Source organism: Oratosquilla oratoria, chromosome 12, assembly GCF_046742065.1.
Source record: "Oratosquilla oratoria isolate Oo_2021 chromosome 12, ASM4674206v1, whole genome shotgun sequence".
Classification (NCBI taxonomy): domain Eukaryota; kingdom Metazoa; phylum Arthropoda; class Malacostraca; order Stomatopoda; family Squillidae; genus Oratosquilla; species Oratosquilla oratoria.
The window spans coordinates 60,398,313-60,464,494 of NC_134788.1; the positions used below are offsets into that span (position 1 = coordinate 60,398,313).

At 42.3% G+C, this 66,182-nt stretch overlaps 3 protein-coding genes and 1 long non-coding RNA gene across 5 annotated transcripts in view; 3 read left to right on the top strand and 1 right to left on the bottom strand.

The window, feature by feature from the left end:
• Positions 1-7,347: 7,347 nt before the first annotated feature.
• LOC143030814 (uncharacterized) lies at positions 7,348-9,788 on the bottom strand. The gene is made up of 4 exons (XR_012966934.1): positions 9,505-9,788; positions 8,596-8,695; positions 7,689-7,778; positions 7,348-7,495 (listed from the first exon to the last, which is right to left on the bottom strand). It is a non-coding gene; the product is annotated as an uncharacterized LOC143030814 (long non-coding RNA).
• Positions 9,789-35,229: 25,441 nt separating this feature from the next.
• LOC143030816 (uncharacterized) lies at positions 35,230-59,155 on the top strand. 2 transcript variants are annotated; one of them, XM_076194033.1, is made up of 2 exons: positions 35,230-35,340; positions 58,467-59,155. In XM_076194033.1, exon 2 carries the CDS (start codon positions 58,592-58,594, stop codon positions 59,153-59,155), a length of 564 nt encoding a protein of 187 aa, XP_076050148.1. In that variant the 5' UTR covers positions 35,230-35,340; positions 58,467-58,591. The 2 variants fall into 2 exon arrangements, with proteins under 2 accessions (XP_076050148.1, XP_076050147.1); XM_076194032.1 differs by lacking the exon at positions 35,230-35,340 and adding an exon at positions 55,131-55,336.
• LOC143031865 (uncharacterized) lies at positions 35,537-48,782 on the top strand. The gene is made up of 2 exons (XM_076196220.1): positions 35,537-35,701; positions 47,454-48,782. Exon 2 carries the CDS (start codon positions 47,555-47,557, stop codon positions 48,773-48,775), a length of 1,221 nt encoding a protein of 406 aa, XP_076052335.1. The 5' UTR covers positions 35,537-35,701; positions 47,454-47,554; the 3' UTR covers positions 48,776-48,782.
• Positions 59,156-65,449: 6,294 nt separating the features above from the next.
• The window catches only part of LOC143030817 (uncharacterized), a 7,033-nt gene continuing 6,300 nt past the window's right edge, over positions 65,450-66,182 (top strand). The window contains exon 1 of the mRNA XM_076194034.1: positions 65,450-66,089. The gene's annotated coding sequence lies outside the window, so the exon portion shown is untranslated. The remainder of the gene's footprint in view (positions 66,090-66,182) is intronic.

Consider the following 66,182-nt stretch of genomic DNA (forward strand, 5'->3'; position numbering starts at 1 on the left):
GACCCCCCAGGACCGCAGGACACCCCAGGACCGCAGGACACCCCAGGACCGCAGGACCCCCCAGGACCGCAGGACACCCCAGGACCGCAGGACCCCCAGGACCGCAGGACCCCCCAGGACCGCAGGACCCCCCAGGACCGCAGGACACCCCAGGACCGCAGGACCCCCCAGGACCGCAGGACCCCTCAGGACCGCAGGACCCCCCAGGACCGCAGGACCCCCCCAGGACCGCAGGACACCCCAGGACCGCAGGACCCCAGGACCGCAGGACCCCCCAGGACCGCAGGACCCCCCAGGACCGCAGGACCCCCAAGGACCGCAGGACCCCCCAGGACCGCAGGACACCCCAGGACCGCAGAACCCCTCAGGACCGCAGGACACCCTAGGACCGCAGGACCCCCAGGACCGCAGGACACCCCAGGACCGCAGGACCCCCCAGGACCGCAGGACACCCCAGGACCGCAGGACCCCCACGGACCGCAGGACACCCCAGGACCGCAGGACACCCCAGGACCGCAGTACACCCCTGGACCGCAGGACCCCCCAGGACCGCAGGACCCCCCAGGACCACAGGACCCCCCAGGACCACAGGACACCCCAGGACCGCAGGACCCCCCAGGACCGCAGGACCCCCCAGGACCACAGGACCCCCCAGGACCACAGGACACCCCAGGACCGCAGGACACCCCAGGACCGCAGGACCCCCCAGGACCGCAGGACACCCCAGGACCGCAAGACCCCCCAGGACCGCAGGACCCCCCAGGACCGCAGGACCCCCCAGGACCGCAGAACCCCTCAGGACCGCAGGACACCCTAGGACCGCAGGAGCCCCAGGACCGCAGGACCCCCCAGGACCGCAGGACCCCCCAGGACCGCAGGACCCCCCAGGACCCCCCAGGACCGCAGGACCCCTCAGGACCGCAGGACACCCCAGGACCGCAGGACACCCCAGGACCGCAGGACACCCCAGAACCGCAGGACACCCCAGGACCGCAGGACCCCCCAGGACCGCAGGACCCCCAAGGACCGCAGGACCCCCAAGGACCGCAGGACCCCCCAGGACCGCAGGACCCCTCAGGACCGCAGGACACCCCAGGACCACAGGACACCCCAGGACCACAGGACACCCCAGGACCGCAGGACACCCCAGGACCGCAGGACACCCCAGGACCGCAAGACACCCCAGGACCGCAGGACACCCCAGGACCGCAGGACCCCTCAGGACCGCAGGACCCCCCAGGACCGCAGAACCCCACAGGACCGCAGGACACCCTAGGACCGCAGGACCCCCAAGGACCGCAGGACCCCTCAGGACCGCAGGACCCCCCAGGACCGCAGGACACCCCAGGACCGCAGGACCCCCCAGGACCGCAGGACCCCCCAGGACCGCAGGACCCCTCAGGACCGCAGGACCCCCCAGGACCGCAGGACACCCCAGGACCGCAGGACACCCCAGGACCGCAGGACCCCCCAGGACCGCAGGACCCCCCTGGACCGCAGGACCCCCCAGGACCGCAGGACCCCCAAGGACCGCAGGACCCCCAAGGACCGCAGGACCCCTCAGGACCGCAGGACCCCCCAGGACCGCAGGACCCCTCAGGACCGCAGGACCCCCCAGGACCGCAGGACCCCCCAGGACCACAGGACCCCCAGGACCGCAGGACACCCCAGGACCGCAGGACCCCTCAGGACCGCAGGACACCCTAGGACCGCAGGACCCCCCAGGACCGCAGGACCCCCCAGGACCGCAGGACCCCCCAGGACCGCAGGACCCCCCAGGACCGCAGGACCCCCCAGGACCGCAGGACCCCCCAGGACCACAGGACCCCCCAGGACCGCAGGACACCCCAGGACCGCAGGACCCCCCAGGACCGCAGGACCCCCCAGGACCGCAAGACACCCCAGGACCGCAGGACCCCCAGGACCGCAGGACCCACCAGGACCACAGGACCCCCCAGGACCGCAGGAGCCCACAGGACCGCAGGACCTCTCAGGACCGCAGGACCCCTCAGGACCGCAGGACCCCATCAGGACCGCAGGACCCCTCAGGACCACAGAACAACTCCTCAGTATGACCTTTAAGGATGACCCTTCAGGACGACCCTTCAGGATGACCCTTCAGGACCACCCTTTAGGACCACCCTTCAGAATGACCCTTCAGGACGACCCTTCAGGACGACACTTCAGGACGACACTTCAGGACGACTCTTTAGGATGACCCTTCAGGACGGTCCTTCAGAATGACCCTTCAAGACGATCCTTCAGGATGACCATTCAGGACGACCCTTCAGAATGACCCTTCAGGACGACCCTTTAGGATGACCCTTCAGGACGACCCTTTAGGATGACCCTTCAGGACGACCCTTTAGGATGACCCTACTGGACGACCCTTCAGGATGACCCTTTACCCTTAAGGGTGACCCTTCAGGATGACCCTTCATTGCGATCCTTCAGGATGACCCTTCAAGACGACTCTTCAGGATAACCTTTCAGGAAGACCCTTCTGGACGACCCTTCAGGATGACTATTTAGGATGACCATTCAGGACGACCCTTCAGGATGACCCTTCGGGATGACCCTTCAGGATGACACTTCAGGATGACCCTTCAGGATGACCCTTCAGGATGACTCTTCAGGACGACCCTTGAGGATGACCCTTTAGGACGACTTTTCATGAAGACCATTCTGGACGAACCTACAGGACGACCCTTCAGAATGACCCTTTCAAGACGACCCTTCAGGACGACTCCAGAGGACTACACTTCAGGACGACCCTTTTTGATTATCCTTTAAGACGACCCTTCAGGATGACCCCTCAGGTCCTTTCAAGACGACCCTTCAAGACGAATCTTCAGGACGACCTTTCAGGATGACCATTCATGACCCTTCAAGACGACCCTTAAGGATGACCCTTCAGGACGACCCTTCAGGATGACCTTTCAGGACCACCCTTCAGGATGACCCATCTAGTGCGACCCTTCAGGATGACCCATCTGGACGACCCTTCAGGATGACCCTTGACCCTTAAGGATGACCCTTCAGAATGACCCTTCAGGATGACCTTTCAGGACCACCCTTCAGGACGACTCTTCAGGATGACCTTTCAGGACGATCCTTCAGGATGGCCCTTCAGGATGACCCTTTAGGATGACCCTTCAGGACGACCCTTCAGGATGACCCTTCAGAATGACCCTTCAGGATCTTTCAGGACGACCATTAAGGATGACGCTTCAGGATGACCTTCCAGGACGACCTCTCAGGATGACCCTCCAGGACGATTCTTCAGGATGACCCCTAAGGACGACCCTTCAGGAATACCCTTCAGGATGACCTTTCAGGACGACCCTTCAGGATGACCCTTCAGGACGACCTTTCAGGACAACCCTTCAGAATGACCCTTTAGGATCACCCTTCAGAATGACCCTTTAAGATGACCCTTCAGGACGACCCTTCAGGAATACCCCTCAGGACGACCCTTCAGGATGACCATTCAGTAGTACCCTTCAGGACGACCCTTCAGAACGACTCTTCAGGAAGACCCTTCAGGACGACCCTTCATGAGGACCCTTTAGGATGACCCTTCAGAACGACCCTTCAGGATGGCCTTTCGGGATGACCCTTCAGGATGACCTTTCAGGACGACCCTTCTGGACAACCTTTCAGGATGACCCTTCAGGACGACTCTTCAGGATGACCCCTAAGGACGACCCTTCAAGAATACCCTTTAGGATGACCTTCCAGGACGACCCTTCAGGTTTTCTTGCAACAGTGTTGAATTGTTCATTTCATGCTTGCTATGATAGGCTATCATTATATTGTTCATGTCATTTTGGCCTTTATTTTCTCAGGGCATGTTTGAAGAATCAACTGCAAAAATAGTATTCGAAAACCCCTGTGCTTGCCAATTAATGACAGTGACAAAGTTAAATGTATTATATTGTTTGTGCCCAAGGCTAAGGTGCGTCGTGGTTTTTTTTTTGTTTTTTTTTCATGGGCGGAGTCGATTTTTATCGGATCATGCTTCGTCGGAGAACGTTTTTCATATGACTATTTTTAGAACTAGAATTAGGACTAACCTAACCTAACAAACCTATTATAGGCCTAGTCTATATTCTATATAGTCTATAGTCCCTTTCAATCATACAGGCAGAGGTTCAAAATATGAAAAACGTTCATATACCGTAAGGCCTTGATTCCTAATTTTCTTTTATAATCACAACTTAACTTCTTAAGCTGTAAATCGTCTTTAACTGGTAAAGTAATTGTAAACACAAATGCATAAATGATGAATTTCTTTAGTCTAACATGTCTTAACTTTTAAAACATTGCTTCAGATTGACTCAGTAAGTAGTAAAATTCTGAAAATTTTCTTATCAAAAATTGATTAAATTGTACAGGTGAGACAACAATTTTATTCACTATGTTACTAGGCTAGGTCTATGATATATCAATGGATAGTATCCCTTTGGCTGACTTATATTCCTATAATATTCGTAGCCTATAATGTAACCTTAAACTGTTCCTTCAAAACAAGTGTCAGATAACCATTTCCTTTACGTTTCCTAATTAGGTAAATAATGAACTTTGCGAATATGACAAATGTACAATTGCTACTGCAACTCAAGTTTGTAATGACCTCAATACTGTAATGCCTGTTCTTCCTACACCAAAGCCTCGTTTCATAAAAAAAAAAAACGCAGCAGAAACAGTGAAGATGAGATGGATATGCGATTCCTAACCCATTGAACTCCGATGACAAGATTCTTTGTCATTTGGTCAAATAAAACAAAAAATCATAAAACACCAAAATGTTTGATCAAACACCAGAAAAATATGACGTCAGTCCTCCTCGCTTCGCTCGCGAGCGAGCGAAGCGAGGAGGACTGACGTCATATTTTTCTGGTGTTTGATCAAACATTTTGGTGTTTTATGATTTTTTGTTTTATTTGACCAAATGACAAAGAATCTTGTCATCGGAGTTCAATGGGTTAAATGAACTGAAACAGATGAGAGAAGAAGTGTCTTCACAGAAAAACACAGATCGGCAGTATCTCTTGAGCTTACTACCCATGATGAAGAAAATGTCACCGTCTGACCACACTGATATCAGGATTGAATTATATGATATTTTTCGTAGAAAGATGTTTAAACCCGCCACCACTGACCAGTATGGCTATTGGACTGACCAGAATCATTCATTCAGACCATCAGCATCTGCATCCAAATATGTAGACTCGTTGTATTCTAGTTCGAAGTATACTACCCTCTGAGAAGTAACTTTTATTTATTTATATATATTATATATATATATATATATATGTATATATATATATATATATATATATATATATATATATATATATATATATATATTTGTACCTTTACGTACCAGCAGGAACTTGCGCGACTCATGAGTGGTATTTGTAATTATTAGAATTTTCAATAAAGTACTTCTTACCTTATAAAAATTGCCATTCCTTCTTCAACCCCAATTGCACGTCTGTAATTAGCGTTTTTCATTATGGAAGGTCCAGTCATGTCCACCAGCTTCTTGAAGTTTTCATGAGTCATCCTGAAGGAGTTGCAGAATTTATATGGATGATTCACCAGATCAGGGAATAAATGACTAAAGCTTCCATAAACTGGTCTTTTGGCATTTAGTTCTTCATGGATCCAGATCGATTTTCTGTTCTTGCGTCTGTAACAACAAAGCCATAACACAGCAGCTGCTGCTGAAGCTGCAGCAAGCGGTTGTACGTCCATCCTATTTGAAATCTGGCGGGAAACTGAGCAGTAACTCCTATGAATATCGCTTTGACTTGACGAGGATTGACGATGTCGGTGGGAACGAGGTTTCGTCAAGTCAGCGCGCGTCAAATGACTCGCCTCGACTTGACGAGACGCGACTCGCTTGGTGGAAACGCAGCCTTAGGCTGAGCCGAAGTCTTCGTAATCTACTTCTGGATAGCTGCCCAATTAATTTTTTCATCTTTTCTGTATTCAACCTAGGGATCAAGTTCTCCAAGAGCAACAAGTTTCGTTGTGGTTCAAAGTCCTCTGTTGCAGCATCCATACAGCATAAAAAGATTTGCAAGGTCTTGTAAGGATACAATTGAAAACAAATTTAGACATTTATTAAGATACAAAGTTTGTAACCACTTCATTAATCAAACTACCTCTGACCTACACAAAATCCTTGTTTTGGACAAGGATCTACCTGAAGAACATCCTACTGTGCAATACCAAAATGCCCACTCAATTTACAAACGATTTACAAAGGATTACAAAGGCGGAGCATGCCGACAGGAGACCTTTAGTCCATATCTAGGTCGGATGCGAAAAAAAGACAAATAAATGAATAAATAAAACTATAATGTAAATAAAATACAAATAAATGCATAGGTATAGTTAAATAAACAAACAAGGTAAATAGTAATAATAAATTGACAGAAAAAAAAATTATAATCATTACAGCATTTTCCTTAGGTGTTTAAAGGATTCTTAAAGCTTCGAACTGAACTACATTGCAATCAACCATTTCCAACTTTCCGGCTAAGGAGTGCCATCAACTAATGGCTACTCCTTGTATTACAAACCAGTTCAGGTTCAACCTTTGAGTGTCGATACCCCTCGACCTAAAAAAAATCTTGTACCCCCTTCCAATAAAATACAATGCAGACTTTATTAGCGATTAACCTTGCTGATAAATGATCAGATATATTCAATACTGAACAAAGGTATTTTTATTCCAAATTAATGTCAATTTGGATACAATAAATGTACATTTTGGTTCCATGGTAAATGTTACCATTGCACTGGCTATCGTTTCTCGTAAACCCAGGTTAACCCATTAAACTCCGATGACAAGATGTCTTGTCATTTGGTCAAATAAAACAAAAAATCATAAAACACCAAAATGTTTGATCAAACACCAGAAAAATATGACGTCAGTCCTCCTCGCTTCGCTCGTTCGTGCATAGTGTCGCTTGTTAGTTAGGACAATAGATTACCTATCCCATCCCACCTATCATGCAAGACTCCAGAGTAGATTTGGTGGAAAAAGCAGTGTCGTTGAATTTATTCAAATTGTAATTCTAAAAGTGATGCTTGCACAATTTAAATGATACAGAAACTCAATTATAGATCGGTAACTAGAAGGACTAAGGTTGATTTGGCACAGCATATGCCACTTTCTGAATGGGCTCCTTGAACCGGACTAAATACAGCTTCTAATTACTTGCTGCTGTTGCTGTGAATGCAGAGAATGAATCCACAAGAACTAAAAACTCCACAACAGGCGTTGCCATGCGTGCAGTACAGGTATTAATTTTCTCGACCTACCTAGCTCGATGCAGAGGTGCCCTGTCCTGAATTGACGATCCCAGAGGAGAGATCAAAGTGTTGACTGGTGGAGAGGAGAGGAGAGGAGAGAATGGGTCAAGTCCTGGACGACGACGGAACGGCAGCGATTTCCAACAGCAGTCCCACGAGGTGGCTGAAAAATGGGAGGGCAACAGGCATCAGATTCATCATCAAGCGTTACCTAAATATAAAGACCAAAGAACCTCAAATGAAAGGTCATCCTTACATCGAGTGAACAAGGCAAGTGTCTATAGCTTTGTATTATTGCCATCGCACCATGATACAATAGTTTCCAATTTCAGAAATAACAAAATCTCGATACTCACCTTGGACTGAACAAGGGCAAACTGGGATCTTGCCCATTTCCTTAAAGTCCGTCAGAAAGCACCACTCCCGCTTCTGAAGACGTCAAGATCCTTCCCATGGCGAGGCTGGTCTTTGATCAGCTGTTCCTTCCAACCCCCAAGGCTCCATCCCCAGCACACCTAACCAGCAGTACAACTCCCCACCCACCCACATAGCAGGTACTTGTTCACCCAACCACTTTGGTAAATGCCACCTCCCCTCCCCCCACCCAGTACAACCTACTGGTTCATCACCTCTTCCCCCCATCTCCCAATTCAATCCCCAAAACCAAATCATCTTCCCAATACCTCTCCATGAGCTCCACCTTGCTATCTCTCAACTTCTCGTCTATTCTACCACCCCTCAACCCCGATCAATTGACAATCTTTCTTCCTTTACTACACCTCTCCACACATCAAGTCCCTCAATTACCTTCTATTCCTCCTTAGACCATCAACCACTTGTTCCTCCCAACCTCAACTCCTACTCCTCCTCCTTGTCTCCACACCACCTCAACTCCTCCTCCTCCTGGTCTCCACACCACCTCAACTCCTCCTCCTCGTCTTCACGGCCACCTTAACTTCGTCGTCGTCCTCCTCACACCACCACCACAATCACCATTTCTCCTCTTACCAGCTGCTACTGGACCACATTGATTTGCTCGCGTCAGGTGAGCCAATACCGGACCACAGATTGATTCACGTCCACCGGACCAACAGATTGTTAAAAAAAAAAAAATCCCAACTCCGTGTTAAGCAACCTTAATTTATTCATAACAATGCACCAAGATCACTATATACTATAGCAGTTTTCAAGAAAAACTTATTTTGAACAATTAGTATATGTGCAGCACTTTAGACAATGATGTAAATTTTATTTGTTACTAACCTTCACTCCTGTAGAAGTTCTGCCTATAAAGAACCGTTCTCTATTTCCTCTGGATCATTTAAGATAACTCACAATCCCTCTCGTTACATTAACAAGCTGTCTGGAAAACAAGATTCATTAATATGGAGAATATTTCCAAGATTAGTATAGTGCAACGAATCTCAAACACGAATAGTCAAGACTTACCTTTTGAAAATCGTCGACTAGGCAGTCTTCCAAATCCAACCGAAATTACCCGAAAAAAAAACGAATACTAATGGGAATGGTAGAGTAGTGCTTACGGGAGAGCAATCCGAAAAAAAAATGCACTTTTTATCAATCACGAAATATTAGATTTCCAACCTGGGGTTGGAGGGCCTAGGAACCGAAACAAGTCTTGGTAACGTTTCATCACGAAATAATTCGCTTGGTCACGCTTCAACGCAAATATTTACTTACCGTGAACTAGATAATCTCTAGTACTCACCCCGGGATCGCTTGGCCTCGTCTACGTCCTCTTCATTGTACCTAGAAGTGTAAATTTGTGATGCAGCAGCAGCGCGTCGTCTGTATCTACCGTATGCTCGATTCCTGGGCTCGGGACCTGCACGCCATTGCATACAATATAACCGCCTCCGTTTCCCCCTGGGCATAAGGTTTATTATGCAGTGGCAGTGGTACCGTGCCCTGGACTTGGTTTTAAGCATACGTGCCCTACGCTGTCGAGCCCGTAAGGCTTAATCTAAGACTCGTAAAGTCTATCCCCTTATTCGCGACCTCTTGGCTCGATCGCCTTGCTCTGCCTAGTCTAGAAGGTTCGACAACCTTCATTTAGGCTTAAGAGGTCTAATTCACGCATCTAGCTAAAACTTAACGAAAGTAACGTGCCTATATACGGGCCTTGCATGTATACGTGTTTTCCAAACCTACCTTGCACGATGCGGAGAGACGCTAGTTCCCAGATCGTACTTTCGATTCCGTTTAAGATTTCCCAAGATTCTAAGTTGCCACTTTCACGTCAACCAATAAAAAAAATATTCACGTCTTGACTGAAGGCTATCTTCTTGGGGAATAACGTCGACTTGGTGGCCGGGCAGGGAGGGACTAGGGTTGGGGGGAAGGGGTCAACGTTGATTCGTCGAATAGGATCTCGTGTTTTGACTCTGACAAATCACAGTCTTTCCCTCCACCACCCCACTACCTACATCGCTGGCTTTCACCAAAAAATGTCGACAATTGATCGTTACAATTTGTCTGCTTCAGCATAATGCCCAGTGGGCACGATACATTTGCTTTCCGGATGTTATCTTGCATTAGTAAAGACGTCGAGGGGCAATATGTCAAATGCTGTGTCATGTGTGAATGAGGGGTATCAAACACCGCATATTAATTAATTGCAACAGCTAAGATTAATTAGTGGCCATTTGCTAACAGGCTATTTCAGTGGGACGGAGCAAATCGTTCTTGATGGGTTGTGCGGATTTCTAAAATAAGCCAATTCCAAACATTACGATAGATTATCATATTCACTTCGAATTATCTGCATAAGCTCTACATTTTGGCGGGATCATTTGGCGGGGAATACCACTAACTCTATTTAGGCATTAAGACCCTTGGGACTTACTTATAATTACAATACAATACACTACAATTGCTGTGGGGTTTTTTTCTTTTAAGATGAGGCCTTTCTAAACAGTAAATGTGATTGTAATTGTGATTTGAGTAATTTGTATCTGTACTACCTATCACCTTCCATGACTTAACGTAACGACTTAAGTTATTTGACATTTGTAACTGTTTAATTGATATAACATAATCAAGGTGACATACTTATGCGCCATCCATACGTTGATGGGCATACATATACAAGCATATATTGCACACCCACACCATGCACAAAAACATACAGACCAACTTTGTATATTGATATAGATAGCTGTAATTTTGTTTTATTTCATTTAAAACCCTTGCAAGAGCTCGCTGCAAATATTCTGTTAGGACATGCTGAATGGATGCTGTAGCTATGCAACAATACATCACAGGTAGAGAAATCAAATTTTATGAGCTTCAAACACAACAGTCGAGCGAAATAGTTTCTTACTGGTTACAAGACCTGTTAGACAATGTAGAACCTACAGATTGGAGACCTTTTGATCCATAGGAAGGCTAAAAACTTAGAAAATAAACGTGGGTCAGTTTGCTCAAAGCAGGAATGGTTGCCAAAGGAATAGAAAACGTCACAATTTGCCAACCGAAAGCAATCTTGACCTTAGTAATAATTTATTGAAAAAAGAAAATGGCAGAATGTTGCAGATCGCAGGTCTATACATGCCAGGCCCCTAGGAAATCAACTTCACAAAATCTCGAGACTAATTAGTTGGACTGTATTGCCACTCACTCTGCATGGAAATGGGACCAACAAAGAATCTGAGTGTACACTCACTCAAAAAGGTATCGGTTTGTGTTGTTAGGTGTTCGTGGTTAGGTGACGAGTGAAACAACAGAATCGATGTTCCTGCACAGTTGGTAGTCGTGACAGAGTTGCGCCCCCACCCACCCCCGTTTTAAAATAAGCATTTAATCCGTGAGGATGTGACAAGATTGAAAGTAATTATATTTGCACCGACAAGAATTGTTCATATTTTAGTGTTACTGAAATCACACACAGACACACACGCACGCACGCGCACGCATGCAAGCACACACACACGCCCGCACACACACACGCACGCACACACACGCTCCCACACAAACACACACACACACACACACACACACACACACACACACACACACACACACACACACACACACACACACGACTCGGTGGCGTGGTTGGTAGAGCGCTGGACTGGGAAGTACGGTGGTGCTCGCAGTACCTGGTTCGAATCCTGCCCAGGGCCGAAATTATTTCGGTATCGCTGTGCTTCGGGTCGTTACTCTGACTCTCGTGGGCGGAGAGTTGTGTGTGTGTGTGTGTGAAAGGTCATAGCATTACCCATAGATCGGTCATACGAGCTCTGAGCTCTCTTCCGGGAGGGAAATAGCTGTCGATCACGAGTCCAACACGTGATCCAAAGACCAAGGTGAATACACACACACACACATACACGTAGTTCTAGGTTCGAATCCTGCCCAAGGCCGAAATTATTTCGGTACCACTGCGCTTCGGGTCGTTACTCTGACTCTCGTGGGCGGGGAGTTGGGTGTGTGTGTGTGTGCAAGGTCATAGCATTACCCATAGATCGGACCTACGAGCTCTGAGCTCTCTTCCAGGAGGGAAATAGCTGTCGATCACGAATCCAACACGTGATCCAAAGACCAAGTGAATACACACACACACACACACACACACACGCACCACGACTCGGTGGCGCGGCTGGTAGAGTCGCCGACTGTCACTACGGTGGTCCGGATTCGAATCCTGCCCAGGGCTGAAATAATTTCAGTGTCGCTGCGTCTCGCGTCGTTATTCCAACTCTCGTGGGCGGGGATTTTTTTTTGGGGGGGGATGCGTGTAAGGTCACAGCATTACCCATAGATTGGTCATACGAGCTCTGAGCTCTCTTCCGAGTGGGAAATAGCTGTCGATCACGAGTCCAACACGTGATCCAAAGACCAATACCATGGGGAACACACACACACACACACACACACACACACACACACACACACACACACACACACACACACACACACACACACACACACACACCAGAACTCATCTAATGGCGACAAACAGCCGCTAATGCTTAATCTTAAATGTAACAAATGTCTAACAAGCGATTATATATGAGAGGCAGTACAAGGTTTGTTCAAAATAAAGAAACCATATTTCTTATTTTCTTTTCATCGTATAACAGATCCCGTCTTCTGTTGAGAATGTATCATTATTAAATAAGAATTCGCCACTGCTCCGGAAGTGTCTCGCTTAATCACCTTTTCCGCTGTGCCTAACAGGCAAAGTGCACCTGTTACCTCTGACGGTTTCTGTCGACTGTGAAGCATTATGAACGTAATACGAATTCCATTCGAAGGCGTACCAACGGCTTCCAAGTCTTTTGAACAATGTGTCAGAGTTTACCGTTTACTTACGTCCATTTAAGTACTATTTCTTACCGATGATTTATTAGTGACTGTACATATTCAAACGGGGCATTTTGAACGCCTTCCCGCGCTTTCCACGTAGACAGCGACATAATCTCGTATCAGACTTGTGGGCTGAACACAAATAGCTACAATTTTTTGCGTCTAATTAATAAAGTAATTTTAGGGAAAAATAATGACTGTCTGATCTCCATTTATTCCCGTTTTTTCATCTGTGTTTACGTATTTGAAATGCATTCCCTTCATGGTACTTGGGCTTATATATTATGTTCTTTCATTACCCCATCGCAGGGGTCGAGAAGCCTGCCTTCTTCCGACAACAACATCATCTGACCAGCGTTGCCAGAATTCCACACCCTATTTTTCCACACGTTTTCTTTGATCGAAAACTGAACAGTGACTAAGCTATTCCATGTTTGTGATTGACGGAATTTCTATCGGCATAACGGACACACACAACAATGTGGAATAGGAGTGTTGCCACCAACAGAGTTCTCTAAACATTAGATGAGAAAGAAAACATAAATAATACTATTGAAGCATTTACCATCATAAACCGATGAATATTAGAATACCGCTAATTCTTTCCCTAATAAGGTAAGTGATAGTAACGTAACATAATTATTTGACTGAACAAAACTCACCCAATATTTCCTCCTTTTAATTAAAGGGTCTTAAAGAGTTGTCTGACCTATCACTGCCATTGTCACCGTACCCGTATTCAAATTGTGGCACTTGTGATTGCGAAGAGGGATCCCAGTCTGAGGAGCTGGTATGTACTGTATATGGGTTCTCTACGGTATTTTCTTGATCAGTATCACTATCACTGAGGTATTGTACTGCTGGTAGGTAGCCCGCGGGGCCCGACGAGTGGGTGAGTGGGTAGGTCCCCTGAGCCCCCCCCCCCCCGACAGGATGACGTTGCCCTCGCCGTACGTACTTACGTGTCCCCGTAGAGCCCCCTAAGGTCTTGCGGGAGAACCTGCATGGTGGAGGACGAAAACGTAGGGTGTCACACGGTCAAACCCGGTTTGACAAACGGTTTGTCAAACATGTTTGACAAACACCTCATTCACACGGTCAAACACCGTTTGACAAAGGGTTTGTCAAACGTTTGACAACCAAATGCCCCGTTCACACGGTCAAATCCGATTTGTCAAACACGTTTGACAAACAAGTGCCCACATTCATACGGTCAACACGTTTGATAAACCGTTTGACTATGTATATGGTCCTTGATGTAACGTGTGTAACGGATGCTGATGTGTGAGTGTAACGGGGTTATGGATGTATATGTAACGGGTGTTGTGTGTGTGTGTAACAGGTGGTGTTGTGTGTAACGGATATGGACGGGAGAAATTTGCCCAAAAATGAATTAGACTGCAAGCAAGGGCGTAGCCAGAGGGGGGCGGCCATGACCCCCCCCCCAAACAAAAAAAAATCCATTATGGAGTTATTGAGCATATTTAACATTTTCTTGGTAACGTGGGAATCTTTGCAAGACCTTCCACTAGAGTGCAATCTGGATTTTATTCTTATCAAAATTCTTGTTAAACTTTTACAAAAAGTATCAAACTTTTTATGTGACCGATTATAATTAACTTCTATTTAATGGCAGGTTGCGATGCTGTTGTGCCAAGGTTTGCAAAATTACACGAAGTGTGAATAAAAGATTATTTGAGTACTACTGGGTTGAATTCGATTGAAACAATGAGATAATCGATGTAGTTGTTGGCGTTAGGAGCCGACGCCTGTAGGGTAGCCGGGCGCACTTTATCAAAGCATGATATCTAATAAAAATTGGTTCAATATGTAAATAAAAAATCGTGTTTCAATTTCTGACAGCCAAAATGCTCGTAAAAACAATATAAATGTTATTATTTAGTGAAACATTATAGTGGTTGTAACTCTTTAGCCCATCACTAGCAGCACTGCCGCCGCAAAGGCTGCCAGATCATCGTGCGCATTGATAAGTATACTATCTTGGTATGTCATGTTTCTAGAATCTAAACTAGTATAGCGGCTAGAATTTCTAGCAGCCTTTAGTTTATGTGCATTTTCATCTGTTGCTTCTTTTTTAAGCCTACTATAATCAGCTTGTGAATGCTGCTGCCTTAGGAAGGGACTTCAGTAATCCTGCCATTGTCTATTGTGACCCAATTTGTTTCAAATTTGTTTGGGTTTAGGATGTTATGCTAAACATCATTTCATACTCTTCTCTCCATAGATTCACACTCTCCTGTGTTTAGCTGACTGGAATATGTTATCATTGATGCATTGTAGACAGGTATGGTACCTACCTACATGTGCTGATTTTCTCTATCAAAAACCAAGGTCCAAATCTGAGCCCAAATTCTCAAAGCACCAGATTATCACACACGTCATGCTGCCATATACTGGTATTGAACATTATTCTAATCGCTGTTTGATATTGAACATGATTTTAATCGCTGTTTAAACCAGTGTTCAACAAAAGAAATGAAACTGATTGAGATAATTTTTTGACTGATCGCACGTGCTGATCATGAATCGCCTTGGAAAATTGAAACCTATGCAGTCAAAAAGAAGGTCCTCGTTATGCGAAAGCACAGGCATTTTTCAGATGGTTTTCTTTAAATTAGGGGTGCGCAATATCTGCCTCTCTCTGTCTCTCTTTATCTCTCTCCCTGTCTCCCTGTCTCCCTCCCTAACTGTCTCCCTGTCTCCCTCCCTTTTCATCTCCCTCTCTGTCTGTCTCCTTCTCTCTCTGTCTCCCTCTCTGTCTTCCTCTCTGTCTCCCTATCTGCCTTTCTCTCTTTCTTCCTCTCTGTCTCTCTCTGTGTCACCCCCTGTTTCTCTCTCTGTCTTCCTCTCTGTCCCTCTCTTTCCCTCTGTCTATCTGGCTGTCCCACCTTACTGGATTTCATTCTTCAAAATAATGACCATAAAAATTCTCTCTATTTCTCTCTCTATCTCTCCTCTCCACCTCTCCCTCTCTCTGCCTTTCTGCCTCTCCCTCCTCTCTCTCTCTCTTTCTCTCTCTCTGTCACTCTCTTTTCTCAGTCTCACCCTATCTTTCCGCTTCTTTCTCTCCATCTCTCTGTGACTCTCTCTCATCTGTCTCCCTCTCTCTCTCTCATCTTCTTCCTCTCCCTCTCTTTCTGTCCTAGGTCAATATTTCTTTTTAACAGAATAAAATTTTATTTCCAAATCATATGATATTACGCTCAATCGCGGTACATTTTTTTTCCACCCGAAATGCCTTTGCACTAGAATAACAACAAAATCCTCAATCTTTCTTTTCTTTGGTCGTGACGTTTTGCCGCGGAGTTCTTTGAGAGACGCCTTCACACCAGCCAAAGACTCCGAGTTCTTTCAGAATGGGAGTGGCATGGAACTCTTCGCCTTCAATAACTTCCGTTATGAGACTGAATGGTTTTCTTTGTGTCCTTCGAGTATCGATGTTTTGCGAGTAGAGCCACTTTTTTTTTTTTTTTTTTTTTTTTTTTTTTAGTTTTGTATGTTTGTCTCGGCCTTTGTCCATCGGTACACATGCATACGCACAAACGCACAGGCGCGCACACACACAGACGTACATACCCAGGCACGCACGAAAGCACGCACACACACTCATACATATATACACACACACACACAAATACATACATACACACACACAAATACACACACACACACAAATACATACACTAGCACATACACACGAGCACACATACGCACGCAAGCATATTACATACTATATACACACGCTCGTTTCTTCTCTGGTCTACTTCCTTACCTCCTGTTTGATCATAACCATTTGTTACTCTCTTTTTCCTTCGTTATCTTACTCTCCTTCTTCTTCTTCTTCCTCTTCTTCTTTCTCTCTCTTATCGCTTCTCTCTCTTTTATATTCTTTCCTCTTCCATTTCTATTCCGTCTCTTAAATTGTTCTCCCTCCCTCTTTCCCTCTCTTATCACCTTCCCCTTGCTCTCTAAATTCAAGAACCTCTTTATTCTCTTCTTCCTCTCATCACCTCTCTTTCCGTTCGTTTCTCTAGTTCTCTTTTGAAAATTACAAAGGATTACAAAGACGGAGCATGCTGACAGGAGACCTTTTGGTCCATAACTAGGTCGCATAATTAGCTTTTTTTATTTGTTGCACTAGTTCTTCTTGTTCTTCCTTGTTCTTCTGTGACATCTATATTCCTTCGTCGTAAGTATATCTTTGTCTCTCAAATATTTTGTTCGACATTATCTCCGTGTCTCTGTGTATCAGCCCCTCTTACATCTTTTGCAATATTTACTCCACGATTTTCTCTCCATCTTTCTCCAAAATAGTTGTTTCGTTCTTACATTCCTTTCTCGTAAGTATATCTTCGTCTCTTCAAGCTTTTGGTCGACATTATCTCTATGTCTCTGTGTATCAGCCCTTAGTCTCTCTTACATATTTTGCAATACTTACTCCACGATTTTCTCTTTCTCTTTCTCCAATATACATGTTCCACTCTTATATTCCTTCGTCGTAAGTATATCTTTGTCTCTCAAATATTTTGGTCGACATTATCTCCATGTCTGTGTGTATCACCTCTTAGTCTCTCATGCATCTTTTGCAATACTTACTCCACGATTTTCTCTCTATCTCTTTCTCAAGGACACATGTTCCGCTCTTACTCATTTTCTCCCCTGTTATGCCTCGAAACTCTCCTTCCACTCAGCGAACACCTCATGCCCTTTTCTCCGTGCCTCAATATCTCGGCCACATTTCCTCCAATTCTCTTAATCTTCAGAGATAAATCCTATGCTCCAATTGTTTCTTATACTACGTTAAACTATTTGTTTGTTTACTTATTTCTTTGTTTTTTATGTGGAAGACATTCAAAACGTAAAGAACTAAATGGCGTGAGTTGTGTGTGTAAGCGTGTGTGTGTGTGTGTGTGTGTGTGTGTGTGTGTGTGTGTGTGTGTGTGTGTGTGTGTGTGTGTGTGTGTGTGTGTGTAGGTGTGTGTGCGTTTATGTATGTGTGTGCGCTTGTGTGTATGTGTGTATATATATGTGCGTGTTTGTGTGTACCTACGTCTCTATTTATAGGTTCCAGCGTAGGTGAGAACTTGCAAATATATGTGTATGTTTAAATTCTTATATAGGTGTACATGTTTGTATATAAGCGAGTGTGTCTTTGCCTACAAGCCTCGTCTTAACTCCCGGTGTGGTAGGGCAAGCCAGGGAGATGAATTGAATAGTTTGAAGTCAGGAGAAAGAGAGAGAAAGAGAAAGAGAGAGACAGACAGAAAGAGAAAGAGAAAGAGAGAGAGAGAGAGAGAGAGAGAGAGAGAGAGAGAGAGAGAGAGAGAGAGAGAGAGAGAGAGAGAGGAGAGTCAGAGTGGGAGAGACAGAGTGGGAGAGAGAGAGAGGAGAGAGAGGAGAGGAGAGAGCGAGAGAGGAGAGAGAGGAGAGGAGAGAGAGAGAGAGAGAGGAGAGAGAGGAGAGGAGAGAGAGAGAGAGAGAGAGGAGAGAGAGAGAGAGAGAGAGAGAGAGAGAGAGAGAGAGAGAGAGAGAGAGAGAGAGAGAGAGAGAGAGAGAGAGAGTGGGAGAGAGAGAGAGAGAGAGAGAGAGAGAGAGAGAGAGAGAGAGAGAGAGAGAGAGAGAGAGAGAGAGAGAGAGAGAGAGAGAGAGAGAGAGAGAGTGGGAGAGAGAGAGAGAGAGAGAGAGAGAGAGAGAGAGAGAGAGAGAGAGAGAGAGAGAGAGAGAGAGAGAGAGAGAGAGAGAGAGAGAGAGAGGAGAGAAGTAGACAGACAGACAGACAGACAGACACAGACATATAGACAGACACAGACATATAGACAGACATACCGAAACAGAGACAGAGACAGAGAGACAGGGACAGACAGACAGAGACAAACAGAGAGGCAGACAGACAGACTGAAACCCCGTAACTACCACGTGATGACTACCATAAGGATGAAAAATATCTCCTGACGACAACAGGAGCCGAAGAAAAAGGGACACCACCCCGGTGGGCGAAGAGGCTAATGCATGAAGGAAAGCGGTAGGGAGTTCTCCTGTGTGGGCTTCGAGACAGTCTCCCTCTCTCTCGAAATCTTCGTATTTCCATGAAACTTGTTTCTGCGTTATTGTCCTCTCCTTATCCTTCTCGAATTAACTTGCGTTGACGGCCATGCGCTCTCCTTAATTCTAATTTCAGCCATCGTTTATCTCAGCTTCAGCTCTTCTTCTTCTCGTTCTCCTTCTATAAGTAATATATCTTCATCCTCCCTTTCTCTTCTTGTCCTATCTGGCTCGTCTTTCGTGTTTCCTGCGTCCTTCCGTCTCAAGCCTTCTACTGTTTGTCTATGCTTTCTCATTTTCACTTTACAAAGGATTACAAAGGCGGAGCATGCCGACAGGAGACCTTTTGGTCCATAACTAGGTCGGATGCTAAATTATATATATATATATATAATGATAAATAAAAAAATGAAAAATAAATAATATAAAAATTATAAATAAAATAGAGAAATGCATTAGTATAGTTAAGTAATAAACAAACAGGTAAATAGTAAATAATAATAAATTGACAGATAAATGATAATAAATGAAAATCAAGCAAATAATAAACAGACAAATAATAAAAAATAAACAATATAGAATAAATGGCAGTCATTACAGCATCTTGCTTAGATGTTTATCTAAATGAGTCTTAAAGCTTCGAAATGAGCTACATTACACTGCCTCTGCAGAAGTTTATTCCATTCATTAACTACACAGTTGACAAAGTTGTTTCTACCCACTTCCAAATTAAATCTATTTCCTGACAGTTTCGCTTATTTCGTCTCTCACTTCTGTCGCATTCCGTCCAAACGCACAAACTTTCTTAACATGTCTCTCTCCCCCCCCCTTGCTGTTGCTCTCTCCTCTTCCTTCCTGTGTTTTTATTTCCACTACTTAGATCTACACGGCTTACATTTCCATGAAATGAGGTTACTAATAAAAACCATTACCAGCTGGAGATCCATCCCACCGCGTAAGAATAAACGGATAAGGATAATTCTAGAATAATGGAAACGAGTTCGTAGCGTAGCTGGTAAAGCAATGCTTGGAGAGGGAAAATGGAGAACAGGAACTGTTCATGTCCCCCAGGATCAAAGATGTGTAACTAAGTTTCCTATAGTATCATCCATGTAAACTAAGTAGTCAGTATGTATAAAAGAAAGGAATTTCATTTTGCTAAAGAAACATTGTTGAACTTCCAGCAGTATCCATCTTCAATATTCCTTTCGATTTGCCTTCTATCTCCAATATCATCACTTTCATTTGGAGGTGCGTTCTCGAGGGGCTGGCAGTTGTTCTTCGAACTAGACCCAAGATTTCTTCATATGAGCTTTGTATTTCCAAAACCTTAATTACATAAGGAGTGCTGTGAACCGGTGACTGCTCCCCTCCATTCACTACGACAAGTTCTTGAAATATAAACAGTTCCACATACTAATAGAACAGACACGAGATCGAAGTTTCTTCCTAAAAATGTCTGTAGGAAGCTTCTGTGGGGTTTTCGGTTTCCATTCGATGCAACTTCCTGCAGAGGCAGTGCAATGTAGTTCAGTTCGAAGCTTTAAGAATCATTTAGATAAACACCTAAGCAAGATGCTGTGATGATTATCATCTATTTTACAGGCAGTGCAATGTAGTTCAGCTCGAAGCTTTAAGAATCATTTAGATAAACACCTAAGCAAGATGCTGTAATGATTATAATTTATTTTATATTATTATTATTTTTTTTTATAATTTGTCTGTTTGATTTTCATTTATTATTAGTTATATGTCAATATATTATTATTTACTATTTACCTGTTTGTTTATTATTTAACTATACCTATGCATTTATCTATGTATTTTATTTGTTATTTACATTATTATAGTTTTTATTTATTCATTTATTACTATTATGATTTTTTTTCGCATCCGACCAAGATATGGACCAAAGGTCTCCTGTCGGCATGCTCCGCCTTTATAATCCTTTGTGACTCGAGGCAACAATTATTATCGGAAATCAACATTGAGGTGATTATCTTGAGCACATCTTAGGCACTCACATGGGTCACAACTAAAACTTACATGAAGATTAAAACGTTCACAGGTTACGAACACATATATTTTCTCTCAAAATATGTGCACGCGTTTTTTTTTTCAAAGCACTATCTCTTCTGTCCTTAATATATAAAGACATATTTTCAAAATATTATATTTCTTTTATTCTCAAAATATAATCGCACATTTTTTTCAGAATATGATATCTCTTCAAACACAGACAGCAATGGGGATGAGATGGCAATCAGTATAAAATATCAAGGAATACGCACTCCTCACTGAACTTGTACTAATTAACCTCCTTGACAGTTTTAACATAATTATATAGTTGAATATCAAATATTAATTTTTCTGTTTATTTATTTTCCTCATACTATAATGGAGAATTATTTAATCTGATAATAAACAGGCTTGTTGATCCACAACCTTTGAGTACAAAGACAACCTCAGTGAATAAACATCTCTATTTGTATGATATACTCTGTACGACTATCAACCTACAACAGCCAATGGTGGATGGCTCATTGTCATCAAAATAGATAAATGAATAACAAGTTATTAGAGAAGCTGATTAAAAAAAATAATATAAATTTACAGATGAATAAATGAAGAAATAAACAAACAAAAATTACATACACAAATAAATGTAGACATAAACAAATTAATAAATCAAATGAATCGATAACAAAAATAATGATTACAAAACATAACATTTGTAACAATATCAACGATAAATCGCGGGACATAAATCACAGATATATCAGACTGTTTCCTTTAATGCTGAATATGAAAAAAAAACAATGAAACGGTTTGAAGCAAAGCTCAAAGTTATGAAACATCGTGACATGGTAAGGAACCTTAACGTGCCAAAACAATACTTTACCACAATGCAATAAGTGGAATGGTCCACTACATGACGCAGCGGTGTGTTCCACATATACTTCTTCCAAAAAGGAAATTAAAAACTTTTATCTGTTGAAAAATGCCATAAATAACCCGAATACTGATAACAAGGAACAGAGCAATCAATAGGTCTGTGTAATCGAGCGTGGTGTGTGTGTGTGTGTGTGTGTGTGTGTGTGTGTGTGTGTGGTGTGTGTGTGTGTGTGTGTGTGTGTGTGTGTGTGTGTGTGTGTGTGTGTGTGTGTGTGTGTGTGTGTGTGAGAGAGTGTGTGTGAGTGTGTGTGACTGTGTGTATGTGTGTGTGCGCACGCGCGCGCGTGTGTGTAAGTGTGTGTGTGTGTGTGTGTGTGAGAGAGAGAGAGAGAGAGAGAGAGAGAGAGAGAGAGAGAGAGAGAGAGAGAGAGAGATTTATGTGTACTTTCTTACGCATGTGCACATAAGTGTGTACATATGTTCACATATACGTGTGCACCAACTTGAGCAACCCGACACCTATTTATATGTTTAATTTACCATTTTGTTGACACTGTCCAATTCAAACAGTGATTTGTTTGTACTCGTTGTTCGACCTGGTTGTCAATTACTTATTTGCTGGTCGTGTGATTAACAACAACATATACCAATAAATCATTATATTTGGTATATTTTCGCACTCATATTAACAATTGTTTTAACTGGGGCCTCACAAGATCGTTAGGACTGTGCGGGTGGTGATTTAGACCTGTGTGTGCTTATGTCTTTTTTTTTTTTTTCTTTCTCTCTCTATATTTCCATTTTTCTGTCTCTCCCTTTCTCTCTCTCTCTTTTCCTTTCTGTATTTTCCTTTCTTTCTGTCCTTCCTTTTCTCTGTCTTTCCCTTTCTCTGTCCTTCCCTTTCTCTGTCCTTCCCTTTCTCTGTCCTTCCCTTTCTCTGTCCTTCCCTTTCTCTGTCCTTCCCTTTCTCTGTCCTTCCCTTTTTCTGTCTTCCCCTTTCTCTTTTACTTTCTCTGTCTCCTTTTTTTTTTCTTCTTTTCTCTCTGCCTGCCTGTCTGTCTGTCTGTCTTTATATCAGTCTATGCGCCTTTGTCCTTACCTTTTTCTTCGTCTATCTGTGTCTAAATTTGACGTCTGTCTTTTTCTACCTGCTTAAGTCTGTCTTTGTTTTAGCTCATGCTAAGCTGCCAAGTAGAATCCATAAAGCCTAACGTAGACTATAACGGTGTATTTTTACTCTGATTCGTAAGACAACAGGCTTCAACGATATCTTGGTGGAACTGAATAGTATAGCTAAGTGCCAGACAGAGAGCTTATCCCTCGGGCTTTTCAAAATAGATCCCAAAGAGATAGGTTAGTAAGGCATACCTCTACTTAAAAGACACAAAAAAGCATTAAGAATCTCCTTGCGTTAGGCCCTGTTCACATTACCGGTTTGAACCGGATGGAAACCACGGAGTTATTGCATAGTCAAGGGAGAACCGTGAATTTTTGTGTGAACGCTTCCATTCATTCATACTATAATTGAAACCGCTAGTGTGAATAGCGCCTTATTAAAGACCACCAAGAGAGAGAGAGAACATCAGAAGAAAAGAGAGAACATAGGAATATAATAGTAAAGGAGACTACAAGAGACCATAAGGCCTACACTAGGCAGTTCCAAGTCCATCAACACCTTTCATCCCCATCCATGAAGTTATCTAACCTTCTTTTAAAACAACTAATAGTTTCAGGGCTCACTAATTACATGGTTACTAAGTCTATTCCAGTCGCTCATCACTGTTAGTAAACTAATTCCTGCCTATCTCTCCTAAATCTAAATATGCCTAATTTAAATTAATTTCTACAAATCCTCCTCTACTGTTTTAATACGATGACTATGTCTGCATCGTCCTTCTTGAGGTCAGGTATCGTATCTCTCTTCTCTTTTGTAAATACCGAGAGAAAACATCTTTTAAACGTCTCGTTCATTTTTTTTTTCTCAATTTATCAGGATATCCTTGTCAGATTTAACTGAGCTTATTTTTTCCATTAGTTTGGTAATCTTAATTTTGTATTTCCACATTGAGTGTGCTCTTCTATCCAGTCTTCCAATCGCACTATACCTACTCATAGTCCTAAGAAATATAGCTAGATAGCTAGACAGACAGACAGACAGTCAGATAGGCAAAGACAGAAAGACAGACAGGCAGACAGGCAAGCAGGCAGGCAGGCAGACAGACAGAGACAGACAGATAGACAGACAGACAGCAGGCAGGCGGACAGGAAGACAGACAGGGACAAGGAGGCAGACAGGCAGGCAGGCAGGCAGACATAGATATAGATAGATTTAGATATATAGTTAGATATAGATATAGATAGACAATCAGTCATGGAAATGAATTATGTTAGATATAACAATGCACTTCAGTTGTATGGTTCCCAACGTGATTCTCATAAACCAACATTCAGATATCAATATTTCAGAGTCGCCCGGATTTCACTAAAGGGCTCGTTATCGGTATGTGGGACCATTTGTGACTCTAGTTCTCACCCTTCAGGACCCCTCAGGACAGAAGGACCCCTCAGGACGCAGGACACCCCAGGACCGTTGGACACCCCAGGACCGCAGGACCCCCCAGGACCGCAGGACCCCCCAGGACCGGAGGACCCCCCAGGACCGCAGGACCCCGCAGGACCCCCCAGGACCGCAGGACCCCCAAGGACCGCAGGACCCCCCAGGACCGCAGGACACCCCAGGACCGCAGGACACCCCTGGACCGCAGGACACCCCAGGACCGCAGGACACCCCAGGACCGCAGGACACCCCAGGACCGCAGGACACCCCAGGACCGCAGGACCCCCCTGGACCGCAGGACCCCCCAGGACCGCAGGACACCCCAGGACCGCAAGACCCCCCAGGACCGCAGGACCCCCCTGGACCGCAGGACCCCCCAGGACCGCAGGACCCCCCAGGACCGCAGGACACCCCAGGACCGCAAGACCCCCATGAAAGCAGGACCCCCCAGGACCGTAAGACCCCCCAGGATCGCAGGACCCCAAGGACCGCAGGACCCCCAAGGACCGCAGGACCCCTCAGAACCGCAGGACCCCCCAGGACCGCAAGCCCCCTCAAGACCGCAGGACCCCCCAGAACCGCAGGACCCCCCAGGACCGCAGGACCCCCCAGGACCGCAGGACACCCCAGGACCGCAGGACACCCTAGGACCGCAGGACACCCTAGGACCGCAGGACCCCCCAGGACCCCAGGACCCCCCTGTAGCCCCAGGACCCCCCGGACCGCAAGCCCCCTCAGGACCGCAGGACCCCCCAGGACCGCAGGACCCCCCAGGACCGCAGGACACCCCAGGACCGCAGGACACCCTAGGACCGCAGGACACCCTAGGACCGCAGGACCCCTCAGGACCGCAAGACCCCCCAGGACCGCAGGACATCCCAGGACCGCAGGACACCCCAGGACCACAGGACACCCCAGGACCGCAGGACACCCCAGGACCGTAGGACCCCCCTGGTCCGCAGGACCCCCCAGGACCGCAGGACCCCCAAGGACCGCAGGACCCCCAAGGACCGCAGGACCCCCCAGGACCGCAGGACCCCCCAGGACCGCAGGACCCCCAAGGACCGCAGGACCCCCAAGGACCGCAGGACCCCCAAGGACCGCAGGACCCCCCAGGACCGCAGGACCCCCCAGGACCATAGGACACCCCAGGACCACAGGACCCCCCAGGACCACAGGACCCCCAGGACCACAGGACCCCCTTGGACCGCAGGACCCCCCAGGACCGCAGGACCCCCCAGGACCGCAGGACCCCCCAGGACCGCAGGACCCCCCTGGACCGCAAGACCCCCAAGGACCGCAGGACCCCCAAGGACCGCAGGACCCCCAAGGACCGCAGGACCCCCAAGGACCGTAGGACCCCCATGGACCGCAGGACCCCCCAGGACCGCAGGACCCCCCAGGACCGCAGGACCCCCCAGGACCGCAGGACACCCCAGGACCGCAGGACACCCCAGGACCGCAGGACACCCCAGGACCGCAGGACCCCCCAGGACCGCAAGACCCCCCAGGACCGCAGGACCCCCCAGGACCGCAGGACCCCCCAGGACCGCAGGACCCCCCAGGACCGCAGAACCCCTCAGGACCGCAGGACACCCTAGGACCGCAGGACCCCCAGGACCGCAGGACCCCCCAGGACCGCAGGACCCCCCAGGACCGCAGGACCCCCCAGGACCGCAGGGCACCCCAGGACCGCAGGACCCCTCAGGACCGCAGGACCCCACAGGACCGCAGGACCCCACAGGACCGCAGGACACCCCAGGACCGCAGGACACCCCAGGACCGCAGGACCCCTCAGGACCGCAGGACCCCCCTGGACCGCAGGACCCCCCAGGACCGCAGGACCCCCCAGGACCGCAGGACCCCCAAGGACCGCAGGACCCCTCAGAACCGCAGGACCCGTCAGGACCGCAGGACCCCCCAGGACCGCAGGACCCCCCAGGACCGCAGGACACACCAGGACCGCAGGACACACCAGGACCGCAGGACCCCCCAGGACCGCAGGACACCCTAGGACCGCAGGACCCCCCAGGACCGCAGGACCCCCCAGGACCGCAGGACCCCCAGGACCGCAGGACCCCCCAGGACCACAGGACACCCCAGGACCGCAGGACCCCCCAAGACCGCAGGACCCCCCCAGGACCGCAAGACACCCCAGGACCGCAGGACCGCAGGACCCACCAGGACCACAGGACCCCCCAGGACCGCAGGAGCCCACAGGACCGCAGGACCTCTCAGGACCGCAGGACCCCTCAGAACCGCAGGACCCCATCAGGACCGCAGGACCCCTCAGGACCACAGAACAACTCCTCAGTTTGACCTTTAAGGATGACCCTGCAGGACGACCCTTCAGGATGACCCTTCAGGACGACCCATCAGGACGACCCTTTAGGACCACCCTTCAAAATGACCCTTCAGAATGACACTTCAGGACCACCCTTCAGGATGACCCTTCAAGACGACCCTTCAGGACGACCCTTCAGGACGACACTTCAGGACGACCCTTCAGAATGACCCTCCAGGACGACTCTTTAGGATGACCCTTCAAGACGATCCTTCAGGATGACCCTTCAAGACGATCCTTCAGGATGACCATTCAGGACGACCCTTCAGAATGACCCTTCAGGACGACCCTTTAGGATGACCCTTCAGGACGACCCTTTAGGATGACCCTTCAGGACGACCCTTTAGGATGACCCTACTGGACGACCCTTCAGGATGACCTTTTACCCTTAAGGGTGACCCTTCAGGATGACCCTTCATTGCGATCCTTCAGGATGACCCTTCAAGACGACTCTTCAGGATAACCTTTCAGGAAGACCCTTCTGGACGACCCTTCAGGATGACTATTTAGGATGACCCTTCAGGACGACCCTTTAGGATGACCCTTCAGGACGACCCTTTAGGATGACCCTTCAGGACGACCCTTTAGGATGACCCTTCAGGACGACCCTTTAGGATGACCCTACTGGACGACCCTTCAGGATGACCCTTTACCCTTAAGGGTGACCCTTCAGGATGACCCTTCATTGCGATCCTTCAGGATGACCCTTCAAGACGACTCTTCAGGATAACCTTTCAGGAAGACCCTTCTGGACGACCCTTCAGGATGACTATTTAGGATGACCCTTTAGGACGACCCTTTAAGATGACCCTTCGGGACGACCCTTCAGGATGACACTTCAGGATGACTCTTCAGGACGACCCTTCAGGATGACCCTTTAGGACGACTCTTCAGGAAGACCATTCTGGACGAACCTTCAGGACGACCCTTCAAGATGACCCTTTAGGATGACCCTTTCAGGACGACCCTTGAGGACGACTCCAGAGGACTACTCTTCAGGACGACCCTTCATAATGATCCTTTAAGACGATCCTTCAGGATGACCCTTTAGGACCTTTCAGGACGACCCTTCAAGACGAATCTTCAGGACGACCTTTCAGTATGACCATTCATGACCCTTCAGGACGACCCTTAAGGACGACCCTTCAGAATGACCCTTCAGGATGACCTTTCAGGACCACCCTTCAGGATGACCCATCTAGTGCGACCCTTCAGGATGACCCATCTGGACGACCCTTCAGGATGACCCTTGACCCTTAAGGATGACCCTTCAGAATGACCCTTCAGGATGACCTTTCAGGACCACCCTTCAGGACGACTCTTCAGGATGACCTTTCAGGACGATCCTTCAGGATGGCCCTTCAGGATAACCCTTCAGGATGACCCTTCAGGACGGCCCTTCAGGATAACCCTTCAGAATGACCCTTCAGGATCTTTCAGGACGACCATTAAGGATGACGCTTCAGGATGACCTTCCAGGACGACCTCTCAGGATGACCCTCCAGGACGATTCTTCAGGATGACCCCTAAGGACGACCCTTCAGGATGACCTTTCAGGACGACCCTTCAGGATGACCCTTCAGGACGACCTTTCAGGACAACCCTTCAGAATGACCCTTTAGGATCACCCTTCAGAATGACCCTTTAAGATGACCCTTCAGGACGACCCTTCAGGAATACCCCTCAGGACGACCCTTCAGGATGACCATTCAGTAGTACCCTTCAGGACCACCCTTCAGGACGACCCTTCAGGATGACCCTTCAGGATTACCCTTCAGGATGACCCTTCAGAACGACTCTTCAGGAAGATTTATGTAAGGATATTTGTAATATACTCGCAGGTTGAAATACATGATTACGACAGTCCACGGAGTTTTAGCGTGAAACACGCAATTATCACAATCGCCATGCCCAAGCTAGAAGTGACTCATATGAGTCAGATTGAGCGAGCGAGCAGAAAGAAAGACAAGTACTTCGTGTGAGTGTAGAATTTAAGTATTTATCTCCTGTGCTGCTGTGCTGTCCAAATAAACTGAGGAACAATTCGCTCAGCGTTTAACTCACATTGTGAATAACTAACAAGCCAGTTGTTGTTTGGTGACGACACTGCACTTGTAGCAGGATCAGAGGAGGGATTGAGGAAGTTAGTGACAGAGTTTGAAAAGGTGTGTGAAAGAAGGAAACTGAATATAAATGTGGGCAAAAGTAAGGTGATGAGATGTACAAGGGGAGAGAGTGACAGCAGGTTGGAGGTGAGCATTAAGGGTGAAAGACAGGAAGAAGTGGATAGTTTTAGATACTTGGGTACGAATGTAGCAGGAAAGGGAGGAGTGGGGGTGGAGGTAAAGTATAGATTGAGAGAAGCGAGGAAATGCCATGGTGGATTGAAATGTAATGAGAAATAGACATCTGGGAATGGATGCTAAGAGGAGGTTATATGAAGGAGTGATTGTGCCATCAGCAATGTAAGGGGCAGACATGGAACATAAGAGAGGAAGAGAGGAGTCTGAATGTGTTTGAGATAAAATGTCTGAGAAGTATGATAGGGGTTACTAGGCTAGATAGAGTGAGAAATGAGGAGGAGAACGGGTGGAAAGGGAGCTGGGAGATAGGATTGATGAAAGAGTATTAGGATGGTTTGGACACATGGAAAGAATGATAGAAAAAAGATTAGCAAAAGGGGTGTGGAAGGCAGAGGTGGAAGGAGTGAATATGAGCGCCCGTCCTAGGATGAGATGGATGGATGGGGTGAAAGGGGCATTACAAAAGAGAAGAAAGGCTGTTAAGGAAGGACGGGAGAGGACAGAAGATAGGGGTGAATGGAGAAGGATTGTGTTTGGATGATGCTGTGATGCATGAATGGGAGCGGGTGGGGGATAGGGAGTGAGGAGGTATGACAAAAAATTGACGCAGCCCGAAGGGATTTCTCCCCGTCTTCTCCGTTTCTGCATGGGGGGACGGAGAGGGGGGGTCGCCGAATTTATGAAGCGGCCTTGCTGTGGATGTGCTGTGTCTTGCAACACTGCTTCTGACTCAGGGCAGTGGACAGGATGCAGGGATTACCCGTCATCCAGGAGGTGCCAAGATAAGAGGGAGGGAGGAGGTTGGAGGGGAGTGGAATATGTAGGGAATGGAATGGGTGGGAGTGGTTTCTCTAACTTTTTCTTTTTGGCTACCCCCCCCCCCGTGTAAGAGGGAAAAAGCCGTTGGTATGTGTATGTACCAAAGTTGTGTCAATCTAAATCTACTGGGGTTTTGTCCGTTTAGAGCACTTTTTTTTTTTTTTCTTTTTTTTTTTGTCCGTGCAGCTCTCAACCTTGCCAGTGGCCAAACCCCACCATTTCATGAAACAATCGAAGAAATCCACAAGAGGATCAACGTAGAACCTCTCAACATCACACACCACCGTATGTGGAATCAAACCTGGGACAAATTACTTGAAGACCCCACTACCCCAGAGCATCCGAAAGGAAACGAACAAGAGGAAAGAGTACAGCCCCATCCTTGCATGGTGGCCACAGAGTCTACCAAGAACCCAGACGTTACCGCCACAACCAGTATACGCTGCATCAGACCAACCTAGTAATTAAGTAAACTTAAATGAAACTGAACAAGTAGAAAAGAAAATATCCTATCTAGCTTAGCTGTTCCCAATGATTACACAAGGAGTGCCGTCCCCTATTTCCTTTCCAACTCTCAGGCCGCGGCCCTCTTCCGACTTTACTAGTCTCTCACCCAGTAAAAGAGAGAGAGAGGGAGGGAAGAAAAAGGGCATAAGTAATTGCGACAGAACTAAGAAGATTCAAAGTAATGTTAGACCAAATCAGACCCTTAATTGGTGAGACCAATAACACTGGGTAACACTAGTTTTGTTTCTTTAATTGTCTTTATAGTTACTACGGTTGTTTTCTCTTCTGATTTTAGAAATGCAATTGAAAATTGCATATAATCGATATTTAAAAGTATAATCAATGTTTTATATACAAAAACTATGTTAAACTACGATAGTACACTATATTTAGCATATTCCCATTGTCTATAAATTGTAGCTGATGTTTTATCCTAGTATTTCCATTCAAAAATAATGAAAGAATGTAAATATAAAAGCATATGATACGGAAGAGCCCACTAGAAATGCGTTGATGAGCGTGACTTCTTACTGTGAACTCCTTGATCTTTACGCACCAGTAACCATAGCCTCCCATCATAGCAGTGTCTCATCGTCCTTGGTATCTTTTCTCCATTGCAACAATGTCCTAATGGAACTTCTCGCCATGCTCTTCAGTCACTCCTTTCAAGTTTTCACGAAACATTCCAAATGTGAATGCAAAAAGTGCACCTTTAATGACATTCTACATCCTAAGTTCTTATAGCTTTCCAAAAGCTTTGCTACATCGAGCGGTTTGTGTTTTGGGTCTTTATCATTAGCAAGGAATCCATGAAATCTACCTCGAATTGCACACCACTACTCGCTTTCGACAGCACTCATTACATTCTCAAGTTGCATTGACTTCAACACTCTCCTTACTGGCGGACTAGTAAATATATCACCCTTAACTTTGGACTCTGATATTTTTGGAAAGAGTAGACGAATCTCTTGAAATGCTCTTCTACCTTGAACTAATGATTTTACAAACTGTTTGACTAAACCAAGCTTTATATGAAGTGAGTATAGCAACACTTTGGTAAGAGGCTGTCTAATAACATTGAGTTTTCCTGGCTGCAAGCCATCTCGAGGGAGCAACTCCACTTTCTAGTAGTGTTCATTATCAGCCCGACTGTCCCATAGGCAAAGAAAACATGAATACTTGGTGTATACACCCTGTAATCCAAGTAAGAAGGCGATCATTTTAAATTCACCACAAATATCCCATAAAATGCTATAATTTTATATTTTTAACATTAACTTAGTAATGAGCAACTCTGTTAGATACCTTTCATTACTACAGTAAACAGTTTATAAGAGTACAAGCATGAAACCACTTGAGACATGTAATGCTGAAGATAATGTCCAGCCATGCCGGCCATGTTGGAAAAGACTGCCAGTGTCTTTATGGGCAGGGTTCGAGATGGCCCCTTATCTGAAACTCTTCATAAGATTGGGACTCTAGTCTAACGTCATTCTGTCATATTTCATGCTTTTAACCCAATTTGAACAATCACATGGTATTTTGTCACTTATCCGCTCGGAGATCCACTCCTATAAACCCTTATTCTAATAGAAATATGAACATTACCATGTTGGAATCGACAATTTATGAAAGGGAATGGGAGGACTAGGAAAATTACTTCACCCATTGCATTTTGACCAGAAAAAGGCCAAAAATATGCAGTAAAAAGGCCAAATATTTAATTATTCCACTTCTCAATTCACCAAATACTATACGATTTGTACTGAGCACTGAGCTATAGTGGTTTACTGGATTGGCGATCTGTGTACACAAGCGCTACGTAGTTCGTAAGTCCTCCGCCTGGGCAACGGGTGATGCAGTGGCCGCCATATTGGACCCCCTATGATTATACTGCGTACGAACTTAGATGTTCTAAATAGCTCAGTGGTGCCAAGTAAAAGATCATATGCATACAATGAATTAATGGTTCTTTATTTTTCATAAACAGTATAAAAAGTAAGTCAAAAGTATGATAATTTGTTTCATAATCCTTTTTAATGAGAAACAAATATTTTTTTTATGCAGCATGTAAGTTTCATTGTCATTATTTCCACAAACAATATAAAAAATATAATCCTTTTCATGAGCAACAAAAAATAAGTCAAAATTATATTCTGCATTATAGCACCAGACTTTGGTAAACAAGGAAACATAACCAGTGTTCAAACATAGTCAATCACATCATCACATACATCATATTCATCTCCATACATATTTGCAGGTGAAAATAAGCGGTACATATCAGGTGTGATCACAAAAATCCTGCAACACAAACCTCTGAAGTGCAGATGGGTTCTAATGCGAATAATGGCATCTAGGGTTCTTGTGCTCAGTCTGTTTCTTAATTTTGTTTTAACTATTGTAGCATGAGAAAATATGCGTTTAACAAGAGCATTGCTAACTGGTGTGACAAGACAGGACAATGCATATGTTGCTAGGTCTATAAAAGATTTGTTACCTAGTGTATCATAGCAATTACCTACTCCTATCCAGAACTGAACAGAGTCATCTGGTATTTTGTTGTCAAATACTGCCTCTTCAACCCAGTTTACATGTAATACATTCCTATACTGCCGTTCAATGGCATTATATCTATGTGTTCGTAAGGTAGGGAATGGTAGATCCTTATATGGCACCCTTGCTGTTTGACTTAAACTTTTTGATGGGTCAAGACTACTGAGACCCTTGTGTATGTTCCTCGTAGGAGGCAGACGTTTCTCAGCTTGCTTGATGGCCTCCACGAGAAAGCTGTAACATCGGGCCTTGACGTCCTGAACTTTCGTTTCACCACTAACTTGATGCATCTCGATATACCTCTCCACTTCCATGTCAAAGCGAGCTCCAAAATCTACTTCGGATATAGCTAATTCACTTTCATCTGGGCTGAAAACTCTTGCCCGTAAGCTATGATGATGTTGAGCAAGCTCACCTTCCATGCTCTGAGGATCGGCATCCGTGGCTTGAAAATATGAGTTGACGCCTTCAAACTCCATAACAATGGGTGTGACACAGTGAAAATACTAATAGTTGATTGGGTAATTTAGGATGTCAGAAATCATACGTGCCTTATACCTGGTATCAGCTCCACTAGCCTGCTCAGCACACATGAAGTATGCCTTAAGTTCTTCCCAGTTCATCAAGATGCTGTACATTACTTTCCCGCGTGCTAGCCATCTGGTCTGAGAAGCTTGCTGAAATGGCAGCGAGGTCCCTTTCCTTTCTTCAGTTGGGTCCATTATGCTAAACAATTGTTTGTAAGCTGCCCTCCTTACTGTACTCTTGGAAAACCATTTTGGTATTTCTGAAATTAAAAATCCCAAGCATGAAGGCAACTTCTCAAATGCATGCTTCACGGACAGTGCTAGAGAGTGACAAATACATTTTACTTGCACACAATCTGGAGACTCCTGCTGTATTCGGGTCCAAACCGAGTTATTAACTCCAGTCATAACTGAGGCACCATCACTTGCAAAACCAATGCAGTTACCAAGTTCTAAACCTAGATTTTTAACAGCAGCTTTAATTAATGACTGAATAATGCTTCCCCTGTTGTGTCATTGACAGGAATAAGACCAACAAACTCTGTTACTATTCTCTTTTCCTTTTTGCTGCAGTAACGTATCGCAATGCATGAATACTTCACTGTCCCAACATCGGTTGACTCATCTACTAAAAGGGCAAAATTTTCTCCTTCTAGATCCTTTTCCGGTTCTTGTTTAAGGGTTGGGGACACAACTTCCGTAATCAGTTTGCTACATTTAGTTCTAAGAAGATTGATTTTTCCTAAGATGCTACCTTTGCCTTTTTTTTTTTATCATTTCACCAATGTGGTCCACAGAGGAAGTTGAGCAATGGCAGCAGACTGCAACAGCAAGTTCCAATTCTGCCTGTCTGACATCGTTGGGTGTTGTTGAATGAAAATTTATTGGTGGTGCAAGTGCTGGTGTACTGTCTTTTTCTTGTGTTTCTCCGAGTTTTCATGATTTTGTAATGAGCACATTTTGGGGTTCAGATTACAGTGACATAACTTACAATATACCGCCTCACCAGAGCCATCAGGTGCATATTTCACCAACGTAAACTTTTTCTCCCACTCAGCTCTGTACCTCCCGGCACTATCATAACTGCAGCTCCACTTCGGCATCTTAGGCTATTGAAGATTGCAGGCTGATTCTTATTCTAAAATGCATGCACCTGAAAAGATAAATACTCCTAAATAATTAAGCACTTGAAAATCACTAAAAACACTCATGAAAATTTAATGTCAACGATCTTTTCCACTCTACATAAATATAAACAACCAGAACGAACGCTTTTGTGGGGTGGAAAATGATTTTACCAATTTTATTAATCAAAACACAATATATTTCTATATTCAGTACCCTACCAATGTAGCCTACTCCTTGCTTGTTTATGAACATAGCTTACTATTGATTGAAGGCCTAAAATTACGTCAGACAGTTAAGAAAAAAAATCCCGCCAAAAGTTGCACATGGATCTCGTGCGCCATCAACATCACACAGGTGATGCATGTTGACGAATCTGGGCACCTCCCACAATGGAACCGAGCCGAGATTCTACACGAAGGTATGGATAAAAAGACCAGAAAATCTATAGAAGCTGCGTACATCACCACTCAACCGAATATCAACAATAAGGCTGGGAGCACCTGGGCCAAATCTTCAGCGAATATAGCGCTTCGTGATTGGCTGTCTCAGCGGGCCAATCAGAATACAGTGCTCTACGCTCGCACACCCCCTTGAGCCATATGGCGTGTTTATAAACTCTGTATGTATCTAGTATGCTCATTCCTTTGAGAAATGGGACAAATTGTATCGATCACAATGGTAACAAAATAAGAAGAAAAGAAAAGATACGCGCACTCGACTATATGGTAGGCTTTAACTTGGATTAGTTTTGTCTTAGGAGGTGGCGAATGAATTTAGTATTCAACTCACTATTATCAGATGAGCTTACTGAAGCCAAATGAAATATATTTAAGCCACATTCTTAGGCCAAATGCTTGAAAAAGAAGCCAAAATTGAGGTTTTTGGCCTAGAAAAGGCCAATATGGCACCCCTGCAGTCGTATGTTATTTGTTTACATTCATCTTGGCTGGCCGCCACCTCGTCCTCTACAAGTTATTAGTAAGTAAACTTATATGGCAAAGAATCAATATATATGAGGTGCAAAAAAATAAATACAATAACACATGTTTCGAAATGAAAATCACAAAATTGCCGAGGATAACACAAAAAAACATGTACGCTTATTTCCATTGTGATCTTCATTAGATTGTTATTCTACGCTAAGTTACACAGACAACAGACGTAGGGGGTTAAGGAGACCAGAGACAGTCGTTTCGTATCAATTGAATACAATTATATCCTTTATGGTATGAGCAGTTACTTAATATGTACTAAAAAGAATCTTTGAGATTCCTAGGACATCTGTGATATCCAGAAGTGGCATAGAATTTAGAACCACAACATCATGATATGCACGCAGGTAATAAGTGTAATATTGAGGACGCTCGACAATTGTGCACATGTATTTATTGTATGGTGAAGGTTATTTTCCTTGTCTGTTCATCACTTGATGTTGCCGTTAGGTTTCATGTTAGTTCTGATCGAATATGGGCACTTCCAATTTGGTAGTCAGAATGAAGTCTTGTCAAAACTCTCGTCTATTGTTTACATTCTCGCATGCAACGACCGTAGATACTAAGCAACGAATTTGGGGATACGTTTCTAGGGGTGATATATTCTTGGCAACTTCTTTTCATTGCGGTGGATGCGGATTGTAGGAGTATCACACATTATTTGGGAGTGGAATACTTCAAATGTATGCAGTGAAATGTCACAGAGAGAACCATAGGTTCACTCAATATTTGTAATTTATATCGAAAGGATCCAGGAGCAGTCATTCACCAGAACCTAACCCCCCCCCCCCGCCCAAATGGATTACAAAGGCGGAGCATGCCGACAGGAGACCTTTTGATCCATATCTAGGTCGGATGCAAAAAAAAAAAAATCATATTAATAATAAAATAATAAATAAAAACTATGATAATGTAAATGACAAATAAAATACATAAATAAATGCATAGGTATAGTTAAATAATAAACAAACAGGTAAATAGTAAATAACAATTAATTGACATATAACTAATAATAAATAAAAATCAGACAAACAAATGATAACAAAACAAAAATAAATAATATAAGATAAATTATAGTCATTACAGCATCTTACTTAGGTATTTATCTAAATGATTCTTAAAGCTTTGAACTGAACTACATTGCACTACCTGTGCAGGAAGTCTATTCCATTCATTAACTACACGGTTGGCAAAGTTGTTTCTACGTACGTCCAAATTGAATCTATTTCCGGAGAGTTTAAGACCATTGTTTCTTGTCTGATTCTCATTCAATGTAAAAATTTGGTCACTTTTGATGTTGTCAATTCCCTTTAGAATTTTAAAGACTTGTATCAAGTCACCTCTGAGTCTACGCTTTTTTAGGGAAAACAGATTCATATGTTTTAGTCGATTTTCGTATGATTTATTTTTGATATTTGGAATCAGTTTTGTGGCTCGCCGTTGTACTTTTTCCAATCTGTCAATGTCTTTAATGAGATTCGGTGACCATACGGAAACAGCATATTCCAAATGTGAACGAACTAACGATTTATATAGCTTGTTAATGAGTGATGGACTTTTGAAATCAAAAGATCGCTCAATCAGTCCTAGAATCTTATTTGCTTTCTCAGAGGCTGAAATACACTGCTTGGATGATTTGAGGTCGTTACTGATAATTACGCCGAGATCTTTTTCCCTATCCACTTTTGTTAACGAATTTCCAAATAACTTGTAATCGTACTTACTGTTATTTTTACCTATGTGCATTACCTTGCATTTACTTGTGTTAAATTTCATTAGTCACTTTTCAGACCATTGCTGTAATCTATCTAAATCTTCTTGAATATCTAATTGATTTGAGTGATCATTTGCCATTCCACACAGTTTTGTATCATCAGCAAATTTGGAAACAGTAGATTTTAGTCCATGGTCTATATCATTTATATATACTATGAATAGAAGTGGCCCAAGAACGGAACCCTGAGGAACTCCACTTGCAACACTTTTCCATCCAGAAGTTTTTCCATTTAAAACAACTCTCTATTTTCGACCATTCAACCAATTACTAGTCCAACCTAATAGGCTACCACTTATTCCATGCAAAGCTAATTTAGTAAGTAGTCTTTCGTGTGGGACGGTATCAAAAGCTTTTGCAAAGTCTAGATATATGAAATCTATATTGTTTCTTTTGTCATAATTCGAGACAACTGTGTTGTAGAATTCGAGTAAGTTAGTCACGCAAGAACGTTTCCGTCTGAAACCATGCTGGCTATCATTTATCAAACGGTTACTTTCTAAATGATGTTCGATAGCATCTCTGATGATAGTTTCCATTATTTTTCCTACGATTGAAGTCAAACTTATAGGCCTATAGTTATTTGGTTTCTTTTTGTCACCTTTTTTGAATATGGGAGTAACGTTAGCTAGCTTCCATTCTCTTGGGACATCTCCGGATATGATGGATTTCTTGAAAATAATTTCTAATGGAACAACAACCTCATTTTTCATTTCCTTTAAGATTCTTGGATGCCAACCGTCGGGCCCTGGTGTTTTATTAACTTTGAGTTTGTCTATACACCTTTTAATTTTTTCTTTTGTTATATTTACCGTACCGAGTAAGTTTACCCTAGACTTTTCACAGGTTTCAGTTTGGAATTCACCTTGAGGTGTTTCGTTTATGAATACCGAGCTAAAATAATTGTTTAAGATATTACGCATTCCTTCATTTGAATATTCAAGTTGACCGTCAGCAGATAATAGTGGACCAATGTGATTCCTAACAACCTTTTTATCTCTAATGTAACTATAGAATTCTTTTGGATTCTCTTTGGATTTCTCAGCGATGTTCATTTCGTATTGTCGTTTTCTATTTCTTATTGTCTTTTTTAAATTTCTCTGTATTGATACATAAGTTTCATAGTCATTAGATGCACCCGAGCACTTATATTTCTTATAAGCCTGTCTCTTTTTAGCAATACTTTTTTCAGTTTCTTTGTCGAGCCACTTTGGGCGAGCCTGATTTGGGGGACGTCTGTCCTTAAAAGGAATGTAAGTTTGAATCTCTTAGTGAGCGTATTTTGAAATATTTCCCACATCTGATCTACAGGTCTTTCGTTTAATTTTGCCTCCTAATCTGTAAGCTGAAGCTCCTGACGTAGTTCTATGAACTGAGCTTTACTGAAATTGGGTATTTTAGAAACACAAGTATCTATTCTAAAATTGTTTAGGAGTTTGAATCTAACTAGGTTGTGATCGCTATTTGCAACAGATTCACCGACTTCTACATCAGTTACCATGCTTTCGCGGCTAGTGATCAAAAGATCGAGTAAGTTTCCATATCTTGTGGGCTCTTTTACATGCTGAATTAAGTAATTGTCACCAAGAAAATCAAACAAGCGACTACCTATATGGCCATGTTCAAGGGTCATCCAATCAATGTCAGTAAAATTGAAATCACCCATTATCAATAAATCCCGGTTGCAGAAACTAGATAGTTCTTGAAATAACAGTTTGTCGTCTGCTAATGATAATGTCTTTGGCCTATATATTACACCTATATTCATTTTTTGTCCATTTGTTTGGGTTAACTCAACCCACAAACTATCATATGCATCCTGTTTCACTTTCTCTAAAACATAAGCATGAACATTGTTTTTAACGTACAATAGAACACCCCCACCTTTCTTGTGGTTTCTATCCTGATGAAAGTGTTTAAATCCCGCAATATTAAATTCAGCTTCGAACTCTGTACCGTTTAACCATGTCTCAGTTATTCCTATCATGCTTCATAGTGTAGTCGTAATATACAAGCATGAATATGTTGTATATATTCACAACTCAACAAATAACACCTACCATGCAATTATTATTTTTTTTTTTTTTTTTTTTTAGTTGAGGGATGAGGTTAACTTAACCTAGCAATAGTTAAGGTTCTGTAGACTTTTTCCTCACTCATTAGATAAATGACAAATATTTTATAGTTTTATTTATGGATGCAGTGTGTTACTTGTGCCAAAATTCAATCATTTACTTGCCAATCCTGTGGCTCTGCAATGGGGGTGGGTGGGGTGTTGCTGAAATGTTTCCTGACAAATGGAAATCATTAAAGGAATTGCAAGAATCATACATTGATTTCTGACATCCTTGATTATTGGAAAAATGTTACCAATATTTCTTATTTCAAGTGTTCGCTGTTATTGTATCTTTCATCATATTCTGATTTTAATTTTTTTCTTGTGGCTTCTTTCTCCATGTAATGTTTACTCATACACTCCTGTGCCTTATTATTTCCCCATTAATTTTCACTTTACTAATTACGAGGGGGCCTTTTCCAAATTTCCAAAAAGGATGACACAATTTATATTGATGATTATGATATACAGGAATATATATATATATATATATATATATATATATATATATATATATATATATATATATTTATGTATATATATCTATATATATATATATATACATATATATATATTTATATATATATGTACAAGACTGAATGGGTCCCAGTGATTAGAGATACATTTTAACAACCACAATGCACTTTGATTCTAAGCCATCAAAGGCCAGCATGCTGAAATTGAAATTTGGTACTTCCCAGGACTCAAACCCGGCATCCTCATGACAAGTGCGATAGTGACTTTTCAACTAGGCTATCAAGAGAGATATAAGTTCAGCGCATTATTTCTTATATATTTGTATGCTCGAGTTACACATATATGAAATTTTGTGTTCAACCCATCTCCACTAAGATAGTACAATTGGAAGTACGGTATACAAACACGGGAAAGTATTTGTACAACACTGTGTTGTACAAATACTTTCTCGCATTCGTATACTTCCATGCTGGCCTTTGATGGCTTACAATTAAAGTGCATTGTGGTTGTTAAAAAAAAATATATATATATATGTATGTATATATATATATATGTATATATATATATATATATATATATATATATATAGATAGATATATGTGTATATATATATATATATATATATATATATAGAAACAAATATGTGTATATATATATATATATATATATATATATATGTGTATATATATACATATACCAAGTTTTTTTTTTCCCCTTAAGAGGGGGGTAGCCAAAAAGGACAAGGCACAAAAACATTCCCACCCATTTCATCCCCAAAAACACTCCACACCCCTCCACCCTCCCTCCCATCTTAGCACCTCGTAGATGACGGGTCATCCCTGCACCCTGTCCACTGCCCTGGGTCAGAAGCAGTGTCGCAGGACACAGCACATCCACAGCAAGGCCGCTTCATTAAATCGGCGACCCCCCCTCTCCGTCCCCCCATATAAAGGAGAGGATGGGGAGAAATCCCTTCGGGCTGCGTCAAAAAATTTTTGCTCACACACACTACCTCACCTCCATTCCCCCGTCCAATCCACCTCATGCATCACAACATTTTCCATATACAACCATTCTCCATTCACCCCTGTCTTCTGTCCTCTCCCGTCCTTCCTCAACAGACATTCCCCTCTTCCCCAAAGCCCCCTTCACCCCATCCATCCATCTCATCCTAGGACGTCCCCTCATGTTCACTCCCTCCACATCTACCTTCCATACCTCCTTTACTAGTCTTTCTTCACTTATTCTTTCCATGTGTCCAAACCATCCTAATATTCTTTCATCAACCCTATCTCCCAACTCCCTTTCCACCCCTGTTCTCCTCCTCACTTCCTCATTTCTCACTCTATCTAGCCTAGTAACCCCCATCATACTTCTCAGACACTTCATCTCAAACACATTCAAGTTCCTTCTCTCTTCCTCTCTCATGTTCCATGTTTCTGCTCCATACATTGCTGTTGGCACAATCACTCCTTCATACAGTCTCCTCTTAGCATCCATTCCCAGATTCCTATTCCTCATTACACTTTTTAAACCACCAAGGCATTTACTCACTTCTCTCAATCTACATTCTACCTCCACCATCACTCCACCCTTTCCTGCCACATTTGCACCCAAATATCTAAAACTACCCACTTCCTCCAGTTGCTCTCCCTTAATGCTCACTTCCAGATTACTGCCACTTTCACCCCTTGTACATCTCATCACCTTACTCTTACCCACCTTTATCTTCAGCTTTCTTCTATCACACACTCTCCCAAACTCTGTCACCAATTTCCTCAATCCCTCCTCCGATCCTGCCACAAGCACAGTGTCATCCGCAAACAACAGCTGGCTCACCTCCCACTTTTCTCTATTTTCCTTAACCATCTCCAATCCCTGACCCCTGCATTCACCTCTCGCACCACCCCATCCATGTATAAGTTGAACAGCCAGGGTGACATAACGCATCCTTGACGAAGTCCCACCTTTACCTCAAACCACTCACTCTCTCCATTTCTAATCCTGACACAAGCTCTACTACTCTCATAAAAACTCTTGACAGCTCCCAGAAGCTTTCCTCCTATCCTGTATATCCGCATAACCTCCCACAATGCCTTTCTGTCTACCCTGTCGTAAGCCTTTTCCAGATCCATAAAGGCCCAGAAAACATCCTTCCCTTTACCTATAGCTGTCTCACATATCTGTCTTACCACAAAAACCTGATCTACACAACCTCTACCTGTTCCTCACCAATTACTCCCTCTATTCCTCTCCTAATCCTCTCAATCAAGATCCTCCCATAAGCCTTCCCAACTACACTTAATAAGCTAATCCCTCTGAAACTACTACATTCACACTTGTCCCCCTTTCCCTTGTAAAGTGGAACTATACACGCACTCCTCCAGTCCTCTGGCACTCTACCTTTTCTCCAGCAAACATTAAATAACCTCACCAACCAGTTCACCATCACTATACCTCCTTTTTTAAGACATTCTGCATGGCATCCATCCAGACCAAGTGCCTTACCTGCTTTCATCATCTTAACTGCTGCATTCACTTGATCCTTCCTTATTTCTCCTCCATTTTCCTCACTCATCACTCTCATTTTCTTAGCATTTCCCACTGCAGCTATCTTTCCCTCCCTATCCTCCTTCACATTAAGCAACTCCCTAAAATATTCTGCCCATCTTCCCCTTACTGCCCTCTCCTCCATTATCATCTCTCCATCTGCACCTTTTACTTTTTCTTCTCTACTTGATTCGCCCCCTCTTCCTCTCTTAATTTCTTTCCAAAACATCTTTTTATTACTTTCAAAATTTTCTGTCATACTCTTACCCCATTTTACATCTGCTCTCCTCTTTGCCTCCTTTACCTTTTTCTTTACTTCTCTTTTCTTTTCCCTGTACGTCTCATATGACTCCCTCGTCCTACTTTGTAACCAATCTGTGAAAGCTCGCTTCTTCTCTTCTACAACCTTCTTTATTTCCTCATCCCACCATTCACTACCCTTCCTTCTATTTCCTCCTGACCTTCTTGTTCCACACACCATCCTTGCACACTCTGTGACTCCCTCCTTGAACCATCCCCATTCCTCCTCCACACCTACCTCCACTCTATCCTTCACTCCCTCCCACGCCTCCTTCAGCTTCCTCTTGTACTCCTTCTCCTTTTCCTCTTCGGTAAGAGAGTTCACTCCAAGCACCTCCCTACCTTTTGTCCCTTTCCTCCTCCTCCATCTGTCCTCCACTCTCAACTTACCTTCCACCAAAAAATGATCTGATATTCCCCCACCCTCTCCCCTTAGCACATGTACATCCCTAACTCTTCCTATCATAATCCTATTTACCACTACATAGTCCATTAAAGCTCTATCTACCACCTTTCCCTCCACCACCCTCTCCCATGTGTACTTATGCTTGACTTTCTTCCGAAACACTGTATTTTCTATCATCAACTCTCTACACACATTTCCACCATCAACTCTCCACTACGATTCTTTCCTGGAACTCCACATTTCCCAACCACTCCATCAATTGGCTCCTTTCCTACCCTAGCATTAAGGTCTCCCAGTACTATTACATTTACACTTCTCCCTAAACCCTCTATGCACTCATTTAAATCTATCCAAAAGGCCTCCCTTTCTTCTACATTCTTCTCACTGCCAGGCCCATATGCACTTACAAAAACCCACATCTCCTTTCCCAGTTTCACCTTCATCCACATTATCCTTGAGGAAACCTCCTTCCACTCCACTACACGTTTACCTATCTCTTCACTTACTAGTATAGCCACCCCTTCCCTCCCTCGCCTTCTCTTCACTCCTGATAACCTCCCACTTACACTCCCAAACTTACAATCACCCTTCCCTTTCAGCTTAGTTTCATTCAAAGCCAACACATCCATCTTTCTTCTCACAAACATACTACCTATCTCTTCCCTTTTACTCTCATCTGTAACAAAAAGCTGAAAGTGAATCATATTTTTCACTTCTAATGAAACCAAGAAAAAACAAATACCTGTATTTCTTGCTAAATTACAACACAAACAAAACCTAGTTGTATCCTCACCTTGATTGCCTGGAGGTTTATTTCTTTTTGTACTTCTGCCCTCTACTGGCCATCTCCAATAGGTTCTTGTTGGCCAAAAGTATTTTATACATAGCTGTGCATTCTTCCAAATGGTTTCTCTCGTTCCTCCAAGCTGATGTCATCATTGAAAAAGCTCGCTCCGAGTGAGCAGTACTGGATGCAATGGAGAATATATAAGCACTCACTCTCTTCAGGCTTGTGAATGAGAACTCATATTTATATTCACTGGATAGTTTGAGATATCGTTCATCACTGTGGCAATCTACCATTTCAGGAGTATTAATAATTGTGTCCACAATCCCATACTCTTCATACAAATCATCCATATTGATATCTGGATGGTTACAGGTCTCGACTGCACCACTGAATTCTCCAAAAGATACATCACTTGACAGGCCCAATTTTGATACTTTATTGTGAAAACTGTTTTCAGAAAAGTCATATCTGCCACTTAAGTACTTTCTGGACCTTTCATAGAAAACAGTGAAGTTGTTTTACATTTCTTAGCCACGTCTGCAGTAAGCTGGCTAAGCTTGGTGTTTGCTGAATACCCAAAAAAACAAATCCTTCATTCTCCTCTCAAGCTTGTGTGTCAGGTCAGTCATTAGCTTATATATTGGAATCATGCTGAATGATTTGGCTTATAGTGCTTCGATAGTGTCTGAGAATAATGTAAGAGTGTGAATGAGGAAGAGGAAATAGATCTCTGACACTTCAGAGTCATTTCTTTGATCTCCGAAGCACTTCCACAGAACCTTGGGACATTCCTCTTCTCCTAAGCTCTGAAAATAACTTTATAGTGCTTTCCAGTACTTCAGTATTCTGTGAATTGATGGCAAAAGGGATAGCCATCTAGTTACAATATGTCGCAATAGATTGCATTCATCAAACTCCATAAATTCGTAGAATTTCAACTGTTGTGTTCTGCTTGCTGAGATGCTGAAATGGCTGTACACCTTGAGAACAATATTTTCAATGTCAGTGTCCAGTTTTCCAGCAGGAAATTTTGTTGCATCGTGCAAAACATGAGCCAAACAGTCAGTAGCAATAATGTTGTTTTGGGCTAGTTTCAGTTTCTGATAAACACTGTTGTACTTTCCATAGTTTACAGTTGCATTGTCAACTGTGTATGCTGACACTTTATTCAGATCCAGACCCGACGCTTGTAACTTAGACTATTATAACTGATTTGTGATAGCTTTTGATGATTCATCATTATCAGTGTAAAAGTCAAGTAACACATGTTGCACTCCCTCCTCAAAATTAAAGTATCTCAAAAGAATTGGGAAACATTGTTGCACCTTTGTTTGAAGCATCAGTTGCTATTGAAAAGTGCAAGTCATGTTCTTTTCCATATTCCATGTGCTTCTGTACAGAATATGGTGCTCCAATATTTTCACACAGAGACTCTGCTTTGGTTCTTCCACATGTTACACCTTTCGCTACCGAGGAGTTACTATATACCTCTCTGTCAACTTTCGCTGCACAGTCAATGCTCCTATATGACTGGTGATGTTTTACAGTATGATACCCTTTACAAAGTTCTGCAGCTGTGATTTTGTCATCCTGAGAGGATCGAGCTGAAGAAATAAATGATAGCAGTGACAAGTTGCCAGCACTGCGAGTGTTAAGTCTATGTTTGTCTGGGTGGTGGCCATACCGCAATTTGGCCAGGTGGACTCTATATTTTCGTGTGAGAGAGGATTCAGGGGGTCTGGCATGCAGCAATGTGTTGTCATCCTGGCTCACATCTCCATTCGCCGCTATCACCTGTCTCCGTGGTATAGGATGAATAACATTTATCATTGTTATTTATTATTTTATCATTGTGTGTGTTATTACTTGTATTTATCAATAAATTGTGTTTGTTTTGTGTAACTTAAGTTATTTTGGGAATTAATTCCTATCGCAAGAACGGATGAATTCTATTTCCTTTAATTTAAATGGGAATAACTGTTTTGAGCTACGATTTTTTGACATACGACGGCGGTCACGGTATCATTGTGTGTGGATATATATATATATATATATATATATATATATATATATGTATATATATATACATATATGTATATATGTGTCTGTTTTGACTTGATAACCATAACTCAACAAACCTAGCTATAGATAAAGGGTAGGTAAGTTTCGGTAGATGACATTATTCATTTTTATTCTAAGATAATAAACGTAAACAGTTTAATGTTCTATTGATGGGGTTGTGGTACTATTTGTACCAAAATGCACACGTTTAGTTGACAATCTTGTGTGTGTGGGAGCGGGATCGGAGGCTATCTGTGACAAATGGAAACCAATAAAAGATTTACAAGAGTCACACATTGATTTCTGGCATCTTCGATTATTGGGTGGTTGACCTCTGAAAAAAAAAAATCCCAAGATTTTTTTTTTTTTTTCTAATTCCAGTTATTTGTGGTATTGTAACCTTCATTATACTCCGATTCCCCCCCCCCCTTATTCTTTCTGTTTGTGATATCTATTCATCCGCTCTTCTGGCTTATTATCTACCAATTTCCATTACCTTTTACTCCCTTTTCCAGTTTCTGTGCTTCTTCATAGGTTTTACATTTGTTCAATCGTCAATTTTTTTCTCATTCTTTTCTTTTTAATCTTCTTTGGGATGAATTGTTTGTTATCTTTATTTCTTGTACTTTGGTTAATGTGTTTGTATATTTTCGTGATACTCCAAAAATATTAGCAAGTAATAAACTCTAATGTTTAACCACTTCAGTACGGGACTTAAATCTCGCGGGCAGCAGCCAATGCCAGCCGTATGACGTGTCGTAATAATACTCGCATCATAAAATAAAGTCACCGCTTACATTGATCGTTCTCTCTTTCACCCGCGAATTTTGAAAACCACAGAGAATGGGATTCAGGGCGCATTTGGGAGAATGTAAAAACACAGGGGCGACTACAATAAATATAATCAAGACGCCGATATGGCAGTGTCGCGAATCCATTTGCTCCTCATTACGCCTACGTGTGCGGCACCGTATGGAAGGGGTTAAAAACAATACCGCCATTCTCCATAACCTAGAAAATGAAATATTATGTTGATTTACAAGATTGATACGAGGTTACTCCCACTGTGCAACTTGTCTTTGTATTTGATGAAAGTGAGGGGTGAATCTAACCTAACCTATAAGTAATTTACTTATCACGGAGGGGGTGAGGGGGGGTTTCTTCGAAAAACGGAAAACAAATTATTTATTGTAAAAATGAATATCAGAATCTCATGAATCTCTCCAACGTTGGTTTTTTAAATCCTTGATTGATGTGTGTGTAGTGGTCCTCTGCAAAAAAAAAAAAAAAAAAAAAAAAATGCAAGTATTTCTTGTTTCCAGCTGTGGTGTTGTATCCTATATCATACATTGATTTCTTTTTCTTGTGGGCTCTATCTCTTTGCATTATTTGTTCAGTCTTTCGCTTTATTATTTCCTGAATCATTTTGACTACTCCATATTTTTTAGTATTTGTTCAACCTTCCATTTCTTTCTTCTTCCCTTAAACTTCTTGTTACGAAATGTTTATTTCCTTCCCTGATTTCATTTTGGTTAATGCCCCATTCTACTTGTATTCCTTGGTGTCACTCCTATTACATTCTCTCAAAAGCTTAGTTGTCAAACTTATTACATATTTACTTTCAGGATGAGAGTAGCTATCAACAATTCCTTGGAAAAGATATCCGAAGATTCGCTATATTCGTTGTATAAATATAATCTTGTGTCATCCGTGGCACACCTATCTCATGAGTCATCTTAAATATCACACGATGACCCACACTAGAGAGAAACCTTTTCAATGTGACCTGTGTGATACAGTTTTCTCGACAAAGGGTAATCTTAAACGACACGTGGTGACCCACACTGGAGAGAAGCCTTTCCAGTGTGATCTATGTGATGCAACTTTCACACAAAAGAGTGATCTCAAGTACCACATGATGACCCACACTGGAGAGAAGCCCTTCCAGTGTGATTTGTGTGATGCAACTTTCACACGAAAGAGTTACCTCAAGTATCACATGATGACCCACACTGGAGAGAAGCCCTTCAAGTGTGACCAGTGCGATGCAGCTTTCATAGCAAAGAGTGATCTCAAACGACACATAGTTACTCACACTGGAGAGAAGTCTTCCCAATGTGACCTTTGTGATGCGGCTTTCTCACGAAAGAATTATCTCAAACAACACATGATGACCCACACAGGAGAGAAGCCTTTCCAGTGTGACCTGTGTGATGCAGCTTTCTCAGGAAAGGGTGCTCTTAGATATCACATAAGGACCCACACTGGAGATAAGCCGTTCAAGTGTGACCTGTGTGATGCAGCTTTTTCACGAAAGAGTGCTCTCAAATATCACGTAATGGCCCACAGTGGGGAGAAACTTTACAAGTGTGACCTGTGTGATGCAGCTTTTTCAGGAGGGACTGGTCTCAAATATCACATGGTGACCCACACTGGAGAGAAGCCTTTCAAGTGTGACCTGTGTGAAGCAGCTTTCTCACATAAGAATTGTCTCAAACAGCACGTGGTGACCCACACTGGAGAGAAGCCTTTCAAGTGTGACTTGTGTGATGCTGTTTTTTCACGAAAACATATTCTTAAACAACACGTGTCGACCCACACTGGAGAGAAGCCTTTCAAGTGTGACCTGTGTGATGCTGGTTTTTCACGAAAACATACTCTTAAACAACACGTGGCGACCCATACAGGAGAGAAGCCTTTCAAGTGTGACCTCTGCGATGCAGCTTTCTCACAAAAGGGTAGTCTCAAACGACACGTGTTGACCCACACTGGAGAGAAGCCTTTCCAGTGTGACCTGTGTGATGCAGCTTTCACACGAAAGAATTATCTCAAACGACACCTGATGACCCACACTGGAGAGAAGCTCTTCAAGTGTGACCTGTGCGATGCAGCTTTCTCAGTAAAGAGTAGTCTCAAACAACACATAGTTTCACACACCGGAGAGTAGCATTTCCAGTGTAGCATGTGTGATGCGTCTTTCTCTCGAAAGAGTGCTTTCAGACGACACATGATGACCCACACAGGAGAGAAGCCTTTCCAGTGTGACCTGTGTGATGCAGCTTTTACACAAAAGAGTTCTCTCAAATATCACATGGTGACCCACAGTGGAGAGAAGCCTTTCAAGTGTGACCTGTGTGATGCAGCTTTCTCACTAAAGAATCATCTCAAACAACACGCGTTGACCCACACTGGAGAGAAGCCTTTCAATTGTGACCTGTGTGATGCTGGTTTTTTACGAAAACACATTCTTAAACAACACGTGTTGACCCACACTGGAGAGAAGCCTTTCAAGTGTGACCTGTGTGATGCTGCTTTTTCACGAAAACATACTCTTAAACAACACGTGGCGACCCATACTGGAGAGAAGCCTTTCAAGTGTGACCTCTGCGATGCAGCTTTCTCACAAAAGGGTAGTCTCAAACGACACGTGGTGACCCACAGTGTGAGAGAAGCCTTTCAAGTGTGACCTGTGTGGTGCAGCTCTCTCAGAAACAAGTAAATTTAGATGTCATGTGGCGACCCATACAGGAAAGAAGCCTATTCAGATTTCACACGGAGGACTTATTTCAAACGTCACGTAATGACTCACATTTCCTTACGGAAAGATGATCTCGTGTATTGCTTGATGGCCTATGCTTGATGGCCTTTCCAGTGTGACCTGAGTGATATGATTTTCCTGTATGATTCTACATTCAGCTATCAAGTACTCACCCACTGTTATCAAGCAGTTCAGTTTGGTTGATGGGTTATTACATGCATACTGCCAGTTGTAAATCTTAATTGGTTTACTCTCAGTTGTGAAGTTATTTGAGTGACCCTTGGCCTGTTGCGTAATTGCATTTTTGCTAATTCGTAATTCAAAATTCTCAAGTGTTCCATTAACTGCACGAATGTTTTTGCACTTATGAAAAACGCCGAAGATATTAGAAAATTGTACAACTGATGGATATAGATATCTGTATGTCATGACGGAGTTCTGTTTGCCTTAGCATTGTGTAAAGTCGTTTGGAGTATATGCCATAGTTATTTGTAATTTGTATTACCGTAAATATATCTTCGGTAATATATTCAGCAGTGTTTAATTTATCCTATTGTAAGGACAGGAATTTTGAAGGGATATTATTTTTGGAATTTCGTTTTATTTATCTATTTATTTATTTGAGAGACTGGGTATTATGGACGTGACGGTTTTACTCAACCAAGAAGCAAAGTAGAAAATAGAGCCTTAATAGACCATGAATTTATTCTATTCTATGTCTGCCTATCAAGATGTGTTGGCAAAGATCCTTACTATAATCATTGAAGAAAAACATACAATAGGAGATAGCTACAAATATATTTCAGCTGATTTTGGTTCAACTGAGTTTCGAGACGACATTAGAATGTTCTCGAACATAGCGGGCGCACCGTAGCTCCGCCCACCCGTGACGTCACTAACACGTTCGGACAGAGGCGTAAACTAAGGCCATTAATTTTAAGAGTAATAGGAAAAATTCCCAACTTTCAGTTCAGGATTCCACTAGAGAAATAGTTTAGGGAGATTGTAGCAGCTAGGGGCTGTGTTGAGAAGCGAAATGAAATTTTACGAAATAATACAACAGGGAGGTTAGTAGTTTACCATAGATACGGACACATAGCCGTCTCGTTCTTTTTGTGCGCAGCTAAAATTTTGATCTGATGCCAAAAACTATTCCGATAATAGGTATGAGTACGTTCTGTAAGATTAATGAAAATAAATGTCAATATGTGAGTTAAATGATATAGTGCAGATATAGTAGGTAGATTGTTATTATTATTATTAAGTTTTGAATCTGATGCCAAAAACTATTCCGATAACAGGAATTAAAAGGGTTTAAGGGAGTGTACTCCACAAACACTGCGTGGAAGGAGTTAGACGGTATCACGCATATATACATTAGCTATGAGAGTGTAATCCTTAGAGTACAATTCTGTCTGTGATCGTTCTCTAATAAGAACACGGGGTTGAAGGTAGACACAATGTTGTAAGTAGACTTATACAGTGACCGGAAGGTTGGAGCGTAAATAACTACGTTTTTCCACGTGCCTGTGACCTCACTTATGATGCCCATAAGCAAAAATATCTCGCATACCCATATATTTTTCATATTGTAAGGATCAATAGATTGTCTAGTTGGAGAAAGCCACAATATACTTTTGTATTTCCTTACTATATTTTTGCTTCAGTGTAATAATTAACACATAGCAAACCTTCACTTATATTCTTTTACTACCCCACTTGGGCATAAGCCTTTTCGCTACCCAGAACCAGCCCCGAACGACCTGAGTAAAGGGGACGGAGTCAGACGTGAATAACAAGGAGCAGTTTCCATTTATGGTCAGATATATCCATATAGACGATTGGGTGGTGGCAGCGTATACCTTGATTTCTTATTTCCCAAATCGTTCTTATGTGGGTATCTCTGATCACTCCCATTGGAGGTGCTCTTGGTTAAACACTAATCAATCGCAAAAATCGACGGCACCACACTATGAGACACAACTCCCACATTTCAATAAAGTCTTTCCAAGAGTGATATAAGATATATGATGGATTGTTCATTGTTGACGAAGAAGAAATCTAATTTGTTTGCTGAACTTTGTTATTGTTTGTACCAGGAAGAATTTCTGTAGTATATTTGATTGTGCTTGTTCTTCATGGTCTGATCATTTCTGAAATATATCACGACGCCTTCATGACTTATGTTTTTGTCCACTCTCTATAAACTGACTATTTACAAAGGATTACAAAGGCGGAGCATGCCGACAGGAGACCTTTTGGTCCATATCTAGGTCGGATGTGAAAAAATCATAATAATAATCATTTGATAAATGAAAACTATAATAATGCAAATAAATAGAATACATAAATGCACAGGTATAATTAGATAATAAACAAACAGGTAAATAGTAGATGATAATGAATTGACATATAACTAATGATAAATGAAAATCAAAACAGACAAATGATAAAACAAAAACCTGAACTAGGGCCACTCTGACCCGATTCTTGATCTGTACTCGTTGTGGGCACACACATACACACACACACAATTACAAAGAGCAATTACAAAACTAGCACCAACACTCTCTGAACTATCATATGAAGAGAGACTAACAAAACTTGAACTACAGACATTAGAACAAAGAGACAGAGGGAACTTGATAACTATAGAATCATGAAAGGCATAAAAACTATTGATAGAAAGTATCTAATAAAATGGAATAGTAGGAAAACAAGAGGGCACGAAAAGAAAACCAAGAAAGGCAGTTATAGAAGGGACCTGAAAAAGAACAGCTTTCCCCACAGAGTAATAGACATCTGGAACAAGTTGGACGAAGAAGTGGTGTGTGCAACAACAATACATTAATTCAAAAACAGTTTAGATAAAATGAGATATGATGGCGGGACACCACAAGCATAGCTCCCCTTCCCGTAAAATATAGCTAGGTAAATACACACACACACACACACGGCAAACAACAACTACATAATGTATTGGAACGACATAACAATTCATCTATGGGAAATTGACCAAAATGATGGAGAAGCAAGTAGAAAGAGCTAAAAGCCAGATGACGGTGATCTAACAGTAGATGTGACCATCAAATACTCCAAATCTGGCTAACTACCGTGACTCAAAGTAGCCCAGCGGTGCATATTGACCCATGTAAACGACAAGTTAGAACAGGAAAAAGCTATCGCGGTAAAACTAAGGAGATTCAAAGCAATGTCAAAGAAAGTTAAAGTACACATATGTAAAAACTTTGTGAGATCAATAATAGAATACCCATACGTCCCTCTCAACACTCTATCGAAAACCCCACTACAGAAACTACAGACCTTTCAAAATAAGTTCCTCAGTCTTGCCAGTGGTCAACCCCCACCATTTCACGAAACAATCGAAGAAATCCCCAAAAGAATCAGCACACAACCTCTCAACATCACACACCACCGTATGTGGGATCAAACATGGGACAAATTACTTGAAGACATGCACTACCCTAGAGCATCCGAAAGGAAGCGAACGCCAAGAAAGAGTAGAGCCCCATGCTTGCATGGTGGCCAGAGAGTCTACCAAGAATCCAGACATTACCGCCACAACCAGTATACATTGTATCAGACGAACATAGTAAACTAAACAAAATTGGAACTAAACAAGAAAGAAAAAAGTTAGCTTAGCTACTCTCAATGAATACACAAGGAGTGTCGTCCCCTATTTCCTTTCTAAGTTTGAGGCCACGGGGCTCTTCCTAATCTAATTAGTCTCCTACCCAGTGTGTACAGTATTTTCACCTTGGTCTTTGGATCGCGTCTTGGACCCGTGATCGACAGCTATTTCCCTCCCGAAAGAGAACTCAGATCTCGTATGACCGATCTATGGGTAATGCTATGACCTTACACACACACACACCCAACTCCACGCCCACGAGAGTCAGAGTAACGACCCGAAGCACAGCGGTACCGAAATAATTTCGGCCCTGGGCAGGATTCGAACCAAGTACTACGGGCACCACCATGCTAGCAGTTCAGCGCTCTACCAACTGCGCCAAACTTGTGTGTGAGAGAGAGGGAGAGAAGAAAAAAGGCATAAGTAATTGCGACAAAGCTAAAGAGATTCGATGAAATGTCAGAGAAAATTAAAATACACTTATACAAAGGCTTGGTGAGACCAATAACACTGGGTAACACTATTTTATTTAATGTTTTTATTAATACCAAGGTTGTTTTCTCTCCTGATTTTAGAAATACAATTGAAAATTGCATATAATCGATATTTCAAAATATAATTAATGTTTTGTATACAAAAACTATATTAAACTACGATAGTACACTATAATTAGCATATTCACATTGTCTTAAATTGTAGCTGATATCTTATCCTTGTGTTTCCTTTTTAAACCAATGAGATAATGTAAGTATAAAAGCATGTGATACGGAAGAGCTTGGTAATAATGCACTGATGAGCGTGATTTCTTATAGTGAACTTTTCTTTTTTTAATTTATTACGCAATAGCGTCATACAGTGGGGGGAGGTTTTCATAATGAACGTAGAAAGGCAACATAATATAGGACACTGGGTATTGTACATTCGTTCAAAGAGGAAGTAAGTTAAGAGATGTCACGCAGGGCATCAGGTATTAGGAAAACCCACCAAAGCGGGGGGTCACGGACAAGTATTTCATCTAATATATTTTGTGTTAGGAGATGACGACAGGTGGCATCTGATGGTAGGGATCTTTACGCAACAGTAACCATAGCAGTCTCCCAGCTTCCTTGGTATCTTTTCTCCATTGCAGCAATGTCCTGATGGAACTTCTCGCCATACTCTTCATTCACTCCTAAGTTTTCACGAAACAATCGAAATATGAATGCAAAAAGTGGACCTTTAATGGTGTTCTACATCCTAAGTTCTTATAGCTTTCCAAAATTTTTGCTTCGAGCTGCTTGTAGTTTGAGTCTTTATTGTTACCAAGGAATCCCTTAACTATCTATATCTCGAAATGCAAACCACGACTCTCGTTCGACATTACTCATTGCATTCTCAAGTTATACATTGATACATTTTCTTTTTCTGCGGACCAGTAAATATACCACCCTTAACTTAAATAAAGTGGGGATAGCAACACATTGGTAGGGTCTACAAGAGGCTGTCTAATAACATTGAGTTTTCCTGGCTGCAAGTCACCTCGAGGAGACCACTCCACTTTCTGTCACTGTTCATTATCAACCCGACTATTCTATAGGCAAAGAAAACAAGAATACTTGGTGTATGCACCCTGTAATCCAAGTAAGGCGATAATTTTAAAATCACCACAAACATCCCATAACATGTTGTATTTTTGTATTTAACATAAACTTATTAATGAGCAACTCTGTTAGATATATTTCATTACTATAATAACCAGTTGATAAGCGTAGAAGCATTAAACCGCTTGAATCATGTAATGATTAAGTAAAGTCCAGATTTATCAAATTTATATTCTTTACTGGGGGCCATATTGGAAAATGACCGCCAGTTTCTTAATGGGCAGATTTCGAGATGACCCCATATCTGAAACTCTTCATAAGGGTAACCTAACATTCTATCATATTTCAAGCTTTTAACCCAATTTGAACAATCGCATGGTAGTCTGTCACTTATCCGCTCGGAAATCCACTCTTTTAAACTCTCATTCTAATAGAAATATGAACATCACGATGGTGAAATCGACTGGAACATTTTTTTTATAATGTCTAAAAAGGAGTTGGATGGAAAAGATACTTAATACATTGCATTCTGACGACGCCGGGCGACAAATGTTTACATTCATCTTGTCGGGCCGCCACTTCGTATTCTACAAGTCCACTTGGTATGAATCGAATATAGATAGATGCTTTTTAGTATGAGCAGTTATTTTGTATATATCTAAAAGAATTTTTGAGACTCCTAGGACATCTGTGATGTCCAGAAGTGGCATAGAATTTAGAAGCACAACAAACACGCAGGTAATAAATGTTATTAAGGACGCTCGTCAAGCGTGTGCATGTATTGTGTGGTAGAGGTTATTTTCCTTGTCTGCTCATCCCTTGATGTTGCCTGGTTTCATGATAGTCCTGATCGAATATGGGAACTTCCAATTTGGTAGGCAGGATGAAGTCTTGTCAAAACGCTCATCCATTGCATGATACAAAGCCACAAATTAGGGAATACGTTTCTAGGGGTAATATATTCTTGACAGCTTCTTTTCATTACAATGGATGCAGGTTGCAGAAGTATCATACATTATTTGTGGGTGGAATACTTCAAATGCATGCAGTGAAATGTTACTAAAAGAACCAAAGCTTCACAAAATATTCGTAATTTGTTTCTGAAGGTTCCAGGAGCAGTCATTCACCATAACCTAACCTAAGAAAATGCTTTATGCTGTATTCGTGATTTACTAGTAAATTTGCCATGGGCATGAACAGATTGTAAATAATCATAACTCGACAAACCACTCCTACCATGCCCCTTGTTTTTTGTAGTCGATAGGACAGAAGGATGGGAGGGGGGGGTAGTTTAACCGAACCTAGCATTGGTAAGGTTCTGTCGTGTTTTTTTTTTTTTTCTCACTCATTAGATAAATGACAAATATCTTATAATTTCACTGATGGGTGCGTGGTGCTACTTGTGCCAAAATTCACTCGTTTACTCGCCAATTATGTGGCTCTGCAACGGGGTTGTGTTGCTTAAATGTTTCCTGACAAATGGAAGTCAATATAGAAAATGCAAGAATCATTGATTTATGACATCCTTGATTATTGAGTGGGTGGAGACACCTGCGAAAATGTTACCAATGTTTCTTATTTCCAGTGTTCTCTGCTATTGTATCTTTCATCATACTCTGATTTTAATTTCTTTCTTGTGGCTTCTTTCTCCATGTAATATTTATTGATCCACTCCTGTGCCTTATTATTCCCCTGTTAATTTTCACTGCACTAGTCTCCTAGAAATTTAGATATTATTTTGATTTACGAGTAAAATTGCTGCAAAGCACAAATATTCATGCAGATCGCATGTAACTCATTTGAAGTGGTTTCCACTTCCACGATGGGCCTTGTTGTCGTTCTTTAGATTGCCTGTCCGAGCAGCTCCATCTCCCTAAGCAATGCCATGGCCGGAACGGGATTTTCCCACAAATACTTTACAGAGAGTATGTTGTGTTGTTTGCATGCGTGATTGTGTATAATGCAGTCTTCCATTAGGTGCTCAATAGTATGGGGTGAAGTGTTACATCCTGGGTAGTTGTCCACAATGCGGTCTTCCAGTATTTTTTGGTAGCTTAGAAGGGCTGGGTGGTGGCCCTACTGCAATTTGGCCGGGTGGACTCTATCTTTTCGTGTGAGAGAGGATTCAGAGGGATGGATATCAGGGGAGGTCTGGCATACAGCAATGTGTTGTCATCCTGGCTCACATCTCCATTTGCCGCTATCACCTGTCTCCGTGGTATAGGATAAATAACATTTATCATTGTTATTTATCATTTTATCATTGTGTGTGTTATTACTTGTATTTATCAATAAATTGTGTTTGTTTTGTGTAATTCAAGTTATTTTGGGGATTATTTCGTACCGCTAGAACGGATTAATTCTATTTTCTTTAATTTAAATGGGAATAACTTTTGAGATACGAATTTTTGACACACAACGGCTGTCACGGTATCATTATATATTATATATATATATATATATATATATATATATATATATATATATATATATATATATATATATATATATATATATATATATATATGTATGTATAATAATATTGAATATTTTTAATCCTTTTTTAGTGTCTGTTTTGATTTGATAAGCATAACTCAACAAACCTAGCTATAAATTTAGGGTAGGTAAGGTTCGGTAGACAACATTATTCATTTTCATTCTAAGATAATAGACGTAAACAGTTTAAAGTTCTATCAATGGGGTTCTGGTACTATTTCTACCAAAATGCACACGTTTACTCGACAATCTTGTGTGTGTGGGAGCAGGATCGGAAGTGTTCCCTGACAAATGGAAACCAATAAAAGATTTACCAGTGTCACACATTGATTTCTGGCATCTTCGACCATTGGGTGGTTGACCTCTAGAAAAAAAGAATCCCAAGATTTTTTATTATTATTATTATTTTTTTTTTTTAATTCCAGTTATCTGTGCTATTGTAACCTTCATCATACTCCGATTCCCCCCCCCCTTATTCTTTCTATTTGTGATATTAATTTATCCGCTCTTCTGGCTTCTTATCCACCAATTTCCATTACCTTTTACTCCTTTTTCCAGTTTCTGTGTTTCTTCATATTTTTTACATTTGTTCAATCGCCAATTTTTTTTCTCATTCTTTCCTTTTTAATCTTCTTTGGTATAAATTGTTTGTTATCTTTATTTGTTGCACTTTGGTTAATGCGTTTGTATATTTTCGTGAAACTCCAAAAATATTAGCAAGTAATAAACTTTATGTAGTAATGTTTAAAAACAATAGCGCCATTCACCATAACCTTGAAAATGAAATATTGTGTTGATTTACAAGATTGTTGATGGGTTACTCCCACTGTGCACCTTGTCTCTGTATTTGATGAAAGTGAGGGATGAATCTAACCTAACCTATAAGTAATTTACTTATCACTCAGAGGGTGGGGGGGGGGTTCTTTGAAAAATTGAAAACAAGTGATTTATTGTAAAAATGAATATCAGAATCTCATGAATTTTTCCAACGTTGATTTTTGAAATCCTTGATTGATGTGTGTGTGTAGAGGTCCTCTGCAAAAATGTTTGCAAATATTTCTTGTATCCAGCTGTGGTGTTGTATCATATATCATACATCAATTTGTTTTTCTTGTGGGCTCTATCTCTTTGCATTATTTGTGCAGTCTTTCGCTTGATTATTTCCTGAATCATTTTGACTACACCATATTTTTTTTTAGTATTTTTTCAACCTTCCATTTCTTCTTCCTTTAAACTTCTTGTTATGAAATGTTTATTCCCTTCCCTGATTTCAGTTTGGTTAATGCCCCACCCTACTTGTATTCCTTTGTATCACTCCTATTCCATTCTCTCAAAAACTTAGTTGTCATACTTATTACATATTTACTTTCAGGATGAGAGTAGCTGTCAACAGTTCCTGGGAAAAGGTATCTGAAGATTTCCTATATTCGTCATATAAATATAATCTTGTGTCATCCGTGGCACACCTATCTCTCGAGTCATCTTAGATATCACACGATGACCCACACTAGAGAGAAACCTTTTCAATGTGACCTGTGTGATGCAGTTTTCTCGACAAAGAGTAATCTTAACCGACACGCGGTGACCCACACTGGAGAGAAGCCTTTCCAGTGTGATCTGTGTGATGCAACTTTCACACGAAAGAGTTACCTCAAGTATCACATGATGACCCACACTGGAGAGAAGCCCTTCAAGTGTGGCCAGTGCGATGCAGCTTTCTCACAAAGGAGTCATCTCAAACAACACATAGTTACCCACACTGGAGAGAAGTCTTCCCAATGTGACCTCTGCGATGCGGCTTTCTCACGAAAGAATTATCTCAAACAACACATGATGACCCACACAGGAGAGATGCCCATCAAGTGTGACCTGTGTGATGCAACTTTCTCAGGAAAGGGTGCTCTTAAATATCACATAAGGACCCACACTGGAGATAAGCCGTTCAAGTGTGACCTGTGTAATGCAGCTTATTCACGAAAGAGTGCTCTCAAATATCACGTAATGGCTCACAGTGGGGAGAAACTTTACAAGTGTGACCTGTGTGATGCAGCTTTCTCATAAAAGAGTGCTCTCAAATATCACGTGATGACCCACACTGGAGAGAGGCCTTTCAGGTGTGACCTTTGTGATGCAACTTTCTCAAGAAAGGGTAATCTCAAAGGACACATGATGACCCATACCGGAGAGAGGCCTTTCCAGTGTGACCTGTGTGATGCAGCTTTCTCACAAAAGTATTGTCTCAAACAACACCTGATGACTCACGCTGGAGAGAAGCCCTTCAAGTGTGACCTGTGCAATGCAGCTTTCTTGGCAAAGGGTGATCTCACACGACACAGAGTTTCACACACCGGAGAGAAGCATTTCCAGTGTAACGTGTGTGATGCGTCTTTCTCACAAAAGAATTATTTCAGACGACACACGATGACCCACACAGGAGAGAAGCCTTTCCAGTGTGACCTGTGTGATGCAGCTTTTACACAAAAGAGTCATCTTAAATATCACATAATGACCCACACTGGAGAGAAGCCTTTCAAGTGTGACCTGTGTGATGCAGCTTTCTCCTTAAAGAGTAATCTTAAACGACACATAGTAATCCACACTGGAGAGAAGCCGTTCAAATGTGACCTGTGCGATGCAGCTTTCTCACAAAAGAGTCATCTCAAACAACACGTGGTGACCCACACTGGAGAGAAGCCTTTCAAATGTGACCTGTGTGATGTAGCTTTCTTACAAAAGATTAATCTCAAACGACACGTGGTGACCCACAGTGGAGAGAAGCCTTTCAAGTGTGACCTGTGTGATGCAGCTTTCTCAGAACCAAGTAAACTTAGATGTCATGTGGTGACCCACACTGGAGAGAAGCCTTTTCAGCTTTCACACGGAGGACTTATTTCAAACGTCACGTAATGACTCGCACTTCCTCACGAAAGGTTGATATCGTGTATTGCATGATGACCTATGCTGGTGAAACGCCTTTCCAGTGTGATTTGAGTGATATAACTTTCCTGTATGATGGTAATTGCAGCTATTAAGTACTGATGCAATGTTATAAACTGTCATTTGACATCTTAATTGATTTATGCACAGTTGTGAGGTTATTTGAGTACTCTTTGGCCTATTGTGTAATTGCTTGTTCCAGTGTAACCTGAGTGATATAACTTTCCTGTGTGATGGTACTGTCAGCTATTAAGTACTGATTCACTGTTATGAACAAATTTGGTTCATGGATTATCATGTGCATGCTGTCAAATGAAATCGTAATTTATTTACTCTTAGTTGTGAAGTTATTTGAGTGACCTTTGGTTTATTGTGTTTTGTGTGTTCTTTTTTTTCAAAATTCTTAAGTGTTCCATTGAGTGCATGAATATTTTTGCAATTACAAAATAATAATAATAATAATGATTTCAGCTCCAAAGTATAAAATGATTCATACAGTTCTACTGACTCGTCAGTAGTGTAAGAGGCCGTTAGATAGAGGAGGTAGACATATAGGTAGATGGTGGGGTAGGTGGAGAGGAATGTAAATTTTATATTCATTTCATATTTAGGTGTTATGAAACAATGGCCGAGTGGAAGTTGCAGAGAGCTGCACATTCTAGCTTACCGTCTTGTATTTGTAAACATTGGTTGGAGTGGCGATCAAAGGGGCTGATGTGACGAAATGTAAACACCGAGCTTGTTCTCCTTGTGTCGCAAGTGCTTGTGTAAACAGTATTACTTGAGACAGTATAACAGTCTTTCTGATTGGAGAAAAGTGTGGAGGAGGAGAAAAAAAATGATTGGTACATGGAGGTAAAGTCACGCCCTAAAAGGGTGGCACTTATTTGTAACGTTCAAAGTTATTGAATGAATTAGATTGTGACGTCGGAGCAAACTTGGCTTGGTGGGTGTAAGAGGATCCCAGATGGGAGTCCTTTGGTGTACCTTATCTATAAGCGATGTAGAGAATTAGTGAAGAAGAAAATAAAAAAGATTTAGGACCAGTTTGCTTATCCCATGCAGAAACATTATTAACTTGTTAGAGAAGATATGGTGGAAAAATAATTAAAAAGAAGGACAAGGCATGGGGCCTACAGAAGATAAATTTTACTAAGTGTTAGTGTCAACGAAACTAACAATAATATGAACATGACAAATCTTCTATTCAAAATACAATTTTAGATATAAACAGTTTTCGATTGTTTTAAAGAACAAAACCGATTGAAATTGTACAAAATAACTGAAGATAAAATTGGTCCACCTGATCTTCCACGTATACTAAAGACAGTATGCTAAAATCCATTTACACATTTGTAAATAACAATGACTATAGTGCTATACAGGTACGCTTAGGCAGCTTACACACCAACGCAACCTGCTGCATAAAGATATATACTGTATCTGGACGAAAGAGTGCGTGTTCACCTAGTTGTATCTTACAGGAAAAGGAGCTACTCTCGTGGTGTCCCGTCTCTATCTCACCATGTCTAATTTGTTCTTAAATTCGTTTATGGTTTTTGCACACACTATTGTTTCGTCCAGTTTGCTCCATACATCCACAACTCTGTGGGGAAATTTGTTCTTTTTCAGGTCTCTTCTATAACTGTCCTTTTGAGCTTCCTTCCATGTTCCCTTGTATTTCTCTTATCCCAATATAATAAGTCTTCTCTATCAAGGACTTCATACCTCTCGTGATTCTGTAGATAGTCAACAAGTCACCTCTTTCTCTCCTTAGTTCTAGAGTCGGTAATTCTAGTTTTGACAATCTCTGTTCATATGGCAATTTTGAAATTGTTGGTACCATCTTCGTAGCTGCCCACTGGATTCTCTCAATTTTCCTTATATTCTTTTTGGCACTGGGTGACCATAATGTCGCTGCATACTCTAATTTTGGCCTTATCAGTGTGACTAGTATTTTCTTTACAATTTCTTTGTCCAACTAAGTAAAAACCACCTTTATTGTTCTTAGCAAATTATAGGTTTCTCCGACAATTTTGTTTATTTGTTTATCAGGGGACATGTCCTTTGAGATGATTACTCCCAGGTGTTTTTCATATCCCACTTCCTTTACTTCCTTTTCTCCGATTCTACATTGTCCTGATATCCTTTTTTCGAAAGAGAGTTGATGATAGCTAATAGTGTTTAGGAAGAAAGCCAAGTATAAGTACACATGGGAGAGGGTGGTGGATGGAAGGGTGGTAGAAAGAGCGTTAATGGGCTACATAGAGGTAACCAGGGGTATAGTTGGAAGAGATAAGGAGGGAGTCATAAGGTGTGCAAAGATGGTGTGAGGAACAAGGAGGACGGGAGGAAATAGAAGGAAAGGTAGCGAGTGGTGGGATGAGGAAGCAAAGAAAGGTGTAGAAGAGAAGAAGCGAGCTTTAATAGATTGGTTACAATATAGGATGAGGGAATCATATGAGAGGTACAAAGTAAAGAGAAAAGAAGTAAAGCATAAGATAAAGGAGGCAAAAAGGAAAGCGTATGTGAAATGGGGTAAGAGAATGACAGAAAAATTTGAAAGTAAAAAAAATGTTTTGGAAAGAAATTAAAAGTGGAAGAGGAGGCGAATCAAGTAGAGAAGAAAAGGTAAAAGGTGCAGATGGAGAGGTGATAATGGAAGAGAAGGCAGTGAGAGGAAGGTGGGCAGAGAATTCTAGGGAGTTGCTAAATGTGAAGGAGGATAGGGAGAGAAAGGTAGTTGAAATAGGAAGCGCTAAAAAAAATGACCGTGATGAGTGAGGAAATGGAGGAGAAATAAGGAAAGATGAAGTGAAGGCAGCTGTTAAGATGATGATATTAGGTAAGGCACCTAGGTTGGATGAATGCCATGCAGAATGTCTGAAAAAAGGAGGTACAGTGATGGTGCACTGGCTGGTGAGGTTTTTTAATGTGTGTTTAAGAGAGGGGAGAATGCCGGAGGACTGGAGGAGTGCCTGTATAGTTCCAATTTACAAGAGAAAGGGGGACAAGTGTGAGTGTAGTAGTTTCAGAGGGATCAGCTTGTTGAGTGTAGTTGGGAAGGCTTGATTGAGAGGATTAGGAGAGGAACAGAGGGAGTAATTGGTAAGGAACAGTGTGGGTTTAGGACAGGTAGGGGTTGTGTAGATCATATTTTTGTGGTAAGACAGATATGTGATAAAGCTATAGGAAAAGGTAGGGATGTTTTTTGGGGCTTTTATATATATGGAAAAGGCTTACGACAAGGTAGACAGAAAGGCACTGTGGGAGGTACTGCAGATATATGGGATAGGAGGAAAGCTGTTAAGAGCAGTCAAGAATTTTTATGAGAGTAGTAGAGCTTGTGTTAGGATTAGAAATGGAGAGAGAGAATGGTTTGATGTAAAGGTGGAACTTCATCGGGGATGTGTTATGTCGCCCTGGCTCTTCAATCTATACATGGATTGGGTGGTGCGAGAGGTGAATGCATGGGTAGTGGGTCAGGGATTGGAGATGGTTAAAGAAAATGGAGAAAAGTGGGAAATAAGCCAGTTGTTGTTTGCTGACGACACTGCGCATATAGCAGGATCAGAGGAGGGATTGAGGAAGTTAGTGAAAGAGTTGGAGAAGGTGTGTGAAAGAAGGAAGTTGAAGATAAATGTGGGCAAAAGTAAGGTGATGAGACGTACAAGGGGAGAGAGTGGAAGTGAGCATTAAGGGTGAAAGACAGGAAGAAGTGGATATTTGTAGATATTTGGGTGCGAATGTGGCAGGAAAGGGAGGAGTGGGGTGGAGGTAGAATGAGAGAAGCGAGTAATTGCCTTGGTGGATTAAAAAGTGTAATGAGAAATAGGCAGAAACATGGAACATAAGAGAGAAGGAGTTTGAATGTGTTCGAGATGAAATGTCTGAGAAGTATGATAGGGGTTACTAAGCTAGACAGTGTGAGAAATGAGGAGATGAGGAGGAAAACAGGGGTGGAAAGGGAGCGGGGAGATAGGGTTAATGAAAGAGTATCAGGATAGTTTGGACACATGGAAAGAATGAGTGAAGAAAGATTAGTAAAAGAAGTGTGGAAGGCAGAGGTGGAAGGAGTGAATATGAGGGGGCGTCCTAGGATGAGATGGATGGATGGGGTGAAAGGGGCATTGCAAAATAGAGGAATGTCTGTGGAGGAAGGATGGGAGAGGACAGAAGATAGGGGTGAATGGAGAGGGGTTGTGTATAGATGATGATGTGATGCATGAGGGGGAGTGGGTGGGGGATGGGGGGTGAGGAAGTATGTATGAGAAAAAAATTGACACAGCCCAAAGGGATTTCTCCCCATCTCTTTTTCTGCATGAGGGGACGGAGAGGAGGGGGGGGTCGCCTAATTTATGAAGCGACCTTGCTGTGGATGTGCCATGTCTTGCGACACTGCTTCTGACCCAGGGCAGTGGACATGATGCAGGGATGACCCGTCACCCAGGAGGTGCCATGATAAGAGTGAGGAAGGAGGGTGGAGGGGAGTGGACTATATAGGAAATGGAATGGGTGGGGAGTGTTTTCTATACCTTTTTCTTTTTGGCTACACCCCCACCCCCGTGTAAGGGGGAAAACTTTGGTATATGTTTGTATCTTGTCCTTGTATTTCTTTTTAAAACTAATGAGAAAAAATAAGTATAAAAGCATATGATACGGAAGAGCCCGCTAGAAATGCATTGATGAGCGTGATTTCTTACTGTGAACTTCATGATCTTTACGCACCAGTAACCATAGTCTCCCATCATAGCAGTGTCTCATCGTCCTTGGTATCTTTTCTCCATTGCAGCAATGTCCTCATGGACCTGCCCACCATGCTCTTCACTCACTCCTTCCAAGTTTTCACGAAACAATCCAAATATGAATGCAAAAAGTGCACCTTCAATGTCATTCTATATCCTAAGTTCTTGTAGCTTTCCAAAAGTTTTGCTACGAGCTGCTTGTAGTTTGGGCCTTTATTATTACCAAGGAATCCATTAACTATACCTCGAAATGTACTCATTGCATTCTCAAGTTGCATCGACTTCAACATTCCCCTTACTTGCGGACTAGTAAATATACCACCCTTAACTTTGGCCTCTGATAGTTTTGGAAAGAGTAGACGAATGTCTTGAAATGCTTTTCTATCATGAACTAATGTTTTCACAAATTGTTTGACCAAACCTAACTCAATTTGAAGTGGGGATATCAACACTTTGGGAGAGTTTACAAGAGACTGTCTAATAACATTGAGTTTTCCTGGTTGCAAGCCATTTCGAGGGGCCCACTCTACTATTTGGCAGTGTTCATTATCAGCCCAACTGCCCCATAGGCAAAGAAAACACGAATACTTGGTGCACACATCCTGTAATCCAAGTAAGAAGGCGATAATTTTAAAATTACCACAAACACCCCATAACATGTTATATTTTATATTTCAACATTATTGACTTAGTAACAATTCTGTTAGATGTATTTCTTTACTACGTACAGGAAACAGTTTATAAGCGTAAAACCATTAAACTACTTGAATCATGTGATGCTGAATGTAATGTCCAGATTTATCAAATCTATATTCTTTACTGGGGGCACATTTTAAAACGTCTGCCAGCCTCTTATTGGGCAGAGTTCAAGATGTCCCCATATCTGAAACTCTTCATAAGAGTCTAGTCTAACGTCATTCTGTCATATATTATGTTTTTAACCCAATTTGAACAATCGCATGGTATTCTGTCACTTATCCACTTGGAAATACATTCTTATGAACTCTTATTTTAATCAAAAAAAATATGAACATTACGATGGTGAAATCGACAATTTATAAAAGGGTGGATGGGCTAGATAAATCACTTCACCCATCGCATCCTGACCTAATATGTCAGGCGATGTATGTTATTAGTTTACATTCATCTTGGCGGGCCGCCAATTTGTCTTCTACAAGCTCACTTCGTATTATTTGAATACAACTATATGCTTTATAATATGAGCAGTTACTTAATATATACTTAGAGAATCTTTGAGATTCCAAGGACATATCCAGAAGTGCCAAGAATTTAGAAGCACAACATACACGCAGGTAATATGTGTTATTTAGGACGCTCGTCAATCGTGTACGTGTATTTTATTGTGTGGTAGAGGTTATTTTCCTTGTCTGTTCATCACTTTATGT

Bases quoted from the DNA above. Each gene is read 5' to 3' on its own strand.
- LOC143031865 (XM_076196220.1), top strand. From the start codon at position 47,555: ATGAGTCATCTTAAATATCACACGATGACCCACACTAGAGAGAAACCT.
- LOC143030816 (XM_076194033.1), top strand. From the start codon at position 58,592: ATGACCCACACTAGAGAGAAACCTTTTCAATGTGACCTGTGTGATGCA.